The 72089-nt window shown below is 38.7% G+C and overlaps 2 protein-coding genes across 3 annotated transcripts; one reads left to right on the top strand and one right to left on the bottom strand.

The window, feature by feature from the left end:
- Window positions 1–14159: 14159 nt before the first annotated feature.
- On the bottom strand, window positions 14160–32232 carry DCLRE1A (DNA cross-link repair 1A). 2 transcript variants are annotated; one of them, XM_004680424.2, is made up of 9 exons: window positions 31130–32232; window positions 27353–28984; window positions 24658–24791; window positions 23551–23669; window positions 20467–20607; window positions 19190–19335; window positions 18270–18424; window positions 16240–16381; window positions 14160–14690 (listed from the first exon to the last, which is right to left on the bottom strand). In XM_004680424.2, the coding sequence occupies exons 1-9, from the start codon at window positions 31587–31589 to the stop codon at window positions 14530–14532; spliced, it is 3090 nt and encodes a 1029-aa protein (XP_004680481.1). In that variant the 5' UTR covers window positions 31590–32232; the 3' UTR covers window positions 14160–14529. The 2 variants fall into 2 exon arrangements, 1 of the variants encoding a protein (XP_004680481.1); XR_001145344.1 differs by having other exon boundaries at window positions 14608–14690; window positions 16240–16322.
- Window positions 32233–33102: 870 nt separating this feature from the next.
- On the top strand, window positions 33103–61871 carry NHLRC2 (NHL repeat containing 2). Its single transcript, XM_004680423.2, has 11 exons — window positions 33103–33456; window positions 34669–34821; window positions 40653–41108; window positions 43400–43521; window positions 46081–46210; window positions 53566–53665; window positions 54392–54623; window positions 55185–55307; window positions 56201–56410; window positions 57335–57554; window positions 60555–61871. Exons 1-11 carry the CDS (start codon window positions 33279–33281, stop codon window positions 60809–60811), a joined length of 2181 nt encoding a protein of 726 aa, XP_004680480.1. The 5' UTR covers window positions 33103–33278; the 3' UTR covers window positions 60812–61871.
- Window positions 61872–72089: the final 10218 nt, after the last annotated feature.

The following is a 72089-nucleotide window of genomic DNA, read 5'->3' as shown; positions in this document are numbered from 1 at the left end:
ATGATCTGAAATTGTGATACTTGATTGGTTAGGCCAGTAGTTCCCAAGCTACATATTAGAATTCTCTAGTGAATTCTTTACAATGTACCAGCCCCTTCCTGACCAAATTGAATCAGTCTCCCTAGGGCTAGTGCTTAGGCCCATGAAAACCTCCCTATGATTCCAATATGTAAACAGATTAAGAATCAGGGCTTTACGTCACAAAAAGTGTGGTCTAGAAACATGAATAATCACGTGGTCTCTGTCCTAGATGACATCATGGCAGGTCTACTGCCTGCAGGTAGCAGTAGAGAGAAATAAAATCAGCCCAAGTGCCATCTTTGCTTAACAATCTCAGCCAATGCATATTGGACACCAAGAGGAATCTTTAAAGACTGAACAATTTCTTAACTTATTCTCTAGGTTGTTCTGACTCCAAAATGTGTATTTGGGTCTGATATTGTATCTACAGGACTTAACTTTGCCGCTAAAAAAAAAATTACAAAGTTAGTAGAAGAAACATCTACATCTATCTATATTTATGCTGTTTATCTATGTTTCAAGCCACAGAGTTTAGAATCAAAGACTGAGGACTCCTATGATCTTGGGCAAGTTAATCTCTTTGAATCTCAGTTCCTCATTTATAGCAGGGGTTTAGGAGGGAACAGTAAAATACAAAGCCACTCACAATTTTCAAGTGCACAAGAGTTCACTCCTTTAATGTTGGCTTTTGGATGTACTGGGATTTCAACTCCTCAGCAATCCTTTCTGCAGGGCCTCCGAAGTATTAAGCACTGTTTTCTTTTTTAAAGATTTATTTATTTATGTATACAGAACTGGGGTCCAGGGGTGGTGAGAGGATTCACCAGAGATAGAGCTGGGAGCAGAACAGGCAGATGGACGAAGTTCACTGCTGAGAGGAGAAGCTTGCGAGGCAGGAGAGGTCTGCTGTGCCATGTGGGTCACCTCTGGGGCAGGGGATCGAGCTCGTACTGAAGTGGCTGCAGTGAACTTGCAGTGCTGCGCTTTAACCCGCTGTGCCACCAGGGAGGACTAAGGACTGTTTTCTAATTGAAGACTCTGACTCACTACCAGCTCTGGTTAAGAATGAGCATACAAAATGTAACCATGTACTTATACATGCCTGGTATTTATTCTTGGAGTATCAAGAGCTGGCTAAAAAGGAGTTAATTAGTTCATTAAAGTTACTCAAATGTGACTAAAATAGGACATTCTCTTCTTACCAACTGCCACATTCTGGATAGTGGCCGAGTTTTAAAATGTTTACATCCCCACATTTTCCTGCCCTGAAAGGCTTAGTAAAGATTCTGGTTAGAATTAAATTCACAATACGGTGACTGGACATTTCATTTTTACTGAGATGCAATTCCCTAAGAGTATTGTATTTCATCTATGTAAATATCTACAGTTTGCAGATGTCTGTCCCTATTCCAACAAATTGCAAAAGACTGTCGATATTTGGACTCTCACGAGCTGTTTACAAGTTATATTCAGTATTATTTTCAAGCTTTGCAATCAAAATTATAAACCTTAGCAATCAGCTGCTTGGGCATTTCATAACACATAGTCTTAGACTGATACACTTGGCTCTTGTCTGTATGCACAAATCCCCACTGTGCTATCTCTACTGAAGAGCAGATACCAGCCCCCTATCTCATGTTCCCCATCAATGTCGCCTGTAAGTCTCATCAGCACAGAGCAGCTATTCAAAGATGCTCCATAATCCATGAGGTGCTGGTGTTTGGAAGGAGTTGGGGAAGCCATCTGTTCTAACACTGTCATCTACAAACTGAGGTTGGAAGACCCCAGAAAGTCAACAGACTTGTCCAAGGCAACTCAATAGCAAAACAAGACTTTGCATCTAGGACTCCTAATACACAGATTCTCATGGGATGGATTAGTAAGACCCATTGAAAAGCTCATAAAAGACTAAATGATTTGAAAGGTTGCTCTTGAGAAGGAAAATAGGGTGTGGAGTCATTTTTACCCCCAGCTCCAGTAGGTCTCCTAGTATGGAAGGCAAGACACTAGGTTACAAGTGTGAGTAGAATATATGAAAGCAGAAGTAATGGCATTTGGGATCTTAGAAGAAAATGGAAATGAAGTGGGAGAGTTCTCCTACCTCAGCCTGCCTCCAGCAACTTCCCTAGCTGCTCCAGATCTAGTGTTGAAAGAGAACAGACTGATTCACCAAAATCTGTGTAAGTGCTTTTGGGACATCTGCACGTATTGGTTTGGATTTGGATAAGTGAGGGGGTAGAATAGGAGTTTGTAAATAATCAGGCACCAGACTAAACATAAGGGAGATTGGTGTCCATCACTTATTTTGATTCAAGAGAGACTTGGATTTCATTTCTACAATTAGAATTTGAAGTCAGACCAAAATCGAATACCATAAAACACTACTGAATTCAATCTTGGCTGTTAAATGCGGACTGGCCACTCTTATCCCTTCCATCAGGAAAAAATCAACTTGCTATAAATGGAGTTTCCTTGCCATTTCCTCATCCTGAGTACATAGGAAGTACATATCTCTTATTAGGTCAAATCCCATTATGTTAAACGCCAAGAAAACAAGAACAGAAGCCTGCTTTGAGTGTAATCTCGTGTGAGATAGTGATTTCAGGCATCATGCACCTTGAAGCTCACAAAGTTAAATATCAGTTTCTATGTTATTTGCTTAATTAATGTTTTTAAAAAAAACCTCGACGTGTAAAAAAGACACTAGGACAACTACAGTTGTAATTCCTGTGTCCTAGCGAAGACCCAACAGATGTTTATCTATAGACATGATTCCTGAATCGTGAATTAGCAGGGCTGTGTTCTTGGAGGTCAGGGAAAGCTTAATGTGTCCAACCTGGCAAAGGTGCTTATCCCCAATTATTGGTCTCAGGAGCCAAAAGCTGAGGGTACAAAAATCAAATCTCAAATGAAGATAGAAAGACCATCTAAAACAAACATAGATGTTAACTCAGACCCACGCATCTAGTCCCAAAATTAAATCGAGAACTGCCAATATTAATGACCTCCCTCACATTGGTGTTAGAATTAGTCCTAAATTGTTGCAACTGATTCAGAATCAAAATCCCCAAGTTTTCACATCATGCTAAAATTTTCCAAAGAACCATTGTTTATTCATTCCATTGCTCCATAAAGTGTTCATTCAATCCATTCTAAGTGCGTAAGTGACCAACCAAATCTTAAATTCTGGACATCAAAAACAAACATTGTTTTCCACTTCGATTTTTCATTTTTTTCAACCCAGTGTTTATTTCAAATGATTCTGTCTTTGATCTAGTTAGCTCAGTTTGAGTTTAAATAGATATGAGGATTTCCTCATTCTACTCGTATTCATGACAAATGCAGATTAAGGGATGGGTCATTATGGATGTAAACTGGGTGAACATGGATGTTTGGGCATAGGGACTGCTCTTTGTTTGTGCCGGGGTTATTCTCAGCCACCAGGTTCCTGGGTGCACCCCATGATTTATCTCTCACCAGCCTGTTTAGCTGGATGGTCTGTCCTCATGCTCCACCTTTCCCTCTGAGGGTCATTTGTGATCCCCTTCTGGAAGCTTCTGTATCCCCAGCTCAGGCAGAGAAAACCTAGTGAGTTTTGCATTGTAGAGACAAGTCAGCCACCCAGCTAGGCAACAGATCCCAGCTGTTTTCTGCTTCAGATTCTAGTAATATTAAAACTCAGCTGCTTTTCCTGACTGCACAAGATGCAAACAGTGAGTGAGGAGCTGTGAGCCCCAACCAGACAGGAAGAGCTTACGCTAGAAATTCACTGCAATGCAGTCGGTTAAGGGATCCCTGACAAAGCGACTTGCTTATTCAAACTTCACTTTCAGGGGTTCCCGTCTTCCTTACACAGGTTTATTTGTCAGCTACTAGCAGAGGAGGGTCCTAATTCTTACTCTCCAGTGGCCTGTTATGCTGGTCTCTTGTATGTTACCTGACCACATGTTACATGCAGTAACTGCTTCTTCATGTAGCATTTGCACATACATATTTCTCTAATGTTCCAGGAAGCTAGCATGTAGCGACACACACATTTCTTGTCTGATGAGTCAAGCAACTAAATAACTGTTAAATTTTATCTTATTCTAATTAAACAAACAGAAGCCGAGTCCTGTGAATTAAAGCAGTGCTCTATGCATTTCTGTAGGCATCAAGGAACATCTGGGAATTTACTCCTTAAATACAAAAGCAAGTCCCTCTGCAGGTGGCAGGTGCCCAGGCTCACACCTGGAGGTTGGGCTCGAGGGTCGGAATGTGTTTTGTTTTTGACTGGGGTCTCAGATGAGTCTGAGATAGGCCCAACAGTCCTGCTCAGAGAACTCCAGAACACAGAGCTGGCATAGCTATTCCACCTCACTCACTAAACTGCCATCTGGAGTAACTTCTGTCTACTCTCAGGAAGAAACCCACAAGGAGTTAAAAAGTCCTATTGCAAGCAAAGTGAATATTCTGTAGGAGGAAGTTTCTGGATGCCTCTGGAAGCGATAAATGCTTTGTTTCAAAAAATGGCCTCATTTCATCCTCTGGTCGTATCCTCGTCCTTCTCATCCCTTTCCCCTCTTCCACCTCTCCCTCCTGTTCTCCCTTCTCTTCTCCCCCCTCCCCAAATCTTTTTCATTTTTAGATTCACATACATGCTACTTTCTTTTCTCCTCTCATTATCCAACCTCTTTTTCCAGAGGCTCATGTGAAGTCTGCCAGGTAACTAATTTTAGAAGATGGAGTAGATAATTATAAACTGCTAGCAGAACTTAGAGGTGAGATTTAGAACCTTAGAAAAGCCAAGAGGCCACTGTCTCTGGAGTTTTGGCATTGGTTGGGAGTCTTGGTGCTGACCTTTCTTATTTTTAAGATGACTAAGAAAGGCATGATATAAAATGGTGGACAAATTCAGTAGTGCGCCAACGCTCAGATTCTAGCAAGGGAATTCCATCCACACAGCCCCCAAGCCCCATGGCTGGAAACAGGCAAATACAACAGTCAGCAGAGTGCCTGCAGGCTACCAAGCCCGAAGTCATTGCACACAGGCTAAGACCCTGGAATGGAAACCTGCAGGAGCTCATTATCAAGATGAGTCGCCAGGGTAACTCAGCCTAGGAATGGAGCAGCACTTGGAAGCAGCAGTCGGGGAATGTGAGGATAGAAGACTAATTTAAGAGGTTGCTAACACAAAGCTATTTACAAGCAGGGTCTCTCTCATTCTTTTATCAGTGAAGCAAACCAGCTGCCTTGTAGGTCCTGACGCTGTAACCTAACCAGTAATGTGACAGTGGATCAAGGACAGTGTCTCTCACCAAACCAGGAAATGCTGGAAAACGGCTCCATGGACCTCTTTAGGGATAAACAGAGGGAAACGATTCTCTTCTGAACAGTTTGCTGTTGAGATGACTAAGAAAGTAGTTACAAAATGGCTGAGCAGTTAGCAGTGGGGTTTGAATCCTGGGGGTGTACTGTCTTCCTGCTGCCACCAGAGAATAATCCCAAGAGAGAATAGAGTTTGGAACATTCAAAGGCCACGCATTTTGTCTCAAGCCTGACCGTTCTTTCCCCTAGTGCTTATACTAAGGGCCAAACCTGTATGTTACTTTGCCTAACAGGGAATTAACCCATTTTCCATCTGAGAACCTGGCTATTTTAACTCAATGGAAGGAAAAGTTTTCTAAGTAGGAAATGATAGTTCTTTCTTAAGGTGATTCAACTTCTATACACTTCATTGTTTAATTCCCCCCAAAGACACCTCAGATCTTTAACTGTATCCTTGTCATTGGTGTCCCTTGGACCATCAGCCGATGGAGCAGTAGGAGAGCAGATACTGCAGAGTATGATCAACCCATGGGGTCACCAAAGAGGCTCCAAAGACCTGCCAAAGCCTTTGAATTCACTGCATCACTAACCCACAGCTCTGAGCTATATGTCATTATTTGGCAATTGATGCATTACATAGATCCTACCAATTATTTGCATCCATACATTGCTTATCAAAATAAAAATCTGCATTTATGTATTTGTTTTGTGCTGTTTGTTCACTATGCCCTGGGAGTGTTCAGGAAGGAACATGCTCTGTTCATCAACTCTTATTCATTTCCTGATGGGCTGTTCTGTTGCTATTGGCATGTGGCCCCATTTTAGTCAATTCCACTTTAAGAAACTGATTCATCCATCACTCTGCCTCCAAGGCCCCAAGCCCAAGCTGGAGGAATTTCTACTGTTTATATACAAGAAAATTTTAAAAGTAAATATGAAGTAATAAATAAACCAAATACATCGGCTGAAAACATTTTCTCATCTGACATATTTTATTATAGAACACATCCGTTGTGACAATCAGCTTGACCAAGCCCTTGAAAAGCAAGGAAAACTCTAGAACAAAAATGGCAACCGGGTAAACCAATTCACAGAATTATAAAAGATCACCTAGAGTTCAATTAGCTGTCTCATTCCAGTGGAGGGAGCTATGTCCAACAATCCAGGGAAATTAATTTGCACAAGGTTGTTAGTGATAGAGCCAGGCCTGGATTATAGTCTTTGGACATTAAATCAGTGTTGTAATTATCCTACTTGTTGTATAAGCAACATCTCTTCACAAAGAGCCCTAAATCAATTGCTACCAATGACTTTTTCTGCAGCACTTAATATCCGAAAACAGTGTTCGAGTTCCCAGTCACTTGGCAATTTTCTCCATCTTTAATTGGAGCTCAGAAAGTCTCCTCTTTGGCTAGTGACCATTCCACTCATGTTCATATGTAAAGTTACTCTAGACCTGCTATTATCACTTCACCTATCCCATCTAGGCTGCTACAGTGGAGACCACCATCTCCCTGTAGAACGCTATCCAGCCTTCATCTCCAGGGTTTCTCTACTCTGAGGTCTAATCTCATCTCATCCTCTCCTCCAACCCTCCCATCAGTATCACTAACTGCCTATGGTTTCCCCCTCATTCACAGACTTATTGAATAGCTTCTAGGTATCTGATGTTGGAATCTACAGCATGTACATGGTACCCAGAAGATGTTCAGTAAAGTATCTTTTGGATGAATGTTTTAATTCATTCACACAACAGGAGGTATGCAATTAGGAACACATTGCTGCATACTCTATCACAAAGTAATCATGTCCTTATAGCCCTATTTAATTTACCAAATCATTTATGGCTTTCAATAACTATTGCAAAGGAAAAAATCACAAAATACAAGATGGGAAACCCGGCAGAGAGATATTTCATGTGGTTCAAATCAAAGCAGGCAAAAAAGACTCGTTCGTTGTAAAATAAAAGTAGTAATGTTATGAAGTTGTTATTAAAAAATAAAAGAATGAATGACTTATGGAACAAATGCAGGGGAAGAGATGCATGCAGGAAATAACCATGTACTGAGCCAAGAAAATGGGGAAAAACACATAATCCAAATGTCAATCAATAATCAAGAACATGACAGTGATGTCATTTGTAATATCACACAATCTATTATCCTTTTCTGAGTTTTTACCGTGTGTGCATGTGGATCTTTGTTGCAGGGAAGATGAAAGGTTTGCACAGGAACTGTGGATGTGGTCATAAAGCAGGGCAAGCCAAGTATTTGGAGTTCTGTGGGAGCCACATTCTGAACTAGCACAAACAAGTCCTGGGCAGCTTCCTGATAGAGCACTGATTTAAAAGTGACCAAGTGGAAAACCTTTTTGCTGCCAAACCAGTCACTGGAACTATGATAAGGAGGCGACAACTTTGCAGAATGGACAAGTTCAGACAGGCATTCAAAGTAAAAGCAGAAAAAAAACTAAAAAGGAAGAAAAGGTGGGAGATTACGCCATCAATCTCCTGGACACAATAAAATGGTTCCCAGTCATCGCAGTCCCTGTACATTCTAAAATCCACAAGTTATTGCCACTCACAACTTTTTTGTTCTAAGTATAACAGGCATTTTCCGGGCAGATCTTATTTCTCTCTGGCAGCATTGTTCAAGCTGACTGTTCCTTTTTTCTTGAACCGGGATGTTCTGTGCTACCTCTCTAGTTACTAGCTATTCCCCTCTCCAGAACTCCTGCCTTGGCCTGGGAGCTGCTCAGAAGGTTCTATCTTCTCCTTTCACCATACATTTTCTTCTGGGGACTCTTACTCCCTTACTAATTCATCTTTGTATTGGTGACTCTCGATATAAAGGAGCCAGAATCTTAGCCATGGAGATGCAGCTGTTCCTTGACTGCCTTATCCCCAAACACCCAAACCAACTTGCTGCTCTCCCTCTGCCACTCTTCCCCTCTGGTTACTGCTCAGTGGATCATCTGTTTCCCTGCACAGCCTTCTGAACTTCATCCTTGATTTTTCCCCTCTGTCCTAATCACAACTTATTTCTGATGATTCAAATGATCAGAAAATGGGCTAGGTAGGCATTGGAATGGAAAAGAAGTCAAACCATCCCTGCCCTCCTGGAGCTTAGAATCATAGGCATGCCCCCCACCCCCACGGCAGCCTTGCTAACAGTGTCCTGTGGTTCCTAAAGCTGTCCCTGGCTCTAATCCTGCTGCTATTTTAAATGCCATCATTTCTTGCATTGATTGCCTCATCAGCTTCCTAACATCCCCTGATTCAATACAAAATACAGGGTGAGAAAGTCACCTAAAGCCAATCTTATCACACCACCTCTACTTAACATAAAAATGATTCCTCAGTGCTTTTAAGGCAAAGGTGTAACTCCTCATTAAAGGCTATGAGGAAAAGACTGTAGTCTCCCTTTAGCCCTATAATTTTCAATATTCATTCAACACTGTTAGTCAGGAAAATGACTCTATTAATAAAGATCTTTATCTACAGTTAAGAATTTGCCATATGCATGGACTAAAACAGCATCTTTTTCATGCACACATACGTATGTTCCATATACACATAACAGAGGATCCCAACTCTATCTATTGACACCTGATTAGCCTCCTCTTCCATTTCAAATCATGGATGTCTGTTCATATTATTAAACATCCTTCTACCATAATAGCTGCATGACTGCACAATGGTTTATCAATTTGTTTATTTAAAAAAAAAAATCTTTTTTTCCTCCTAAGTGCATTCCTTAGTAGCAATAAATCACTGAGTTTGATTAAATCATCCCGAGTGTACAAATTGGTTTACTGCAGAACCAAGTGATATGCTAAGGTTACATTTCCTGTCTCGCACTTTTAGTTTGCATTGAATGAACATCCTTTATTTTTCACTGGCAGAATTATACATTTAAACAAACACACCCAGCTTCGGTTCACTTGTTTCTCCATCATCATCTATCAAATCATCTATTCCATAGACTTTTTGTTTCCTCCCAGAAATATCTAGTTGAAATCTCTCATCTACAGATGAGATTCTTAGAAATTTCTGCTTTTTAATATCTTTACTCCCATGTTAAAGAATCTTAGAGTAGAGAGGCAACAGTAAGCATCACCTATCCATTAATTTAACTGCAATTCCATTCACATTTTAACTTTAAAATTCTTTCCATTTATGTAACTTTTAACCTGGCAATAGACACTGAAAATGAGATACACACAAAACCCCCTTTTGGCATTTTTGTGAGAAGGTAGAGATTAAGATGGTTTCCAATGTGTCTTTGTCAAGTTGTTTTCTTTGGAATGTGACTGAATGGCCAGGAGGGATGAGCTGGAGAAACTTCAATGGGCTGTTCTCATCTTTCAGCTCCCAGGTCAGACACTGCCTCTGCCCACACCATTGCATGCACCCTATGATGTATTGTGATTTCTCAGATGCTTTGTATCTTCCACCTGCAGTAGCATCTCTGCATCTCTAGCATCTCTGATTGTTTTGAGTCGCTCTGCTTCCTGCCTGAACTACTTTTGTGGACGTTAAATATTTGCTGGGTGTATGGATGCCTCATACCATTCCCTTGAAAGGAAGCTTTTATTTACAACCATCTTTGTTTCTAATATAATGGCCACCTGAAGCTTTCATCTTCGTTCTGAGCATCCAACGATACTTCTAAAAATCCCACTTCAAATGTTCCCTGGTCCTGGAAGTCTTTTCTAAGAAATCAAGCCTTTTCCTCTCCCAGCACAGTGTCTTACACATAATTAGCATCCCATAAATGGGTTCTGAATGAATAAATTAAGTCACTCAGTGGGGATTCAAATAAATTTTTCATGCTATGTATTTTAAAAAGTCTAGCTTCCATCATTAAGTATTGAGCAGCTGGAAAGGCTAGCTAGCACTGTTAGCCTTGAGTATCACCCCTAGCCGAGAAGCATATATGTAGCAAGTGGATATTTAACATTTCTCAACTGTTAATTTGTCCCAGCAAGGGTGAGGTAATGAGTCCATCTATTTCCTCTTGTCCAGGGACATCAAATGGTGACGAGCTTGAAGCTGAAAGTTTAATGAGTCCCAACTTATCTCACCTGTTCTTTGTCAGAAACTTGTTAAATTTTTTAATAATATGAATAAAGTACCAGGACACAACCTGGGATAAATATAGAGCCTTATATAAAAGCCAACAACTTTGAAATAAAAACATAAGTTCCTTGACTGATTTTCTATTCATGACATGTGAAAAGCTGAGTTGTTTAAAACACACACACACACACAAAAAAAAAACTTGATGTAATCCAGGAATTACAGAATTATAGGATTTAGGACTGAACAGGACGCAAATAAGTTATTTATTTCGTTATTCAGCTCTCATAGATCTCAAATAGCATGCTGTAATTTCAAAAGTTAAAAACTGGATAAAGATTTACATTTATATTTTCACATCAACGATATGGGCCATTTTTATAAATGGTCTTTCTTAATCAAGGTCAGCTGGTGTTATCTAGCCTGCTATTTGAAACTCTCCTATCTCAAGCCTTCCTTTCCAACTTATAATTTTAAAGATCATTTTGCTTCCCTTCCGCAAGCTGGGCAGTCTCTTACCTACACTGCACACCACTATTTCATGATACCTGGAATGCAGATACACACTGACAATTTATCCTGCTAGTAATTCAAATAATTCTCATTGGACCAAAATCATAGGCAAGTCTTTATGAACCATCACCATCTTTGGGCAATTCAAAGTTGGGTGGGGGGAGGGTGAGAAAGGGGAGGAAAAGACTGTAACTCTAACAGTTATGGAGTTTCTTTTTTGAGTGATAATAGGAAATTAATTATGGTGATGGCTATACTACTGTAAATGTAGTTTAAAAAAGGAATTGCATCCTTGGCAAGGATGAATGAGAGGGTATGTGAATTATGTAGCCCTCAAAAAGATTTGCAAACCCAAAATATAACAAAATAAGAATTAGCACTCTTTTCATGGATAAAGGACTCTTATTTTAAAAATCGGCTGATTTAGCAAAACAAGGCATTTATTCCTCTTCCAGACACTGTTGCTTTAGTTCATTTACAGTTTTATCTGTTTATCCCATGTGACATGTAATCTGAGCTCAGAGCCTCGGCAGGAAGTCCAAAACAGTTCTTTCAAACAAACTTAAAAAAAGTTTAATAACATTATCTAATGGTATATTAAAGCACTGCTTTGATGCCATTTCATGATCTTAAGCCCCTGCTTTCCACTTTGAAAAGACAGGCTTATTCAGATCACATATCTGACTTTACTCAACTTTTTTCACTGGAAAAAGTCATCCTCTTTAAGACAAAACAAGTAGTATTTGAGATATTTTTTGAACCCCAAAGTAAGCTATAGCTCTGTAGGGATTTAAACCACAAAATCCCGGGCCCTCCCTGGTGGCGTAACTGGTTAACCCGCATGGCGTGGCAGTCCTCTCCTGACCTGCCAGGTGCACCCCTCAGCAGTGTTTTTCAGTACATCTGCCTGTTCTGCTCCTCATTCTGTTTCTGGAGAATCCTGTCACCTACCACATCTCTGACCTGTACCCCAGTTCTGTATGCATAAAGAAATAAATCTTTAAAAAAATAATAAGCCACAAAATCCCATCTAACACACAAGGACAGCACTTACATAAGCCGACTTGGATAGTTCACGAATTGTTTACATGCTATTTTGTTTCTAAATTAGTCTCATGTGGATTCTATTCACCAACTCCCTCATATACCTCCAATCTACCCCAACCCCTTCACAAGATATGAAACCACACATTTGTCTCCTAAGCATTTTACATGTGTTAGATTTTACCCAACCCACTGAGGAAATGCTAAATTCCTAAGGCCAGAACTGTCAAGGTAGAATATACAGAATGCATGCATTGTACATATTGCTCAGATCTCTGCCTCACCTTTTCTTCGTTCCCAACATGTAGCTATTATATGTGACTGCCACCAAATCTTCAAAAACTACTGTCTCCAGCAAAGTCTCCAAATTCTTCAGTATGCCTACCAACTGCTTGCTTTCCTCTCCCACCGATCCTTTCTAACTCGAGTTTCAGCTGTCACCATAAATGTGAGGAATGACTCGGAGTTCCTCCTCACCCACACTGCACACTTCCAGGCGCTAGCTGTCCCATGGATGGCTCTCCCGTCTTTTGGGACTGTGTGGAGGCTTTTGTTCTACGGCCCCTTCCTTATCAGAATGTCTCCTTTTAAGTGGGCCCATGGCACACTGGTATTAAGCCATTTTTCATGACTTGACCTTACAGCACCTAGAAACCTGTCTTTCCTCGTTTAAGCTCTCTGATGTTTGAAATTTCATTTATGTAAGAATCCCCTAACAAAGCACGTGTGTGTGCCTTTCTCCCTAAACAGAGAAGTTACTCGATAAATGCTTGGAGATTGAATTATTCTTACTTTCCCTACACCAAGAATATGTGAGGCACATAGCAATTATCAGCAAGCAGGAGGAGAATTCAAATAATCAGTGTCTGACTTAAGGTCACACTAAAGATATCTTGACACACAAAATAAATTATTTTCTAAACTGTTTCTACACTGAGCTGGACTTAACACACATTTTAATTTATCAAAACAGTCACCTTAGTGGTTATATTTTTGTTTTTAGTGGTTCTTCTGGAGTAAGACTACTTTCAGCTGGGCAGTGTAAAATCATTTTTGAATCAAATTCCCTTAGATTCATTCAAGGATGTATTATTTTATTTGAACTGCCTCTGGACCAGACAGTGAAAAATGTATTAGATTATAAAATGAAGATATAAACCCTGTTCTGAAAGAGTTTATAGTATACAGTATGGTGTGGGAGATTAGGGAAAATCTCAAAGAATCTGGGTTTGGTACTTCAGAAAAATTGGTACCAATTTGATCTATATTGATGAATCTGGAAGTACTTTAATATGTACTCTCTAAAATGGGGAGTGTAAAATATAAAAATTATACTATTTATGTTTCAATGTGAACTACACTCAAATAATAAATAAAATTGGTCCTAAAAGACTTGACTCTATCCCCTATGTTAAAAATACCTATATTTAAAGACTATATTTTATTTAGATTTAATTACATACTTAGGAAAATACTTCTAATTATAACTCTTAATAATATACAAAGTTTAGGACACCAAGCCCAAACAAGTTATAATAATGTAAATGTGTAAAGTCAAATCAGATTAAGCAAGAAACTTACTGTGCCCTTAAAAGTATTTCCTCCTGGAACTGTGATCTCTGTAACTCTTACCTCCATAACAAACTAAAATCTAAATCCATGACAATAAAGTTCATGGAGAACACTATCCTTCTGGTGACTAAAATTGTTACTGAAAATAACTTTCATGAGAACATTTATTAAGAAATCCTCCAATTAATTTCATTGTTAGAATGCAAGAATATGCTACACACATGTATGCTTTCATTATGCTAAAAGTTCTCTTTTTTAAACCACATAAATTTTTAACATGCATTGGCCCAAGATTCTACTTGTGACTCAGCTTCTTAATCTGTGTTGGAGAGATGAAGAATTCACAAGTAAATGATATAATCTCACTAAAAAAAAAAAAAAAAAATTACATTCTAAACTTGTGGTTACCTGACATCTTGAATAAACATGCCAGCTTTCCTCCATTGTTTATTGGGTGATTATCTAGGCTCTTTGGGTCATCTTTTTCAGAGTCAAATGTTGAAGTGTTTTTGTTAAAATGTGTGAAATCACACGAGCATCGCAGTTACAAACTCTAAAAACCAAAGGAAATGACAGCGATTGTTAAGATTATGTTTTATTTAAGTATACATATCATAAAAATTTGAGCTCATAAAAATATGCCCCATATTAAATAACCTTAGTGATACATAATTACTGATGTTTATCACCTCCAGTCCATGAACATACAAATCCTTTTGGTCCCTGGACCTCTTTGTTTCTACTTCTGACACTGGATGCAGAACACAGGTGTCCTGTGGGGTGGGGCAGGGACTCACGGGTCTCCATGATCACGGTGGTGCTGAGAGGCTTTCAGCACTATAGCCACGCTGTTCAAAAACGGTGAGGGAATCAGCACTGTGGGTGGCCTCTGTGAGGTTTCTACATGAAGTGTATTCCATACCACTGAAGAATTAACTCCTAGCCAGCTGCACCTAAGTTGCTTAACTAATTCTGAGTCCTTTCAGGCCACATCAATATCCAGCTTCCAGTTTCCACTCTTTAAAATATTTCTCCATTGTTCTCCTAGATGCTGAGGTGCCGACATTCACGGTGGGGATGATTTTCTGGGGCTTCAGCCACTGAACAAAGCGTTTCATTTCTTTGTAGCTGCTGTGTTCACTATAAGGAATTCCTGCAACACAAGAGAAAAAATACTGTCGATAAAAAATCTAGTTAATTAAAAAAAAAAATGTCAAGCTTAAAATAAAATAAAGGGGCCCTCCCTGGTGGCGCAATGGTTAAAGCACAGCACTAAGAAGCTAAAGCCACTTCAGGATCCCCTCCCAGGAGGTGACCACATGGCGCGGCAGACCTGCCCACTGCTCCTCTCAGCAGTGTATTTCTTCTCTCTGCCTGTTCTGCTCCCCACTCTGTCTCTGGTGAATCCTCTCACTACCCCTGCACCCCTGGCCTGTACCCCAGTTCTGTATACATAAATAAAATCTTAAAAAATAATAATAAATAAAATAAAGGAGAGAAGAAAAGCACTGGAGTATTTTTGTTCAAAACCCCTTGGTACTTCATTTATGATAAGGAAATTTGTTAATATCTTTTAGAGTAATAGAAAAACTTACAACATTGAAAAATTCAATTACTTTTCTTTGTAGGTATACAAAGAAGTGGGCATTTGTAGAGATTCTTAATTATAATTAGGCTTTCATTCTTTTTATGGATCAAGAAAATACGGTATACACACACTATGGAAAACTACTCAGCAATCAAAAAAGAGAAACTTGTGCCATTTGTGGCAACATGGACGGAGCTGGGAGGGATCATGCTAAGCGAAGTCGGTCAGAAGGGAAAAGCAAAACATCAGCTGGTTTCATTTATAGGAGCAATATAGGGGGCGGCTGAACAATGGATCAGGAAAAAGGCAACATTGGCAGGCAAACCATAGACCCGAGGCATGTGGCAGGGAGGGGGAGGGAGGTCCAAACAAGGGAGGGAAGAGTACACGAGACTGTGGTGACAGCGGCCGCTGTGGTGGTGGGACAATTACGGGCTCTGCACCTGAGGGGAGAAAGTCATTCTTTTTTAAACACTTGGCTCAGCTATGGGTTTCAAGAAAATCCTGGATGAAACAGGAGTAAAATTTGAGGAATATAAAGTAGGAAACTCTTGATTTGCAAAGCAAGTAAGTAGATCTCAGCCCCCAAGCTTCGCACACATAAAAGTAAGCAAAAAGAAAACAAATTGAAGTCCTGAAAGTCACTTTATCTTCTTCACTAAGGACCAGGTCCTCTTCTTCAGAGGCTGACAGCCACTGGTCAAGACATCAAAACTATTCCCATTGGTCATTATAATCAATTTCTGAGAAGAATGACAAACCTCCTCCAAGCAAGAAAGACAAGCCTGAAATGCCTGCTGTTGTCTTCTTTTGGTTTCATGGTGTCACCTAACCTTCCAGTAAACACATGCCCCTCCCCCCCCCCAAGGTCAACCTCTTCTACAATTTCCTCTGGTATCACTGATCCCACAAATTAAACGACCCAGACTAGTCACAGACCTTCCGGTCAGGTCACAATGCGCTACAGATACAGGTTGAGCGTGTGCAGAGCAATTTGAAACTCCTGAATTGTTAAAGATTCTGTTCTACCAGTTCTCTCGGATCTTAATTTTATAGTTCTTTTTTCTTTTTAAGTGCAAATCAATTACAAACATTAAAAACTTAATAACCATACCATATATTGAAATGTTTCCTTTGGTCTGGGGAATGATGTCCGATACACTAGTAAACTTATTAGAATGTGTCCAACCTGTGGGTCTAAAAGCCAAAATTTGATCATATTTCCTACCACACTTCTCCAAATGGCTCTGTAAACCCTGTTTAATAAAAATAAGATATTGAATGGTTAGTGAAAATGCGTTATGTGGAATAAAACAGAATGACTGGAGATGCATAAGTCACAGGGAGTTTTTACTTGGTCAACATTAGCTTGCAATCATTCAGTGCTGTGTCTCCAAAAACAAAACAAAACAAAAAACAAAAACCATTTCCCCCTTTACTATCTAAAATTAGACAAATACTGTCTTAAAAACAGTATAATGAGACAAATTTAAACATCAGTACATTAAACAATTACAACACAGAGCTACAAAGACAAAACAAAATAAAATTGCAACTCACACACCTCTCCAGACCCTACTGGGACATTAGCTAACCTATTAGGATATTAGAGACGCAGATGTGAACACAGGTCTAAGCAACCCCCCCCCCCCAATATATAATCCCATGCAGATGTGCCGACAGAGTGTCAACAGATGCATATCAAGACAGTAATGGCTTAATAAAATGCATCACACTCAAAAGGGACATATTCTGAAGATGTTTACTCCTTTTCGCCCTTTAAACATGAACGCTAATCACTTAAAAGCTTTTCATGCTGTTACAACTGAAAGTAATGTTTCCCTAATAAGTTTTGTGTAGAATTTTCCAAACTAAAGCCATCATAAGTGATGACATCTGAAACAATTCTTAGGAGATCAATGAGCAAAGTATTATCTTTGAAAGATAAGAGAAATCCAAGTAAGATAAAAACGTCATGAAGGATACCAAAAATACTTTCTTTGTATCTAATATTTTTGGTGTTTAGACTAAACTCAGAATTTCGAAGGATTAGTGTAAATTTATAATAAAATCTTAGTTTGTGTTTAAAATTAAAAAAAAAAAACTACAGATAGTGTCATCTTGGATGTCCAAGTCTCTTTTCTTTTCTTTAATTAGATGTTCTTGGAACTATTAAAATGTTCTAAAAGATGTTGGTATTAAGTTATGAAGAAAACAAAGACAAATTCATTCTTTCATCTACTTATTTGGTCACCCAGTAAGTATATTTCAGTATTATGTCATGCCCTGCTGTCTATGTGGTGGAAGAGAGACAGCTTTCAGTTCCTGGAAAAGTTTATAGTCTTGGGGGAGATGTCAGCAAACCCTACCTCCTGGGTATTTTTAAAATGAAAACCATCTGTCCTCCTTAACTTTTCATAACTCTCATCATCTATAAGCTATTTTGAAAAGCTCTATACAAGTTATTTCATGAACTGACAGCAAATAATTAAAATACCTTTTCATACACATTATAACTGAGTGGTTTTAGTATACAAGTTTGATGTATTCCATTGCTAGGTGTCCAAATGCTAGAGAAAGGACTAAATCTTAGCATGAATAAATGTAACAAATACACCCCTAAATCACAGGGAGCTCTTGTCATATGCATCTCAGTTCATGCCCCAGGACTCTCTCTTGGACTTGCTTTCACGATTTCATTCAATCCTCACAATGAGCACATTTCCAACACACATCAACAATATGGGGGTTTAATATTAATACAGAATACCACCATCACCTCCCCCCCAAGTAAGAATTCAGATTCCCCACTCCTCGCCCACTCTCCCAGGAAGATCTGGAAACAATCTCAGAAGCAGAAGGTATGAGCAACCAGAGTGTTGCATGCTGTTCTGTGTTTCTTCCTCTATAACAGCTCTCTCTTTCCTGAACTTCTGCTGGCATCTGAGTCATTTTATTCATCTGAACACACAAACAAACTAAAAGCATATTCAGTTCTCCTTAAAAGATTTTCCAGAGTCAAGTTTACTACTGGTGACTTTACCACCACTGCACTCCAAGTGCAGGTGAGTGAGGCTCCAGTTCCCGGTGGTCAGACTACCTTTTCCCGGCTCAGCTGGAGGCGCAGGCCTCTGGAACGCTTACCTTAAAGGTAATTTGCATCATCGGGAGAAGATGGACCAGTGAACTGCACATGTCCGTAGTGATGAGAGATTTAATTTCGGGTATATTGAGGCACTGTAATGTTTTATATTTTTCTTGGGACATTCCCACTTTTGACCCTAAAACATCAGCAATGGCTATAGGCAAAGGAAAAGGTAAAAACAGTAACATTACAGATTACAGATTATGAAACATAATATAATTACAACATAAGCAACTTTTACAATAGGAATTTACCAAATAAAAAATAAATTCAAAAGCATTCACACTGACATAATATCAAAAGGCTGAATAATTCTTTTGGTTAACTGTCTAGGAAAATGTAAAACAAAAAAATCTACTTTTGAAGGCCTGCTATTTAAAAATTGCAAAATATTTCCAGAAAGGGGTAGGAGGAAAAGAACTGAATATATAGGTTTTATTAATTCCTGCCTTAAGATTTGACATCATATGATCATAGTTAAGAAGCAGTTAAGTTCTTTGCAAAACAGTACATGACTACCTAGACCGGCTATAGTCACTTGTCCAGAAATTATCAAACAACAGAAATTAAACCTGTGCTCCACAATGACCTCATGGTTATCCAGAAGAATGAAGCGGCAGAACTATGCACTCGTCACCTTTCAAAGTTTATCAAAAAACAAACTGTAGCATGGGCATTTGCTCCATAAACATCTGACAGATACAAAGGCCACCATAAACACATTTATCACATTTCCGTTAAGTTAAGCCTTTCAAATTTTAAATGAATCCAACTCCATTAAACCTTTCCTTCTATTTCAAAGGTCATATTTGATCCACTTCAGGAAATAATTATCAAGTGCAATAATAGAGCCTGAAAGGACTTTATGCAAAAAGAATCTGCTCTTTATAATATATTAATGTAAATTAGATACAGTCACCTAGGAAGACTTTCTCTTTTCCAATAGAATAAGTACCACAGACCACAAGAGCACGTGGGTTTAGGGTTACAGCCTCAAAGGCAGTGTTGATGGCAAACTGGATAACCTCTTGCTGAGACGGAAAGGAGTATTCTGGGCTGCAATACCTGTAATGTGGAAATATGGTACTTATTAAAAAAAGAACAAGAAAGCAATAGCATTCAGTTGGATGCACTTTTATAAAACAGGCTCTGGCAAAATTATATTCAATGGCAGTAGGATATATTAACTCCACTGCATATCTCACTGTCTGTGATTAAAATATTTGTTGCCAGCTGGTCATCTTTTCTGATGATCAATCTACCTTTTCATTCTATTTCTTTTTAATATACTATTTTCAATATATTTCTTTTATCACCCTCAAATTACGAAGCTGCCTTTTTTTCTTTAAAAATATTTCTGGCCAGGCAGCTATTTTAATTATGAACTATAAACCTCAATATCTTTTTTAAAACCCCATTCACAATCAAGAAACTACCACTGACAGAGATTATCTTTGGACTAAAGAATTTTGATTTAGTACTAAAAGAATAATTAAAATAATGAAGCTAAACAAACTTAAGGAAGTAATTTTAAAATGTTAATATTCTCATTGTCCTTTCCTTGGGAAATACAGAACTATATATAGTATTACAAGAAGCCAACAGATTTGGGCTTTCCTCAATACACCACCACCGAGAAAAGATAAACCCTAAGACTCCTACACATATTTGAAAGTATTAATGTGTAATAAAAAGATGACTTATACTGTTATGCTTATACTAATGAGGAGTTCAAAGCTGTCTCTTATAATTAATTATCTTTTGGAAAAAGGAGCAAAATGACTGGACTAGTCAGAGGCAGAATTGCATTCTGGTCACTGTTTTTCTCCCCATAGTCATACTTTATTGTTACATAGACACTCTGAACCTAAAAGGATGTGTTCTTGAAGTTGGCCCCCCAATTTTTCTTCCTTGTCACATTAACAAGAGTCTCACGTAAGATACTCTTTCAAAAGGAAATCAAAAAATGTGAGCTGTCCTAAGTTAAGACTATGTCATCCCAAATTTGTGCTTAAGCAGTGCATACTATTTTTTCAAAGAGCATCCCTCTGATAAAATAGCCTTAAAATAATGATCAACAATAATAACGTTGATGATCTCATCATTTTGATGACCGAAGCAAATACTCTAATTAATTCAGAGTATATAGGGGGAACGCTATCCGCGGGAAAAGTTAGCACAGGAAGCCTCTCTCACGTGGTATCCAGGTAAAGCGTGTGGACTTTTTGGCCTGCCAGGAAAGAACGCTCCATGCTGGGGTCCGCCCTGAAGTCGCCGGTGTGTAAGATGACGTTCCCATTCGGAAGATAAAAAAGGATCATCACTGCGCCTGGACAGCTGAACAACACATACAAAGGAATGCTCTTTACATGGGCAGAACCCCGAGGGGAGGGGACTAACTTCAAGATGGGCATGTGAAAACACTTTACCAGCTGACTACAGTGGCAGCAATGCACTGTGAGGAAACAGCACTCACTGATATTTATGGTTAAAAGAGATGGTAGAGAGGAACGGATTAATCCAGCAGGCCTGGAGTACTCACACTAGTCCATTCCCCCAGAGAGGCCTGACTTTGGGGCTGGCCCTTGGCTGGCCCTAGCGGATGAGTTCGGAGTCTCTGGACCACCCTGCTGATCAGAGCATCCCCTGTGGCTGACACAGAGGGCCCATGACTGGTTTGATCAGCTTATGCGAACAGTGTGATCTCTGGTGAAAACCTGTTTTTGTTCTAGGGGACTGAAGTCGCTGAGGTCAGTCACCTGGCACTGCCCCATGCACACGACTGACACATAGCGACGGCCCTGGACACCACGGCTCTGGGAGCCGGCGGAGCTGGCCACACTTCTCATGCTCCCCTGCACTGTTGCCGGGAGAGCAGGTGCATCTGCACTGCTGCACGAGGCCAGGGCTCCCGGAGCCTGTGCGGGGTTCTCCTGGCGCTAGGCCCCACGGGCCTTTTCTTCTCCTTTGCTGATTTTGATCTGCACCCTTCAGCTATGAGCTGCTAGGGCCATGACGAGTATGTCAGCTTTTCATGCCCTGTCAGTCCTTCTAGTGAGTCAATGAACTAATGGACGTTTCTGGGGATCTCTGATGCAATTGGGGTGTGGAAATTACTGCTCAGAGATATGGAACTTTCATTCTGAATTCGAGAAAAGCACAGGGAAAATTATTTAACTTGTAGTTAAAACCACCCCCTTACCTCCCCACCCCAAAATTCAGATGCCAGTGACTTTACTGAGGAATTCTATCCAGTATTTGCAAATATTTCAGAACATAGAGAGAACATAATACTTGATGAGGCCAGCATTACCCTGACCTCAAAACCAGCAATTATGACCAACATGTATCATGAAAACAGACACAAAATTCTTTAACAAAATATTAGCATATTAAATCCAGCAACATATTTATGAAAGAGCATACATGAAGAGCAAGGGCGGTTTACCCTAGACGCAAGGCCGGGTTACTTTCAAAAGCTCATCACTGGCATTTACCAGGCTACAGTGTAAAGGAGAAAAGCTAGATGTTCATTTCAGCTAGTAGGGAAGCCTGTAACAAAATTCAACACCCTTTCGCGATTACGAACTCTTCGGGAACAAGGAACAGGGTCACTCTGTCCACCTGATAAAAGGCAGCTCTGAAACCTGCTGCTACTGTCTTGCTGGATGCAGAGTGGCGGAGCGCTCCCGGGAAGACCAGGGGCGAGGCCGTGTCGGCTCTCACCAGTGCTACTCAGCACTGCCCCGAAGGGCGGAACCATGCAACAAAAGAAGACGACGCTCTCGAACGGAAATTAAGAAGTAAAACTGTCTTGATTCAGTAGATCTGGAATGTACCTGCAGAACATTTGCAAGGACCTACCAAAACCAAACGCAACTAATGAGCCAGTTTAGCACGGTGCTAAGACACAAGACCCACAAGCAAAAATCAGCCGCCCATGGGGGGTGGGCGGGGCGAGCCAGCGGCCCACGGAGCTCGTGCCCAACGGGGAGGGTGAACGGCTGCTCGCGGGCGGTGTGGGCAGATCTCAGACACGGGGTGACGGGAGCCGGGCACGAAGAGACGCTGTGTGACTGCATCCAGATGAATGCCCTGGAAAGGCAAGTCTAATCCACAGTGACAGAGAACAGGCCAGTGATTTCTCGGCCCCTCAAGTGGGTTGGGGACTTGGGGCTAGGGGAAAATGTTCTGTATTTTTATTGGAACATCCACACGTGGATTCAACAAATACTTAGGATGGTCTATTTTATTTATGTAAATTAAACCTCAATAAAGTCAACTTGAAACTAATTAGACTTCAAGTTGTCATATTCAGTGATTGAAAAAAGAAAACGGTAGCACAGTTAACAAACAAAACTGAAAAACAACCTAAAAAATAGCACTGGCTTTATTTCAGGGGACCTAGATTTCAGTTTTAATTTTAATTCTCTAAGCATCTATGACCTCTAAGATTAGGGAGGTTAACGCTCAATGGAAAATAGAAAGAAGCAAAGTTGATAAATCATTTTAGGAACATGAATACTGACAGTATTTTATCATTAAAAAGAATTAGGGGGAGACCACATCCAAGAAAGAAATCTTTAAGTCTTTAGTATCAAAAGCCTGATGGAGGCCCTCCCTGGTGGCCCAACGGGTTAGGACGCAGCACTGCAAGCTCGCCGCAGCCACCTCAGTGCGAGTTCGATCTCCAGCCCCGGAGGTGACCCACACGGCGCGGCAGACCTCTCCTGACCCGCCCGCTGCTCCCCTCAGCAGTGTACTTCGTGGATCTGCCTATTCCACTCCCCCACTCTGTCTCTGGGGAAGCCCCTCACTGGCCCCTGCACTTCTGGCCTGTACCCCAGTTCTGTATGCACAAATAAATAAACCTTTTTTTTTTTTTTTAAAGCCTGAAGCAATGCTTAAGGGGGAAAAAATCACTCTACTTGAATAGAATACAAGCTGTTAATTTATGTAAGTGACACTAAGGAAAACAGAACAGCAGAACATTTTAACATGTTAAAAATACTTAAAAAAAAAAGATGGAGTCTCATATGTCAAGCATAGTAATTTTAACTGGATTAAAAAAATGGTTAAATAACATTTTGAGGATCACTCTACATTTAATTTCTCATATTCAGTAATTGAGGTTTTTTCCAAAATGAAAAACATGTTTTACTTGTTTAAAGAAATCTGACACATACAAGTTTTTAATAAAATGTTCTTAAATAATAACACCAAGGTGTTCTTTTGAATATTAAAAAAATAGGCTACTATAAAGATTACTGTCATACTTACTGGTTGGCGTCCAGCAAAACAACATTGATACCATTCACTGTACATGCAGTGTCCATTGGCAACGGATGGATATATTGCTCTTGCACATGAAGTTTGCTCTTCAACAAATTGCCAGTTATCTGCGAAACAGGATGTGCTTATTACTGATACAGTAAAACACCAACGTCTTAGACGGCATCTAGTTTAGAACCCAAGCATGTTAACAACCTCCCTGTTCTGCCACCTGCATTCCTAAAATGAGTTACAAATATGTCACTACTCTCCCTCTCGGGAAAAGTCCATCCTCCCCGGCATCTATAAAAAATCACTTTAAGATCAAGCCCCCCACCCATTTCTGCAGATTTGTCTGCTTTTATTACCTATTGTGGGGTGAGTGGCTCTGAGTTACCTGAAGAGCCTGGAATGGGTTTCTCGGGCACTGTGCCATTACACAAACGACCCTCTTCCTGGCTCAAAGGACCCAATTCTGGAGCAGGCTGATCCGTGTTCAGATTCTGGCTCTGCCATCATCAGCTCTGTGTCATGCGGTATACACTAGGCCCCTCCTAGCCTCAGTTGTTCGAATAACAGAAAGGAGCTAACGAAAGAGTGTGGTGAGGATTATAGAAATTTCTTACCGAAGCCTATGAACACAAAAGTGTTCATCTTTTAATGATTAGTTGGAGGCCTTGGTTGGGACAGTTCTCCCTCCTCTCTACCTCAGGTGTTCCATTCACATTTCCACTAAACACACTCACTTTCCCACCACAATGCTTATCCCTGGTGTTATTATTGGAGAATGTTTCCCGAGGGCTGTAAGCACTTCCCGGTGAGGTGTTTTGCCTCAAATATCCTTTTAGGTTACCCAATGCATGCTCACTGAGTGAAAGTTAGGTATTTTTCAATCTATCATGAAGTAGTTTATCTGTTACGTCCATAGAACAATGCACATTTTAAAAATATAACTAACGACAGCTCGTTAAACTTTAGAATCTCCATATGGAATCTTTTTATCTTTTCTAGTAAAATAATAGATCTTAATAATTTTCAATAGTACACTTTTTTAACCAAATGGCATAGGAGTTCACTGCATTCCACAAACTCAGAGTTCAGAAAACTAGAACTTACCTCACTACAATAAATTGGCAAGGTGAAGTGTTTAGACAGTCCAGCGTAGTGGTCAGAGTGAAAGTGGGTGAGAAAATAAGCAGTGCAGCCTTCCACCAGCCCGTACTGGAAGGCGTCTACGGTAAAGCCAGTCCCTGCAATGAAACCAACGTGCCAGCTGCAGTGACGGCTTGCGAAGTGAACAGACCTCCATGACTGTAAGTTGTGACCCTCTCACATCACTACAGCTCATTTCCAATTTAACTCCATAATTAAATTGTAAAACTTACAGGAAAACAGTGACACTAACGGTGAAAACGGATATGTTGCTTCCTCCTGAATACCTTAGTATAAACTATATCTTATGAGTAACTATACAAAACAAAATTAAAATACTACGCTACAAACCAGTTACTTGTCCTGAACATATTCACAGTATTTACTGGGAACCTAAAGTCCTTTACTTCTGCAAAACAACTAAAGGAGAATGCTAACTTCTGAAGTAGAAATTCCTGATGGGAGTGACAGTGATTTGTTTCTATGAGGGCAAAGATGGTTGAAGATTCAAGTTACCTGACACATTACAATAGTTTGTGGTCTTCTGAAGGGCCACAATACCAGAGACATAGTAAAGACGTAGTTCTCTGGATATCATGGTGGGGCAGGGAGGCTGGGAGGGAAGCTATGCACACACACACACAGAAACACACACACACACACAGTATATGTGTCTACAAAAGTCTCCCTAGAGGAGTAATTAAAAAAAAAAAAAAGTATGGGGCTGTTCTGAAATGTGTTCATGAAAGAAATTACCCAGTGTGCAAAGCGGGGTGTACAAGGAAGGTAGAACTCCACGAGTCTGTTGAGGTTCATCAGCACATGGCATAGTAGCATTAAGCCCACTTAAAATACAGAAAAGTAATCAAAATAATCACTCAATACACAATTGGTATGATGATACGCATGAACGCCTTTCTCTGTATGAAGATTCTGAACAAACCACAGACCTATCATATCAATAATGGACTAGAAATGGCCTGTGAAAGACACAGGCACTTGAAACAATGCTCCATATCATTTCTTGTAAGAGAACTGCAAATTGAAACCACCATGAGATATTAACTCACTCCTGTATGACTAAGAGGTCAATGGCCAACATCAAAAAGATTGGAAAACAAAAGGAGAAAGTGGAACTCTTCCACTGCTGATGGGAGTGTAACTTGGTGTCATCTCTGTGGAAAATGGTATGGGGATGCCTCCAAAAAACAAAAAAGGAAATGCCATATGTTCCAGCAGTACCATTTCTAGATATTTATCCAAAGCTTATGAAAACACTAATACGACAAGATCTCTGGGCTATGCTCACAGCAGTGCTACCCACAATTGCCAAGTCATGGAGCCAACCTAAGAGCCTACCAACAGATGACTGGAAAAAGAAACTGGGGGACGTGGACTCTACAGCACACTACTCAGCTACTTAAAAAGATGAAATAGTGCCTTTAAGGATGAAATGGATGGACCGTGAGGTGATTATTCGAAATCAAATAAGTCAGAAAGTGAAAAACAGTTACCAGCTGGCCTTGCTCATTTGTGAAATATACACAGCCAAAGAAAACAAACTGGAAAATCATACCAAAAAATACTTCTTACACTCTGTGAAAAATATAATGGTTCTCAGGGAGGAACGAGGGGATGAGGGGGCAAGCAACGGGCCACTGGCACCCAGGCCTGGAGGAGGGTGAGAAGCAGGCACACATGTGGTAATGTGAAGTTAGTGTGTAATCCCAAACACTGTTGTATAAATGACTGGCAAGCCGGTAAAATTGGGGAGAAAAATCTTCCTGAAACCAAGCATGTCTTGGTAGTTTTTTTTATACAGTTTTTCAGAAAAGTTAACGGTTTCTTCAGTAAATCCACTTCCCCCACATATTGTTTTGAATGTGACCAGATATGGGCAGTAACACAACAGCTATCTATGTGACCAGATATGGGCGATAACACAATGACCGGAACTGGGCCTTGCATCCATGGACACGTCAGCTTTCTAGAATCTGAACCTAAAGCCTATATAAGAGACACTTTCCCCTATACCACTCGCAGTAGCTGTGGACCCCACCCTAGGGAGCTCCTTCTCAGCCTGCTGCCTGGGAGCAATAAATACTTGTTCAGCCTTTCTGCCTCCAGTCCTTCTTCCTTGCGGCCGGCCACAAAAATTGGGACAAAACAGTTTTACTAATTCATCTATAAAGGCATGAGAAGTTACAACACTATACAAAGGCTGAGAAGCTAAATTCTAGTGATTTAAGTTTTTTGGCACGTCTTATGACATGTACGGCCTGTGGTATTTTCTTTGTTTAAAACTATTTAGCACTTTGTATTTCTCTTCCGTGCTACAGACATCCTTTTATTACTGCACAGAACCTTTCCACCTTCTGGATTAAGCTGATGTTTACTAATCTTTGTCAAATGTTTAATCTACCTAATTAGTACAGGATCTTGCATATAAATGCTTATTAAAGTTTGCTTAATGGAATGGAACAGAAAAGATTAAGCATCTATGCTACAGACTAGTGAAGTATTATTAAAAAGCAAAAGCATATGAGACATATGCGAAGAGTTGTTCCTATCTACCCCCACCCCGTTCACTCTCTCTGGCAAAGACCATAAAATTTAAATCAATTGATCCTTTATATTTAGCACTAATATTTCAACTTACCAGGTATTTTCTTATAGAATGGACATGTCCTTTTTCTTATTTCGCTCATGTTATATGGCTCTGGAATTTTCATGTTCCCTCTCGGCAGCCTGCGACAAGCTGGTATGTCTCTACTTAAAGTGACTGCTTCAGATTCTGTATTGGTAAGGCGACCTGACCTCTTCTGATATGCTCCTTCCTGCAGTGAATCTGATTTTTTATGTCTCTTTCTTTGATGTTGTGACCTTGGACTAGATAATCCCACAGACAGCTGACTTTCATTTAAATTCTGTGCATCAAATTCTAAATCACTTAAAGACTTTTCTGCTTTCCTCTTACACTGCCGGGTCTTTGTTTGATTTGGATTTGAATTCATCGCTTCTAATGCACTTTCCCCCAGCATTTTCTCTTCCTTTTTCTTAGGTGGTAGTCCAAAATACACACCAATATCCATTTGTTTCATGGCCTTGGCAGATGGGTGTGCTGCATTAGAGGTAGGACAGGATGGTGGTGTTTTCAAAGGCTTAGCAGCAGCAGGAACACTAGAAAATTTCTGTGTCTTTGACACTGTACTGTCCAGCATGCCATCTAATGCCTTTCTGTAGAGACATTTTGTATTAGCATTATTCTTAGTACTGATGTTCTTACTTGGTAATTTTCCAATTTTACTTGGGGTTGGATGGAAAGAAAGACATCCTTCTCCCTGGCTTTCAAAAGGTTTTGACATTTCACTCTTAAATAAGGGAAGGGAAATCTGATCATAAACAGCTGATTCTTCAACTACCTGTTTCTGTTTACTTGAGAGCAGTTCCGGCTGGTCCACTTCTGTGTTAGCAGCTGGATAATTAGAGATAGGTCTCTCTACTAACGCAGGTGGAAACAACAAAAACTCACCATTAGGAGATGCTGGATCATCACTGAAACTACTACTCTCATTCCGGAACCTAACTGGAGATGAATCATTTAGAGGGCTGCATCTGTACATTTTTTCACTGTATTCATCTTGAGTTAAGCTATTTACTTGGGGGCCATTCTCTTTCTGGTCTGAGAGACCGTGGCGTTTAACCAATGTGAAGCTGTTGTCATCTCCTAGGCTGCCATCTTTAGAGCTTTCTGTAAAAAATAGATCCTGTTGGGCCTCAGTCAGCTCTTCTCCATCAAAAAGTTCTTCATCACTTTGTAGTGGAGAATAGGAAATTTCACCGTTGCTTAAGTCATTTTCTGGCAATGACAAATTCATGTGTTCTGAGCTGTTTTGGCTGCCTAATTCTTCAGCAAGGGGCAAACCCACTACTAGTTTGCCATTATTAACAAATTCTGTAAACTGAGGAACTTGTGGGGAGGTTTGGCTATTTGTAGAAGAGGAAATCTTTTTATTGGTTTCAGCTGGAGACTGAGATTTTCTTAGACGCTGCGTCACCAACCAGGCATCAGTTGAAACACTTACGTTTTTGGTTTGTTTCTGATACAGAGACCATCCTCCCTCTGGGTCACAAGGAAAGACGGAATCAGTTTCAGCAAAACTGCCAGCTGGCCTGTGGGCTGGACTGCTGAAAGGACTATGACTAGCCCTGCTTTGAGCCAGGAGGAGGTGAGTGTATTTCTTGTAATGAGAAGGAATAGTTGAAGTACATAGAAGACCATCAGGACACTCTGAAAATTTTAATAAGGAAAACTGTGTCACATTCAAAGGCCAGAATAAGCTTTGACAGCATTATTCCACTAAATAAGCACTTAAGGAAGAAGTCATGTCTCACATTAAGGCTAGGGGACAAGTTATCTTTACGTAATGAAAAGTCAGCAAAATGTCACTTATCCAGTATTCTTTGCAGAGTGCTGTTTATTATCAATACTCAATACTCAAAATTCAAATACTTGTAAATTTCTTTTCAAGAAGCTTTCCTCAAAAATAACTTTTAAAACAAACACCTCCTTCCCCTCTACTCCCAGAATTATTCACAAATGAGCGTGTTGAAAATATATCTCATGGGGCCTTTCTGATGGCACAAGGGGTTAAGTGTCAGCACCAGGACGCTATCTGCAGCCTCTGCAGCACCCATTCCATCCCTGGGCAGGGAGCAGCAGGGTGCAGCCCACCTTGCCTATGTCCCCTGCTACTCCCTTCAGCAGTATATTTCAGTGGCTCTTCTTGTTCTGCTCCCCACTCTGTCTCTGGTGAATCCTCTCACCCCCCTGGCCTACAGCCCAGCTCTTCTATGCATAAATAAATAAATATTTAAAAAACAAACAAAAAAAATGCATAGCATGTATGCACTAAATATTTCTTAAACAGGCCCTAAAACTTGATATCATCAGTTTGGCTAGTAAGCTATATTGCTCAGGCAAGAAAGTATAAAAAAACTGGATCTACTCACACAAAACTAACGTTCTACTTCAACTTGCAACTGGAGTACCAAATTAGGTTCTATTATTTAATATTCATACTATACAATAATAACAATACTCTTAAATAGTTGTAGGTGTTCAAACCCTGAACATTTTAGATGTACTGATAGGCAATTTGACAACTGGTCGACAAGATTTTAATTCCCTGGAAACTATTCCTTGTCATACTGTTATGATAGAGAAATGTCAGGTTGGTATATGCCCTTACATGTGAATTTCCAGATTTATCAAAACATGTCCCCCTTACCCCAGGATGTTAATTAGAAAATGTCATTACTTAAAGGAACTTTAAACCACATCAAAAAAGTATTTGATATATAGAGTAGAATTTAATTCAAGGACAGTTCACCTGAAATTCTGTTCAAAGAAGTTAGTGTCAACTCAAAAGAAGTCTCTGAGAGGTGGTTACAGATATGAGATTTCATCCTAAGGTGGTCACCAAGAGACTCCAACTTCCAGTTCTGTTTTTTAGCCACTTAAAATGAAATTACAACCCCTTGATGGGGCTTTCATTTATTGCACTTTTACAAGAAAGGCAATGCAAAAAATTTTTTAAATTCTTTTGCATATTCATGCAATATTTCAAAACAGAGCTTGAGGTTAATAACAAAATGTCTTCTGAATCATAGTTAACACAAAAGCCATACGGAGTATTATTTTTATTTTGCTGAATTTTAATTCTTTGATATTTAAAATGTATTTATTATATATATGATAACTTTGAAATATACAAATCATCATAACAACTATTTCCATATGTTCCAGGTAGGATTTTTTATATGCTAAACATGACATTTATCATATATTTTAAAGAATAATAAAAACATAGCATTACTTCAGTTATCATTTGGGAATTTTTATGATTAGAATCCTAATAACCTAAGATTACTTCCCTGTTCTTCCTGTACATTACCATGATGAATCCAACAGAACCATATTGAGAAGATGACACTATACTCAGAATATTCTAAGTCAGCGTTTTAAGATAACAGAATGGTCAAGCTGTTTACCTTCTAAAAACTGCATCTATAAAATGTCAATCCACTTATGAGGTTGTTGTGTCAAGAAGCTAAAAGGAAAGCATCTTGAATAGTGTTCAACTGGCATTTATGACAATCAGTTGTGCTATGGAGAGACTCTTATGAAATAAACCAATGCAGTAAATTGTTTTTAACTTTGCAACTTTCTTTACAATTGTGTTATCTTTTCAAACCCATCTGAGGAAGAATAAAATGCATGACCAGATTCCTTCAAAGGTAAGACACTTATATTTGTAGTGTCTCATCTCCCGTTTGGTTTATTACTTCCTCTATGCATTTCCCTGAGCTAGACATCTGGCCTAATGCAGGTCTTTCGGACTATTTATTGGCTATTATAATTTTTTAATCTTACCTGTTTCAGAAACCGGGGGAGAATCCAAGCATTCAAAGACATGCCATCGAGGTGTCTGACCCAGCAATGAAGAAAAAGGCATTTGGCAGTTTGGACAGTGTCCATCATAAACTGGACGTATCTTTGGAGATGCTTGGTTTCTTTGAGTCTTACGCCGCTTTCCAGGGGTGGTCTCCTTGTCTTGGGACTGCTGGGTACCATCACCACAACTAGAACCCTGACTAGAAACTACAGAAATCTCATTATCTGTTTCTCCCAGGCAAATTTCAGGGTCCTTTGCCTTCTCTTTAGCTACTACAGTTCTTTTTTTATTTTTGTTTCGTTTTGATGGGTATTTTCCATCTGTTGCTTTTTCAACAGATTTTGGAATATTCTCAGAACTACTTGGACGTACCGACTTTGGCTTTCTTTTGGATTTATATTCCCAGATGTCTTCTTCCAAAAAAGTGTCTTCCAACATGGCAAAATGATTGTAACATTAAAGAAGCACTAATCTTAACGAAATTAGAGTCTACTTTGTGTCACCAAACTTTCAAATGGAATTAGTGAATTAGTTTGCTTAGAAAAATAGACAAAAGGAACAACCACAAAAAAAAAAAGCCACTAAAATTTGATGGTGGGATCCTAAACTCTGGTAATGACTGTATTGGCAGAATACAAACTTTATAGCCGCTGTTCCCATTTATACTACAATAAAATTAAGAGACCATACCACAGGATTAGCATTGGGACTGCCATTTCCTTAGTGTTTTGGTCTTTACCAGAACTTCATAAAAATAAGAATCAGGATTAATTTGGAAATTAAGCACTAATGGAAAGTATCGGTTCAACAGCTTCATCTTCGTATAAGCCTTGAAAAGCTGTTACAAAGCTGTCAGCTTTTTCAACTGGACCATTGTCCAAATAAGTCAAAATTCAATTCCTGGAACACTGGCTCATCAGGTGTTGTAACCACTACAATGCTACCTCCTTTGCCAGCGACGCTCCTCACACCTCATCAAAGAGGTGTGTGATTTGCAAGATCCGTGATTGCCCTGATCTGAGACTCATAGACGTGATATTCATTTTCCTGGGTCATTCCAACATCTTCCTTCTGCAGCAATGAACCAACACAGCAGAGTCAACAAACAAAATTTAAACATGTGGAGCAGTACTTGGCTGAGGCCACACTTCTCACACTGACCCCACAGGGGACCTGTCTGGGGTGCTCGTCCTCTCCCCACCAGCCTGTAAACCAAGGCTCACTTGTCTGATGCCCCCTTTAGACTTAGGGGGGGCTGCACAGCCACGGAACAGGACCCAGGCCCCTTCTACGACAAGGAGCAGACGAGCTGCTAGCACAGCCCTCTTCCAAGAAAGCCACCAGAGCCCTCCCCTTCTGAAGATTCAGAAGCCCCGGGCTCGGGGATGCCCGCGGAAGCCCACCTGCACCCACGCCCGCCGCAGCAGCTCCAGCTGCTTCCGCCCCCTCGGCTCCCCCTCCCCCAGCTCGGCTGACAATACATTCGCGCCCGCACTTTCAGCACTGCCAGCACGCCAGGGCGACAGTGCCCTGCCCGGGGGTAAGCCAAAGTCCCTGGCCAGGCACTCCCGACCCAGAAAGCCCTCTCCTTTGAGGACACCCCTACACCCTACCTTAGTGTCTTGGCGGGAAGAGTGTCCCGCTACCAGTGCTGTGGCGAATCGTCTGATCGTGATTTAAAAGCACAACTTAAAAAAATAAATAAAAATTGTGTGCCCCTGCTACGAATTATGGTGCTTTCCTCTGGTCCTAAAATGCGCTAATTCCCCAAACGAAGGGTGGGAGGATGGTGCTTTCAGGACGTTCAGAGCGCGGGCCGGGGGGGCGGGGGGGGGGCTCTTCCGTGTGGAATCTGCCGCCGCGAACGTGCAGGCTCCGCGCGGCCGGCCCGGCGAGGGGCGGGGTGCTTGGGGACCGGCGTTTCATGACGCGCCCGAGCGCGGCGACGCTTGCAACTTTGGCATGTGAGTGCATGCTTACAAACGGCCGGAAGTGTCGCTAGCGGAGAGTGGGCTGGTGCTGGGCGAGGGGGGTGCCGACTCGAGCCCACAGGCCCGTAAGCGCCACTCCGGCCCCTCGAGATCCTCCCACGGCCCGGTGGCCGCCTCTGGTGCGCCCCGCGAGAACATGGCGGCCCCCGGCGCCCGCAGCGGCAGCCTCTCGGGCCTGCTCCCCGCGCAGACCTCGCTGGAGTACGCCCTGCTGGACGCTGTCACGCCCGAGGAGAAGGACAGCCTGGTCTACCAGTATCTGCAGAAGGTGGACGGCTGGCAGCAGGACCTGTCAGTGCCCGAGTTTCCGGAAGGTGAGGGGCTGGCTTTGGGGTGGGGACCCTCGGGGAACCTCCCCTTCCTCGGGGCTGGCGCCCTCCCCTGGAGCGGTGGGCGCGGCGGGGTGGGGCCGCGGGCGCTGGGCTGAGCCGGAATAGGGCTCAGTCGCTCCCCTCTCGCAGGTGCCGGGAGCAACCCGGACGAGGTGGGGGGGACGCGGAGGGTCCTGGGGGTCCCCTGGAGGGCGGAGACCTGCATATTGGTGTTTGAGTCCTCCGGGGCCCGATATTAACTAAGTGGACGAGAGTGGACCCCGTGCGCAACGATTGGACTGTCAGCTCGCCCAGCGGCAGCATCTTCCTGCATCACCGAGCCAACATTTACTGATCACTTCTTAGGAGCCACACACAGTTCTAAACGCCCCAGGGATCTTAATGTCTTATTTAATTTTCCCTGCAACTCATCGAGGTGCTCTTATTAATCTTACCTGACAGTGGAGGAAACTGAGGCTGGGGAAGTTAAGTAACCTGCCCAGGGCCTCAGAACTTAATAGGATCCAATTAAAACGGAGTACAGATTGGCCTGTTTTTTAACTGTGCCACACTTCTCTATTCGAAGTCATGAAACTTGAAGTGTTCTAAAAGCTGGGCCAATGCCGGCTCTGAGGGTTTGGAACATGAGGGAACTGATATTCCCAGCAGTGCTATTTGTGAAACATATCTTGCTGTGATAAATGAAACCCTGCTTTACCTTCTTTGGTTGGGGCTAGCTTTGTTTTGCCTGGTGGTGCTGGCAGGTTTCCTGGCAGGACACTGAAACCACATGTATAGTTAATTGGTTGGATGTGGCAGATCTCGTGGGAGGTATATCTGACATCAGAGTCTCGTCTATCTTTCTAAGTCTTGTCCCTGCCTTAAAAAGTACTCTTTTCCTGTTATTTATCCTACACTGACTGAGTTTGAAATATTGGGGAACGTCTTACAAAAGAACTAGGTGCATTGGTGTTTATCCCGTTAAAGAATCTTTAAATAGTTGATACTTCTTTCTATATTCACCAAATGTGTTCATCATTTTCCCTTTCACATGCAGACTATTACACAGCTATGAAAAAATGTAACTTTTTCTTACTGTAGTTATAGACTACCATGCCCCTTCCTTTGAAATCACAATGGTTGAAATTTTAATGGACAGTTTAGATAAATTATCTCTTTTTTTTATTATGATAATTGATTGTTTTTTAATTTCAGGATTAGACTGGCTGAACACAGAGGAACCTATTTCTGTCTACAAGGATCTATGTGGAAAAGTAGTCATCCTTGATTTCTTTACCTACTGCTGCATAAACTGCATTCACCTGTTGCCTGATCTGCACGCATTGGAACACACATACTCTGATAAAGGTATCTGCTCTTTAAGTTGTCGCTAACAGTTTGTTCTGCCGTAAGCACTTAAGAGTAACAGATTATTTGCTCATAGGAGAATGACTGTTTGGCAAGACTGATTCCAAAAAATATTTCTGATCTGCAGATTGTGGACTTCATGTACATTTTCATGAAAAGTTAGTGTCAGTGATGATTCAGTAGTTGATTCTTTACATGATCAACTACTTCGAAAGTCATTTTGTATACCTAGACTTAACCAAAATTTGTTTAATGAAATGTGTGACTTTATGTTTCTCTCACTATGATATAAATGTTTAAAATTCTTATTAGGAAATGCGATGAAGCTTCCTTAAATTGTGAATGATATAAAGTACAATAGAAAGCAAAATATAACAGATGCTTTGGCCTTTATTGAAAATGACTTATGAAAGTTAATGTTTTTCACAATGTATTAGGAATCCTCTTTGTTATTACAAATGCTAAGATGTAAAAGTATTTGCTTTTCTTATTCTTTCTAAAAAGAGCATAGCAGGTAACTAAAACTAGTTCAAGGTTCTATGTAATTAGGACTAAATTAATTGAAACTTTACTCTTAGAGTGGATAATAAAGATAGTTCACCTATTGTGTGAGAATCAAGATGAGAATAGGGTATTGATGTACAGAAATGGAAGAGATCTGAAACTTAGTTTTAAAAGGGGGGGATGACATAAAATCTGCAGTGTCACTAAAATTTCAGATGCTTTTAAATTATTATAGATTGTATCTTGAAATTGTCAATCAAGAGGACAGGTTTGGTTTTACTGGGTAAGAGCTTTCCAACCAGAGAGAACACTGTGTCAAGCCTGCAAGCAAGGGAAATAATGATATTCTTGAGGAACTGAAGGAAGACCAGGTTGCCACCACACCCTGAGGGAGGGAGACAAGAGTGTGGAGAAGATGCTGGAGAGATGTGATTTAGCTTTTATGGGAAGAACAGTGGAAAACCAGTCAGCGATTTTCTGCAGAAGGGTGACATGATCACAGACTTATGCTTTTCAAATGTGAGCCCATCTCCTGGGTGAGGAACTAGCTGGTGGACAAGAATGGTTGCAAGAGACAAAGATGTGGGGTGCTATTGTTCTTCCCCTGAGACCTGGTAATAGCTCAAAACTGGTTATAGGTGATTAGATCAACATGAGTTGGTCCTTGATTAACTATGGGTGATGAGAGGGCTGGCCCGTTACTACAGATATATCCTATGGAGGTTTCTGGTTTGTGTCATTGGACAGATGACGGTGCCTTTCCATGACAGGAAAACCTGTAAAAACGACAAGTTTGGAGGGGAAGGTTGTGAGTTTAGTGTGAAGTCTCTGGGATTTGCACTTCATTCTCCACATGACTTCCATTGTTCCTAAGAATAAAGCTCTAAATCCTTAATAGAACTCACCAGGCTCACCCTATCTGTAAATTCTCATTTTGTCCCATGCTCCTCTTTGTTCTCTATTCTTAATCACTTCCCATCTTTAATCTTTCCTTTTATTTACATTTGTGTGTGTGTGTTGTTTTTTTCTCTTTTTCTCCTTCATTGTTCTCTTCACAGTTCATCTCTCTCCTTAATCACTTCTTCAAGGAATATATTATGCAGAAGAACTAGAGTATCCATATTATGACCTCTTGTATATATACATGTGATATATATGGATTTCACTTATGGATCCTTATTTAATTCATTGGGCTGTAACTCATCACTATCATTATTTCTAATGTTCAAATTTTTCCTATGATTAATGGGATCCCCTCCAACTTTTGTTTGTCCATACCATTCATTTAGCACTTCCTTACTTGTTACAATAAACTATTTCTAGATTCATCTTCTACTTTCCCAGGCCCATTCCTGAATAGGACACATCTTCAAGGAGCTCTGATTTCTTTGAATACACATTAAGTATTGGAAATAGGTTTGAGAAACCAAGCTCTGGGCATAGATGTACTTATTGCTATGAATATATCTTCTGGTTCCTCTTCATTCAAAAATTACTTAATAGTGGGCGATCCTACCCAGAGAGATTACTTTTCGTTAATTCTGTTTTTGAATATGTCAAATTTTAACGTGGACCTGAAAGTCGAAACTATACAAAAAGGTATATTCACTTCACCTACTCATCCACTTGTTCTTACTCCCATTCTTTTTATTTTTTTTTTTTATTTCTCTCTCTCTTCCTTTTTTTTTTACACTAAAGGTACCATTCTATAGAATTTTTTTCATGTAACAACTTATCCCAGAAGATATTCGGTATCAGTTCATGGGGAACTTCCTGATTATTTTTAATAGCTGTGCAGGATTTCAGTGTGTGTACATCTCTATACCATAATTTTTATTCAGTTACTCTCCAAGCCTATGACTGGCCTTTAAGTTGTTGCTAAGATTTGGTAATCACAAACAATGAATAATCATGTGGATATGTTTTTGTTACTATTGGTGGCATATCTTAAGAGTAAATTTCTAAAAGTGGGTTTCCTGAGTCAAAGTTCAATGCATATATTGTTTTGTTAGATGCTGTTAACTTCTGTGTGGGTTTGCATTCCAGCTGCCATGTGTGAGCGTGCTGCTTACCCCTCTGTGTGAAAAATGTGTTGACACACTTTGCAGTTTTTGCTGACACCACAAGTGAGAAATGGTATCTTCATCTAGTTTTAAATCTCATTTCAGAGGGAGACTTAATACCTTTCATTTGTTGATAGCTGTTTATTGGAAATGGAAATTGTGTACCACTGTCTCCTAACTATGTGCTGTGTAGATAAAGTCTACTCATTTTCCTGTAAATTATTCTTTGCTGTTTCCCAAATACATTACTGTACTATATTACCTGCAAACAAATATTCTCATTCTTTTGTAATTTTGATGGCTTATAATCAAAATTTTGTAATTTTGATTCCCATTAATCCTTAAATAAAAGGCATCTCCGCCATTTGGGTGAAGCACAGAGTAACCCAGTTACCTGCTGAAAAATTTCAGCACTCAGAATGCTGAACACAGGCTTATCCTGGCAGCAGCTCTTTAAAGTGTGGCTTCCCTTGGAGAAAGTCTACTGAAGGGAAAGAACAAAGGGTGGAGGGGCCCCCCTGGTGGTGCAGGGGGTTAAGTCTCAGCATTCTGAAGCTATCTGCAGCCACTGCAGCCCAAATTTGATTCACTGCCCAAAAGTTGACCCATATGGCCCAGAAGACCTCTCCTGTCTAGCCAGCTGCGCCCCTCAGCAGTGTATTTCAGTAGATCTGCCAGTTCTGCTCCTCACTCTGTCTCTGGTGAATCCTCTCACCAATCTAAACCTCTGGCCTACACCCCAGCTCTTGTATGCATAAATAAATAAAATAAATCTTTAAAAAAAAGGGGGGGGGGTGGAATGGTAAGCTAAGGCTCCTGTGGAAACAAAAGCTAAAATACACACCACTCCCAAACAACATTGCCATCCAAAATGAAATATTAAGTGAGCCATCAGAAAAGAGTGTTCTCAAAGTTAGGAATCACATAACGTATAGGAATATTAAAAAGTATATCATACCAATTTAAAACTAAAAAGCTGGAAATGTGATTCAAAGTTGAAAATTCTCAGCCACAAAATTGATGAATGCTGTAACAGTGTTCCATATTGAATTACATAACCTCAAACATTACTTAGGAATAATGAAGAAAAAAAAAAAAAAGCTTGAGTCGAAATTCTGAAACTAAGAGCAGAAATGGAGCAGACAAAATACAAGGGAAGAAATGAATATTGATTGAACTCAGAAAAGAATCTGAAGGAAAAGGTCAGAATTTTATTAGAAGTGAAAACTAGGTGCCTGAGGAGGAATGTTAAATTTCCAGCAGTTTGTGAGGTATCTGAGTTTTCTTTTTACTTTCTGTATATATCTTATCTGATGTGCTGACATTCTGAATTGCTGTAAATTTTTATTTTCAAGCAAATTTTGGAAGGCTGAGCTTTATTCAAATTTTCTTCTGCCCCATGTCCTCCCTTTTTAGGACTCCGTATATTATTGGTCTTTGGAATATTGCCTAAGCCCCTGGGCTTCATTCATTTCCTCTCCATCCCCATCTTCTTTCTTTGTATTCTTTAGTTTCTGTTGAATTATCTTCAGGTTTGTGGACTCTTTTCCTTTGTCATCTCCCTTTTACCATTGAGTTCATTCCATAAATTTATTTCAAATATGCTATTTTTTAATTCTAAAATTTCATTTAGTCGTTAGAGCTCCTGTTTCTGCTTATGTCTACTATCTTTTCACTTATTTCAATTGTTCTTCTTCACCTCCTAGAGCAGAGTTAGTCATAGTTGCCTTAAAGTCATTACTAACTATCTGCTTCATCTTGGTGTCCTTATCTGTCCATTGTTCTTTCCATTAACCTTAGGTCACATTATCAAGTTCTTTGGGGATTAGGTAATTTGGGATTGCATCTTGAACCTTAGAATATTATGATAAGCAGATCTGAGTTCTGTGCCAGTTCTCAATAGTATATCATTAGCTTTTTTTTTTAATTAATAAGTTTATTTTTACATCATTTTGCACATTTTTTTTTTCATCTCAACTGTAATCCCCACGGGTTTCCCATCACCAAATCACCCCTGTGTGCTTTGTTTTTAATAGGAATCCAACCCTGTTCAGACTCCATCAACTCTCTCTTACCAGCCCAGTAATGCTCTGTTCTCTAAATATTTTATGTATTTCAGGGGTCTGTGTCATAATATGTAGTTTAGGAGTTAAGGAGAGACTTTTTATTCAGAAACAGGGAATAACCTTCTCTGTGTCTTCCCCCTAGAGTTTTCCTCACCCTCTTCAATTTCCCTGGTTTTTGGACCAGAAAAGCAGGGGCATTTCTTTTGGAGTGGGCCACCTGCATTGCTCTAAAACCAGGGCCCCATCACTACTGTACCATGCAAGGGGAAAGAAAACAAATTAGGGGGTCACTGAAGCCCCCTGGGGTTTGCTTCTCTGGCTGTGCCTCATTGCGAGCTCCTGCTTCTGTCTTATTTTCTGTTCTCAGGTGAGTGTATGTGCTTATGTATGTTGGTTTGGAGTTAGTAGCTGTAATGGAAAGATATTTTGTCAGGGGACTACACCTCCCAATTCATGTGGTTTGATTTCTTCTTTTTGGTTTGTGTCATTTTCTTGTGATTATATCAAAAGATTCTAATTTAAATGATCAGTATTATTTTCCTGTGTTGGAGGCAATATTGAGTTTTTCGTCTGAATCCAGACTGCATGCCTTACTTTTTTTCCCCCTAAACTAACATCTTGACATAGCTGTATTGATTAGGTAAAAGAAATGTGTAGTCTTTAGTTTTTCATTTCAGCAATTCTGTTATCTACAATAAGGGTATTCTAAAAATGGTGGAAATTTTAAATGAATCAATAACCTTATATTCTGGGAACATTTGGGTTATATTCTTTCTGTTAACCTGTAGTATAGTTAGGTCAGAAAATGTTAAGAGACTAGTATAACATTAACTACAACAGAAAAGCCACCATTGTCATTAAATTTCAAAAAGGCTTATGCCTGGTTGAAAAAAGTTAAAATGTCAACATCGTCATAAGATGTTTTTAAAAGCCTATTCTATACTAAGGCTATAAAGTGGTTTAATCCTGAAATGCTACATTTTTTGATCATGTATGTTTTATGTAGTTACCAAGATGTTCATGACGGCTAGTTTTTTTTTAAACATGTGTTTACATGCTACTAAAGACAATAATTTCTCTTTTTTTCACTGTTTATCTCTATTAGTGTTTATATGTATTAATGACCCAGGCCTTATGTTGGGATTGTGATATTTAAACTTTAGCACTTTATGTTTGACTTACCATTTTCCCCATTTAGATGGTCTTCTGATCGTTGGTGTTCACTCGGCTAAGTTTCCAAATGAAAAAGTCCTGGAAAACATTAGGAGTGCTGTCCTTCGGTACAACATCACCCACCCTGTGGCCAACGATGCTAATGCCAGCCTTTGGCAAGAACTTGAAGTTTCCTGCTGGCCAACTCTGGTCATACTTGGACCCCGTGGAAATATGTTGTTTTCTTTAATTGGAGAGGGACATAAAGATAAATTATTTTTATATACTTCAATAGCTTTAAAGTACTACAAAGACAGGGGACAGATCAGAGATAATAAAATTGGAATAAAACTCTATAAAGATTCTCTGCCACCTTCACCATTGCTGTTTCCTGGCAAAGTAACAGTAGACGATGTTTCAAATCGGTTGGTAATAGCAGACACTGGACATCATAGAATTTTGGTCGTCGGGAAGAATGGACAAATTCAGTACAGCATTGGAGGTAACATTTGTTTCTAATCATGATTTGTAATAAGTCTTACAGTAAAAAAATAGTTCAATGAAATATATTAAAATTGAAATTACAAATAAGAACTAATTATGAAAGGGCAGTATACATCGACTTTTAACTTTATCACAACATTGTTTTTTTAATTAACATTTTGTATCTGGATTTATCTCTCTCAATAAAAACAAACAAAAACCCCAAAAGCTCCATCCAGGTCAAAAGGAAATCTTTAGGTTATAATGCTTAAATATATATATGTGTATACATACACACACACACACACGCACACACATATTCCATCTTGTTGCTTTAAAAAAAACCCTGCTAAATACTATATATTGTGAAAGTATATATATGTATATATAATGGATTTCAGACATTTTAAGTGGATGTATTCTGTTTCATTTTTCATCAAAATATAGCCATATAGTATTAACGACTAGGACAATACCCTAGGAATTGAGGTTTAGAGTATATAAATCATTAATCTGGGCTTTGTACTTTATTTTACTTTTCTTCCACTGAAACTTCAATATGCTTCCTGAATCTAGCAAAAGTATCATATGAACATAGGTCATTTTACACATATTTCCCTGGTCTTAGATCTAAACAGCACTCTTAATCACATCTACATAATTAATAAAATGTATTCAGTACATTCCCATTAATCCTGCTTATCTAGGCTGAACTGACAGCCTGATTGCAAATGTTAGTGAACATTAGAGAAAAAAATAATTCACCTCTTTGCAATCCTCCTTAGGTTATGCTTACAGCATTAATACATAAAGTAGGGATAGCTACATTCTTAATGCAAATAAGCTAATCATATTCCCAAGCCCTTGATGCTAGTCTTAGTATGCCAACATATTATCTTTCATGTTTTGTTTCATTTGTTTCTGTTAGAACATGTGTGTTTAATGTTGTTTATTTTGCTTTGACTATTTGGTATTCTGGCTTATGACAAGCAGTTATGAGAATTGTTACAAAAAAAAAACACATCTGTTCTAGCATTCTAATTTTAAATGGTTAAAGAAATAAATGAATATTCTAGTTGTTAAACAGAAACCAGCAGCAAGCTGCCTTTCCCAAACATTTTTAGGAATAGTACTACCTTGCAATAAATTAATAATTCTTTTGCAATTTTTAGAAAAGAGATTAATATATGTCGTTGCACTCAGGAAATACTGGTTTGATATGGTTTAACAAAATCATGTGCATGATTATCACTGTCCATCAGAGCTGTGATATACTGATCTGATGACTGTGCTTGAGGGGACTTTAGTGCTCAATGATTTCAAGTCTGAATTGACCACGTTGAACATTTCCCAATATTTAGCAGTATTACCACTGTGACTACTACTCATAGCCATCCTAGCTATGGCTGGCATTATTCTAAGCACTTTACCCATCTTAATTATTTTAATTTTCACAATGAAAATGACTTTTAACTTTATCACAAATTTGTTAGACATATTAGATTCACTTTACAGAAGAGAAATTGAGAAACAAAGAACTTTCCTGAAGAGTTGGGATTTAAACCAAATTGTTGGCGTCTTGAGTTCATGTTTTGAAGATCATTACAAAAATTACTTCTTATTAACATCTAGGACAGGGGAGTTCTGTAAAATACAGTTGAGGAATGCTGACTAAGGATTTGAATGGCTTGTTCTCTGGTCACAGAAATAACAGACTGAGTTATGCTGTCTACTCCATGTGTATTAGCGAAGCCAAGAGACAGGCCATTAGATCAGAATCAATCTCTCTCTCTTTTTTTTTTTTTAAAGATTTTATTTATTTGTGCATACAGAACTGGGGTACAGGCCAGAGGCTCAGGGGCAGCGAGAGGCTTTACCAGATACAGAGTGGGGAGCAAAACAGGCAGATCGACGAAGTACACTGCTGAGGGGAGCAGCGGGCGGGTCAGGGGAGGTCTGCCGTGCCATGTGGTTACCTCCAGGACAGGCGGGAATCGAACTCATTCGAAAGTGGCTTTAGTTTCTCAGTGCTGTGCTTTAATCTGCTGCACCACCAGGGAGGGCCAATCTATTTCTCTTTTAAGGTAGTATATTATAAAACTTTGTGGCAATGTGAGATAGTAAATATGACGGACTCTTAATCATGAACTGCTAAGAAATGCTTGAATGGTCATTATAGCTTTTAAGTAAAAGTATCCTGTTATATTAATAACTTAGCTTTAAATAAAATTCTGTTTTACTGTACTTTGGGTTTTACTTGGAACTAACTTTGTAAGTGGAAACTTGTCTTACAGTTACCTTGTCTTTTAGGACCCAACCCTGGAAGAAAAGATGGACTATTTTCAGAGTCAACTTTTAATTCACCACAAGGTATAGCCATAATAAATGATGTCATATATGTGGCAGACACTGAAAACCACCTTATAAGAAAGGTAATTTTTTATTTTAAAAATGTTTTGATAGTTCTAATCAGAAAAACTGATATTTACAACATTAAATATTTATAGCAAGGGCCTCCCTGGTAGCACAAGGGGTTAAGTCTCAGCACTGTGAAGCTATCCACCACTACAGCACAAGTTCAATCCCTGGCCAGGGTGGTGACACACATGGCGCCACAGACCTTCTGTCTGCCCACTGCTCCCCTCACAGTGGGTTTCAGTCACTCCACCTACTCTGCTCCCCACTGTGTCTCTGGTGAGCCCTCTACTCCCCTCCCCCACCTGTGGCCTACACCCCAGCTCTTGTATGCATAAATAAATAAATCTTTTATGTATATGTTTGTAGCTAGAGAATATAAATACCTCAAAATTTGCTTCTTCAGATTTTTTTAAAGGTACGTACTCTAGATTTACTTTTAGGTATCGTGTTTTGGGAGTTTTCAACCAATAGTTGTCACAGAAGAAACTCATTGAGTCTTTCAACCCTTTGTTTCAAAGCACTTCGCTTTGACCTGTTTTCCTAGGTCAAAGGAAAACACTTGCCCTACAAAGTGATGCTTTGTCCTTAAACCTAGAAAAAAAATCATGATCTCCCTACCTCCCTTTGGCTCTTAAGCCTTGTTTGGAAATACTTACTGTTAATCATCTTAAAATTAGGTTTGTTTCATTATTAAAATAGTATGTGATCTTTTTTAAAAGAAATGAATTAATACATCAGGGTCAAAAAGTGTCCTATTTATCTGTTTCAGCATTCCCAAGGTAACCAACCATCCTTGTTAAAACTTTGCTTTTTCAGAAATTTTCTATTCATGTACATATAAATTTATGAAAAGATGTGTCTATAGAATGTTCTTTTAAGCAAATAACATCATACTTTGCATACATAATCTTTTGTGGTATTTTTTAAACGTTTTTCATATTCATCACATGAAAGATATAACTGCAGAGTATTGCATTGTAGAAGTGCCTAGGTGTTTTAAATGTCCTGTATTGATGAATATTTTAACTGTAATCCACTGGGCCTTAAGTTGTATCTATTTGTAATTTCAACTGACCCATCCTACCTAAACATTGTGTTTCAAAAACCTACATAATTTTCTCACTGTTTCTTTCTAGATTGATATTTACACCTATTTATTTGGCTATATTACTAATATACATACAACAGAAAAAATATATACAGAACATATAATGATATCTGCTGTGATACAGATCTCCTTAAGAGTGTAAAATGCATTCTATTTATAGTTAACAACTTAGGCCCTGAAAACCAGGCCTGGCATTCCATGTTCACTATATATTTGTTGAGTTAATTTGTGAGCAAATAATTTCTGTTAAATGAAGCATTTCTAAAGCGTATATTCCTCTTAATACAAAAAAAAGAAAACATGTAAAAAAATAATTTTATGGAATTATAAACTAAAGCAGATTTATTTTTTGAAAGTCTTGAAGACTTTTTTCTTGGTGATTTTCGTACACTTAACATATTGTGACTACATTAGTAGAGGAATATGTATGCAGTATTAATAGACTTAATTTAATCAAGGAGCTCTTTTTAGGGAGAACTTTTCTTAAGACTAATTTCATGGTTTATCATTTTGGAAAAAGTGGTTTATTGTTACCAAAACCTTAAAGTTAGTTACTAAGTTTATTTTCGTTTTCAGGGTCTACCTTTATATTATATAATTCACCATAATCTCAGACATCTAACAGAATATCGAAGTAGTAAGATACTTAGCCTACAATGTGGTAGGAAGTACTTGTGCTTTCTTAATTGTTCATTCTCTCCTCTTACTCTTGAACTTAATGGGTTTCAGAGTACTGATTGCATTTCAAGTAGCTTCATCACAACAAATTCAGGTTACCAGAAGTTACTTTGTATTGTATGACTGACTTTACTATCTGTATAAAATAGAAAGTGAGGTGGAATTTTTCTTTTGGTCTTGAAAACATATATTTTGCTTTCATCTAAGACCTTATTTGAAGTGGGCTAATCATACTTTTGCATTCACAGTTCACAAATGTTATCTTACCATGCAGACCAATCTTTAGAATAACTCATAATAAATTTATAAATTCTTCTTCATCCCCATTCCCATTCCCCCTGCCATTCCCCCTCCTGAAGTGCACCTGCAGACATCCTTGTTAATGTTTAATTCATATTGTATATAACCTTGTAAAACACAGTTGTGTTTTTAACATTATCGTAATATACCTTACATTTCAGAAAAATGCATCCATATCAAATATATAATTCAGGAAATTTTAGCAAATTTAAAAACTTATGCAAACATAATCATTGTTTTTAGAACAATTTCCTCCACTCTCATAATCACCCTCAAGGGTGGTGGGTAAGCAGAAAGTGGGGAGGAGGTGGGGAAATGAAAAGTACTGCGCACTGGGCATTTTAATAACATGCACCCATACCTAATTAGCTTAAAAATCATCCTTTTACTTAAAAATAAATATTTGCACTTCAAATACTTTCTAGTCTACTGGAAATCTTTATATATCAAAAGAAAAAACAGTAACATAAAACATTAATTTCTACAGATTGACCTAAAAACAGAAACAGTGAGCACCGTAGCTGGTATTGGAATTCAAGGAACGGATAAAGAAGGTGGAGCTAAAGGAGAAGAACAGCCCATTAGTTCTCCTTGGGATGTAGTTTGTGGATCATCAGGTGTGTAAACTTTTTTTACGATGCAGTATGATAGTGCTCAGACTGTACATGACGCCTGTAACTGTTTATTTTACAGTGAGTCTGTGCTGCTTATCATCATACCTCACCCGCCTCTTCTTCTAGGAATCAGCAATCTGTTCTCGGGGACCATGAGCTCAGGCTTATTAGTGTGTGTGAGGTTTCTGTTTTGTCTTTATACCCACATATAAAATGATATGGCCTTTGTCATACAAGACAAATATAAGACATTGTAAAGTTATATGGCATTTGTCTTGACTTATTTCACTCAGCATAAAGTCCTCAAAGCCCACTCATATTGTTGCAGCTATCACCAATGATAAAATTTTCTTCTTTTTTAATGGCTGAATAATTTTCACACATGTGTGTACTTGTCTTTACAAGGCACATGTTCTTCATTTTTCTGTCCATGGACACTTAGGTTTCTTCCCTGTGTTGGCCATTGTTAACACTGCACTGATCACAGGGGTGCACGTATCTTTTCAAGTTAATATTTCATCCTCCTTATATAAATACTTAGAAGTGGAATTTCTGGATCACGTAGCAGTTTGTTTTTAATTTTTTGAGGAATTTCCTTACTCTTCCTGAGTGGCTGCACCAAGTGGCATTGCCAGCAGTGATGCACAAGGGTTCCCTTCTGCACATCCTCACCTGTGCTTGGTATTGCTTGTCTTTTTAAGGATCCACCAGCAGGTGTGATGTGATAACTCATGTGGTTTGATTTGCACTGCCTTGGTGATTAGTGGTATTGAGCACCTTGTTGTGTACTTATCAGTCATCTCTGTTTCTTTTTTATAAACACGCATATTCTTTTGGCAAAAGAGTGAGCCAACTTTCACACATTTCAAGTCTTTGTTCAGGCCATATCTGTTTACTGTTATTAAAGCACAACTAAACTCAAAGTCATGGAGCAGAAATATGGAGTCTGATACTACAAGAGGATTGAGGCTAGTGAGCACTTCTGCCTGTTGCTCACATCAGAATTTACACTGCAAAGCAGTAAGCATTTTTCTGAATGCTCTACCAGTTGGGATTAATTCAGTGACCCCAAGGTATTTAAGTAGTTTTATAAGCCTAAACCCTGTCAGCCATGCTTTATGGCGTGGAATTTCTGGTGCTTCCTCTCATAGTGAGAATGTACCCAAATTGTTTTCCAAAGAACATCTATCTTGTCTCTATTGACAAATCCTCATCAACGTCCAACTGGAATGATGTGCTAGCTTATTTGTGTTATTTGTATTTTTAATTGAGTTCAGTCTTCAGGAAAGGGAGTGCATCCTGCCTTAGCTCAACAGATCATTAAAAGCCATGGCTCTGTGTTAAACTTACAGTTTAAAATAGCTTCACTCAGTATTTGGCAAAAAGAATAACATTGAGTGCATTTAGGCTCAACACCTTTCAAAATACTGGTTTAAAACAATGATGTTAACCCTGTGTAAGGGACTGTAACCTCTGGCCACTCTTAAGGCAAGAGCATTCGTTTCCCCTGGAGTTTTGTACTCGAGACATTCTTGGTCAAGCTTCATGAGGTACTTAGCCTTTCCAGAAATTCTATCTAAATTTAGGAAAATTGGTCCTATTCTCTCAGAATTTCACAATGCTATATTACTCTGCAGTCTAATCCTGAATATATGTTGTCAAAATATGGGGAAATTGGCTCTTAAAATCTTGGCCTCCTTAGAGGTATTTTAACAACTGAGATGAAAAAGTATACATTGTACAAAAATGAAAAATGATATTAAAAATATATAAAATAAATTATTTTTACAAAACTATATTTTTAGCATCATGTCATTCAAAAATATCTCAACACAAACACATTTTACATTTACTTATAATCATGTGCATATATGTAGTTCATATTATTTATTCCATCAGAACAATACTATGGGACACTTATTACTGCTTTCAGTGTTTATCTTATATATACTTCTCTGATTGCCTACTGAAGAAATTTTTTCTGCTCTTGTATTATAGATAATCATACTTTTCCCTCTTTAATGGGTTCATTTTGAAGCTCCTGGATAAATTAAATATCATCACTGTTTTTCTTCACATTCTTATATCGATTACTAAGAAACTTGGAGACAAATGTATCATTAGCAAGTTGTAATAGATGATAGGACATTTAAAAATATTACTATAATTGTATCTTTCTATTCTATTTACTTATTTTTATATACTTATTTTTATGTTAAGTTAGGTTTTATTGCTTTGAAACCTATTAATTCATTTATGATATGAATTAACATAGTAGAACCCTTTACTGAAGTGATTGGGTATGATAATTAATATAAATTATAAATATATAAATTATATCAATTGATAATTGATATAAATGTATAAATTACAGCATGACTAGTGTGTTTTTGCTTTGTTAAAATAAAAAACTATTTTTATATCTAAAATTTGAGAGATTTCTTATACTATCTTACATTAAGATTCTTTTTTTAAGTCATGTTAATAAGGTTTAACTTCCACAAAATAACATTCATCCATATTAGGTATAAGTTCTGTGAATTTTTATCAGTATCTATAATCTTATAACCATTACTCCTCTGAAGATACAGAACATTGATTCACCCGGTCAAATGACTTTCTCACAACCCTTTTCGGTCCCCCTTCATCACCTTCAGCATCCACCCAGACACTGGCAATAGGATCTGTTCTTTGTTCCTTGTACTGTTTGGCCTTTGGTATCTGATTTCTTTCATTTAGTATCATACTTTTGAGATTCGTCTATCTTATTGCATGGATCAGCAGTTCCTTTTTGTTGTTGTGTAGTATTCCACTTTATGATTTTACCTTAATTTGTTTATTCACTTACCAGTTGATAGACATTTTAGTTGCCTCTAATTTATTGCAGTAATGATTTAAGCCTCTATAAGGATTTGTATACAGACTTTTACATATATGTACACATATTTATCTTGCACAGATATCTAAGACTTGCTGTGTCCAATGTCAAGTGTATGCTATGAGACACCATGAAACTGTCTGGAATCACTGGAATATTGCCTCTTTTTTTTTTAAATAATATAATAGTTTATTTTTACATCATTTTGTACTTTTTTTTTTCCTCTCAATTGTAACCCCGTGGGTTTCCCATCACCAAGTCATCCATGTGCCGTCACTATAGTCCAGCACATGAAGAACTTCTTTAACAATTTTTTTATAGCCCTGACAAAGATTTCTGGATTGACTTTTTCTTTTGATATTTAGAGATGTCTCTGCGTTGCCCGTGAATGTGCTTCACTTCTTTCCTTGGTCCTTTCTGTGTAATGTGTGTTTTTTCTCTGGCTGCCTTCATGATTTTCTGTTTGGTTTTTCACACTGTGATATGTATAGGAAGCCTTTTGGTTTCAGTGTTTGCTTCCTTTAATGTGTTTTTTCCCTTTTTATTTTCTACCGGTCATCTTGTGTTAGAATTGTAGAGGTTAAAATAAATAGTATTTATGCCATTATCATGGGAGGTTTAGTCAGTTTGTTAGAAGCTGGGCAGTGTATGTATTCTGTGTTATTGCTGTTGCTTTTCTTTCTTGCTGTGGTTCCCACAGCTCTCACCGTGGGCTACTGTTGCCTTATGGTGTTGCTGTAGTGTGGGGGCTTAGCTGCTGGAGGGTTTTTCTCCATGTCAGTACTCCACCCACAACAGTTGTCATCCATGCAGAGCTGAGCCAGAGTGGGTCACTCTCTACACTCCTGCTTCCACCCCGCAACGCTCCCCTCCCCAAGTATAGACTGCTCCTGTTTGCTACTCTTCATTAGACTTAGGAGAACTATTTTCTTTGTTGTCCCTCAGCTTGTCTTAGGGAGGTGGTGTGCCTGGACCTCCATGAAAGGAAAGGGGTTCTTCCTTGCACCTATCCTTTCTCTGGCAGCTAAACTACTGTGCCAGTTTGAGAGGTGATCTGCTTTTCCCCGCCCTCCGGGGCAGTCTCTCTACAGCGTGTACATTCACAAACTGGTCCCTACCCTCCCTCAGGACTGTGTAGAGAAATATTCTCTTTTCCCCTGCTTCAGCAATCATTGCCCTTTTCGTGTGCCCTGAGGTGACAGACCTTTTTTCCCTTAACTTCACAAGGCCTTGTTCGTAGGAGGTTTAGAGGAATGTATAGAAAAAACTGTTCACTCGAAGGAAAAGCTCACAGATGCTCAGAAGAGGGATCTAATCAGTGGGATTTACTTTGATCATAGTGGCTTAAAATAACACAAAATATTTTTAAAGGGGGAATGTAGATAATTTTCCTTTTTTATATTTCACTTACTGATTTTTTTCTTGTTTTCTGAAACTATTTCACTAATATTTATTGATAATAAATTAGCAATCCTCTTAAACCCTTTTTAGCTTTTAAAAAGCTATTTTTTAATAGATCTTTTTTTAATTTTAATTTGTGACTGTTGAAAGTCAGTGATACTATGTGCAGTCTTAATTTGGAGTTGAAATGTTTTGATTGCATATTCTTGTTAAAACAAAGCTAATACCCTTACTCAGTGATACACTGTGTGCTTTAGAGTTCAAAATCCAGGGTAAACAGTATAAATTATTAAAGGATGCTATTGTTAGTTTGAGAGACGTGATACATGCCAGATGATCTTTAAAAAAAAAAACAAAAAAAAACTCTTATTTGCAAGAACAAATTCTCCAGCCCTCAGTGAGATGACCAGGCAGCCAAACAGTTCTTGCAAGGGGCAAAGCTCGCAGCTAGGAGCGTCAGCTCTGGAGCCAGACCCCTTGGATCCCAGCTTCACGTGATAGTAACTGGGCGACTGTGCAGTTCCCTAGCTTCTTGCTGCCTCAGTTCCCTCATCTAAATTGAAGACACCAAGAGCAACTACCTTAAAGACTTAACTAAAGAATAATGAGAAACAGCATAGGTAAAGCACTTAGAGTGCTGGCATGGGCTTGCTGTTGCTAGAGACTCACCCCAAAGTCTCAAAAAGGTGTTGATAAGCTGAACCAAACCAAAAATGGAAGGGCAAGGTCTGGAAAAAATACTGATAAGACATTACTCAGCCACAGCCAGAGGCCACAGGGAGAGAAGGCCAGAGAGAGCCTAGTGACACAACTGGAGAAGGCGGGTGCCATTGAGCAGATCACATGAAATGCCCTTAAGTGCTAGGTTGATGGGGCAGACAGACAGGAGGAGAAGACAATAGACCAGCAGCGCATAGGCTCACTTCTGTAGGTCCTTCTTGTCAGAACACTGATTATCTGAAGATTCCATTGAGGGATTCATGTTCCAGTGTCGCTGTGTGAGTTTTCAGCAAACTATTTAACCTCTGAACTTCAGTTTCTTTCTTAAAATTTATAGATGATACTAAGTCTTCCTGAACTTTTTAAATTATAAGAAATAATCTTTGCAGAGTGCTTGTTACTCAGTGCCTTAGTCATAGAAAACACCCTGGACGGCTGTTTGCATCACCACTACCCTGAACCCCATTGTCAGCGCTTGGTATATAGAAACCCAGCCTTTTGAGTTGTGACCTCATTGTCCTCTTCTTCCATACTCTTTCACATTCCTCAGACTTCTTAGGGAAACAGAGAGATCAAGACCAAATTGAAGTTCACACTTAATACTTAAAAAACTTTAGCCTTTACCTAGTAGATTCAGCTGGCCTACTTTGAGAACTAGAAAGTGGAGACCTGATAGGATCTCTCTCACACATACCCACAAAGCTCTCCTTGGCGAAGTGGAGGCTTTAAAATGTTGTTTTCTAATAATTACAGTTTTGTTTCTAATCTTTATGCTTCTTGCTCCTCCTTCTTACTTGTTGCATAAATTAGGATCTTCATACGATCCTAAATAAAAGTGTTGCTAGCCTATGTCCTTGTCTCATTTCTGTTCTCAGGGAGAATGTCTTAGTCAGCTCCGGCTGCCATAACAAAATACCACAGATGGGTGGCTTAAACAACAGAAAGTTATTTTCTCACAGTTCTGGAGGCTAGAAGTCCAAGGTCAAGGTGCCAGCGTGGTTGGTTTCTGGTGAGAGTTCCCTTCTGGCTTACAGACAGTCACCTTCACAAAGTGTCCTCATGTGATGGAGCAAAGTAAAATAATTATGAAAAGCTGTCCATCTAGTTTTAAGGCTAAACAGAGACTGAGGCCCCCAAACATAAGGATGTCATCGTCACTTTCAATATAATTAATGTTTATAGAAATAGTTGAGACACTAGTGATTTAGATTTCATAGGACAACTATCAAGAATACAGAGAAAGAGTCAACATGTTGAACTAGATATTTCTGTGTGACTGCCTGGGTTCAGACTCCAGTTCCTTCATTTACTAGCTCTGTGATGGTGGCAATTTACCTAACCTCTCCAAGCCTCAGTTCCTCCTCTGTAAGATGTTTCTCATCAAGAGTTTCTGGGGACTCTTGAGAAAATTTAAGTGATAATCTCTATAAAGTGCTTGACATATAACTACAATTTATTGAGGACCACTATCACTTCTGTTGTTAGACTGAAAATCACATGAAAGTAATACAAGTTAGGGAAGAAAAGATATTCCTAGACACAAACTACTTGAAGTTAAAGAAAATACAAAGATTTTATTTTATATATCTGACCAAAATATTTTAGATAAAATGTCTCGATTATATGTGAAGGTAGTCTCAGAATATAGTTTAAATAAAAATAATTAAATATTTTTATAGTAGATTTAATGTGAAAAGTAGACCTTTGTCACATTACAGAAAGTTGCAACCTCAATGTAAACAATAGATGCTTTAACATAAATTCGAGTAAATAGAGTTACATTATAATGTGTTGTACTCTTAGCTTCTTTTGCATGTCAGTGTATCTTTAGAAAAAGTACAACAACCAATTAAATAGTGGATTTTTAAATAACTATTTGATGTGTGTCTAAGTCTAAAAGGCAGTACGATAGCAGAAACACGCCCTTCTTAAACTATCAGAGGTACAGTTCTCCCTGAGAAATTGTTCAGAGAACCTGTTACAGACGCATCTCACTTAGGAGGTTAGTGTGAGTGCTTGAATGGCAGGTTCCTTCGGAGACGATATTTACCCCATTTCTAGTATCACATAAACTGAAAAACTGTGTTTAAAGATACTGTACTCAGAGAGGCATGACTATTAAGAATATTTTTTATGTTTCAAAACCATTGCAGGTAAATTTTTAAGTTGAAAGAATAAAAATTTCATAAGAAAAATGGAAAATTTTCAAAAACAATTTTAAACATTGTGTCTTTTTATTTTCTTCTACCAAATAATTTATAAATATGCGACCGCCTTCCTTAATTTAAATTTCTGAACCAGCATTGGTAGTGTTCTCTAACCCTGTGAAAATAATAATTGCTATTTATTTTGCATTAAGGTTCAGAGGGTCAAAGAGAGGACATTTTGTGGATAGCCATGGCGGGGACCCATCAGATATGGGCCCTCCTGCTGGACAGTGGCAGACTCCCAAAGAAAAAGTAAGTGCTGCATGCATCTCAGCACGCTGCACTCTTTCAGTAAGTGCAGCTTCCTGGCAACGTGCACTTTCTGCTCAGCTGCGCTGGACTGTGCTGCCATCAGAAACTACCCAGGTTCTCAGTGGCTTAAAACAAGGTCTGTTTCTTGCTCGCTTGCATAGGTGTGCTGGCGAGAACTGCTCTGTCCCCAGCTGATGAAGCAGCCACCTTCTGGAGCTTTGCCAGTCATCCTGGCAGAGAAACAGAGGTGGTGAGTCGCCCACTGGCTCTTAAAGCCTCTGCTCAGAAGTGACACACATCCCTCCAGCTTACATTTCATCAGCCAGTGTCTCGGGTCGGGGCCACGCCTTTCTTTCAGGAGCCCAGAGGAGTACCAAAAGAGAACTGGAAATGTCTGGTGGGCACTTGTCTTTTAACACATCTTTCAGATATCCCCGACATTCAAATCTTTAACTACTGCATGCATAGCAGCGTAACTAGAAGTTCAGGCTTGCCGTCAGACCAGAGGTGGAGTTCCGACTCTGCCACCTGTTACCTGTGTGAGCTTCGAGAGCCACTTTCACTTTCTGAGCATTAGCTTCTTTCTATGGCTCATCTGCTTGTTTTAAAAATGAATGTTATATATCAAGAGTACAGCCTGTATTTACATAGTCAGTGTGTGCTCTGTGGTCACTGGTGGGGGTATGAGAATGTACCCGTTTCTTATCTATGGACTTGTCTTTTTAGTGAGTTAAAGAAAGGAACCTGCCTTCGGTTTGCTGGAAGTGGAAATGAAGAGAATCGAAATAATGCATATCCCCACAAGGCAGGTTTTGCCCAACCTTCAGGCCTTTCTCTGGCCTCAGAGGATCCCTGGAACTGCCTGTTTGTAGCAGATAGTGAGAGCAGCACGGTGAGAACCATCTCGCTGAAGGATGGAGCAGTGAAGCACCTCGTGGGAGGAGAAAGAGACCCCATGGTAATGAAAATTTCTTTGTCCCATGTGGCCAGACATTTTTCCAGCATGCAGTTTTCTGAATTAGGAAGTATTAATACAATGTAGGACTGTTCTTAGTTCATCCATAAGTTAAAATGCATCAAACCACAGGAAATATGAATGTAAAGAAGCACAAGTAACAGGACTGTCCAAGGAAAGTTAAACTGAAAATAATAAATGTTAAGGCGGGGGTGGGGAGGGAGAGGAGGAGAGAGGATGAAATTTTCCTGAGAGAAGAGAAAATGTGCATTAGATAGTTAATGGCAGTGTGGTGGAAAGAAGCCACTTAGTGTGGCCTGTTCCCTGCCTGTGCGTGATTAGTGCGAATAAAGTTACTTAGCACTTGAACCAAAAAAAAAGATGCAAAATTCTGTCATCTTTTCCTATTCTGAATAAGGTACTCAGCCCTGTTTATATGAAATCATATCTTTTACCCCTGCACTTACTAGCCTCTACAGCCATCTAATTTTCACTTCCTTCCCTAACAAAGTGCTGTTAAAAATGTTAACATGCTGTTTCTTTTTCTTTTAACAAAAATAAAAGAATTTATTTGCTTTTGGTGATGTTGATGGAGAAGGAATCAGTGCCAAGCTCCAGCACCCACTGGGAGTAACTTGGGACAAGAAAAGGAATTTGCTCTATGTGGCAGACTCTTACAATCACAAGGTGAGTCTTGACAGAATCACGTAACACCCTGCTTTTCATCTGTGGCATTTCAGTGCTGACAGATCTGTGTGCCTCCCACAACTGCCGCTCTAAAATGCAGAGGGAGTACCGACCTCTGACAACTAGGCACAAGCCTGTTCTGTTCTGGTCTTAGTCCTTTCTCTGCAAGGAGCTGATGGTGCCCTGAGCTAGGCTGAGGACTGAACATATTCCTACAACTATAGCCACAGGTTGTGTTTTGTAGCTCGGTGGTGCTGCTGGGCTATCCATCCAGTAAATAAGGGAAGGCGGGCAACAGGGAGATTAATATGTCAACTAACAAAATGAGCATTTTTGAGCTGTGGCAATTCCTGTAAGCAAGTAATTCCATTTTCAGCAGCATTTCCATTCTTGTTCTGTTGCATTGACTATTCAGCTGTTTCCAGTTTGTTGCATTTTTTTCTTTTATAATAATCAATGGAAAATGTTAATACTTTGTAATAAGAAACCATAAATTCAATATAATTGAGACTCAAGTCAGAATCATTTAGTTAAACAACATTAAGTAGCAAGTTCTCAGCTGATACTGGGTGCTCATGAAAAGAAAGGCCATTCTCACACACCATGGAGGTGGCCTCGTTGTGGAAAAAAATAAAAGAAAATGTTAACTCCAAAAATAATTTCATCAAAGATTGAGTCTTAAAAATAAGATGCAACTAGGAATTTTACAGGTTTAGCACTTAAACTTCTCTCCTTGGGCTGTAAATTGAGTATTTGTTTTTGTTTTTTAAGAAAATAATGGCTGTTTTTTTCCTGAGATTTGTTGAGAACATGAAATTCTCTGCTTATGTGATACTATACTTTTCTGCATGCAAAATTGATCCTCTGATATATCCATTTTTATTCTTATTTAGGTTAAAGTCGTCGATCCAAAAACAAAAAACTGTACAACATTAGCAGGAACTGGAGATGCAAGTAATGTTATCAGTTCCAGTTTTACTGAGTCAACTTTTAATGAGCCAGGAGGCTTGTGCATTGGCGAGAATGGTCAATTGTTATATGTAGCTGACACCAATAATCATCAAATTAAAGTGATGGATCTAGAAACAAAAACAGTGTCTGTGGTAAGTGTAAGTCAGCGGCTATAATTTAGAGAAGGGTCCTGAGCCCCAATGCATGACAGGCATTTTGGGTTCGGCCATCTGCACAACAAGAAAGAAGCAAGTAGGGTAGAAAGTAAATGCCCACTTCAGAGATATCTTGCTTTCTAAAAAAAAAAAGCTTCATTTGTGTCAAGAGTTTAAGACATTGGAAACTGGAGAGAATGACATGAACTTCCGGGAGAAAAGAGGCCTCGGAACTGTTGGGCGTCCCACTAGGCATGTGGCGCAGGCCCCCCCCCGAGGCAGGGAGTGCTGTGTGGCTTAGGGGGTCTTTTGTTTTTTTCAATGATCCTTAAATTAATGTCATCTTTGTTTCCTGTGATTCATCCATTACCAAATAATCTTCCAAAGGAAGCTCCAGTGCTACATTTCTCTGTACCCTGACTAGTTCTGGTTAAGTATTAAACCTATGGCCATGATGTCTTGATACATTGTATTTGCCTAAAAGAGTATGGGACTTATTTTCCTCTAAAATTCTAGAAATTTCCAAGGTAAATAAAAGCACGTAGTGTTATTACTCCTCTTGTTACCAACTGCTAGTATAAGATGGTTTTATAGTTAGCAATGAAAATTATAAGAGAATGTAGACTATAACCCACTCTACTTAATTTGGTAGGTTTGCTTAAATTCCAGCCATCTATAAACATTATAAGATGATTTTCATCTTTATGTGTTGGTAATCTTTTGCCTAGATAAAACATTTTCCTAAACCCACAAGATAATTTTGAGAACATTTAAGTAGACACATTCAACTTGAGACTAGAGTTATAATTAAGCTTCATTGACAAAGAACCTCGTTTTTTCTACTGAGTTCTAAAAATAAGCTTTCTCACAAGTACTATGAAGTATTTGTGCTTCAGTAAACAAATTATTTCTACGTCCTAGTTCCCAGTCTTCAGATCTGGAAGTACTGTGGTAGACGGCCCGTTACCAGCAGAAACACGGAAGGCTCCATTCAAGCTGCCTAAGTCAGCCCCCATCGTCTCTCTGGCCCCAGTGGCTGTACCTCCGGGCCAGACGCTTCCATTCAAGTTGAGTTTGGGCCTCCCCTCAGGAGCAAAGCTAACCGAAGGGGTATCCAGTTGCTGGTTTCTAAGTGCTGAAGGTATGAGATGAATCTTGCATGTGCAGATATTTCATAAATTCTCAATGTGTTCATCTACTACTTTATCCTTACGTGTTATGTAGTATTTTTATTCTATAGTTAGACAGCATGTAAGGGAAGTTATGTGAAAAACATAGATCCAGATCTAGCTCCTTTACTTTTCTTCCTTTTTCTAAGGAATAATGTAAATGCAAGAGTTAATCATAATTGTCTCCATTTACCATGAGGCAAGTGCAGTTAGTGTGACAGTCTCTGAAAGTTAGGTCCTTCACTAGATCTGCAAGGCACCAAAAGATGTTAACTATTCTGCACCCCTTATTTGTAAGTGAGGAGACTATTGAGCTCAAAGAGCGAAAGTGATTTACTCAAGGGCATATATATTTACACCCACTTCTGCTAGTTTTTAGTGTAGTGTCTTTTGCATTATGTTACTCCATTTCACATCATCTCTATATTACCCCCAAAATTTTTTTTAAAGACAGAGTTCAAAACTACTAGTTATACATTTGGGTATTATAAAGCTTCTATACCTTACTTTTAGTTTCTGTACACCGGTCAGCCCCTATTCACATACCACACTTTGAGTGGCACTGTTCTAGATCACTCCTGCATAAGGAATCAAGGAGAGAAGGAGGAACCAGCAAGGAAGGCTGAAAAGTAAGCAGATAGAAAGGACAGTGAGCAGCTCTATCAGGTGTCTTACAGGTCAGGTAAGAGAAGGAATAAGAATTTTTTGTCATTGATTTAATGGCAAGTAATTAGTTGATGTCTTCTACCAGAGCTGGTTCAGAGCAGTGAAGGAAATCCCTGTTTTGAGTATGTTAAAAAGAATAGGAGAAGAATTGAAGAAATCATATGTAGGCTACTATTTCAGGACTTTAGCTAAAAAGATAAAACCGAACCGTTGCTAAAAGGGAAAAAGGCATTTGCAAGACCAGCACATTTGTTATATTGATGGCAAAGTTCCAACAGAGAAAATTCTATGTGGTGGGGCTGGGTACCCTTCAGTACCTAAATCTGGTGCCTCTGCCAAGAGTGTGGACCTGTTTCCACAGTGAAGAGGAGACCCGTTGTGCGAGCCATTCTCTGAAGCCTCCGCTTCCTTGGTCCATTGGGAAGCAATGGGCATGAGCTGAGCAGGCACAAGAGAGCGGAGTGAAGGTTTTGGAGGCCTCCAGAGAACAGGATCATCCGGACATAGAGCAGGACATAGAGTGATTGATGCAGCCTACAGCTCCACGTGAGGCCACAGCTGTGGATTTGACTTCGAGCTAGCCCACATGGTGGCTGCTTTTCTCTAGCCATGTCAGGAAGATGCTAACTCTGAGTGCTAATTAAACTTAGGTTTTCAGAGTCCTGATTCAGTGTTTATTACCACTGTGCTTTCTTCAAGCACAATGATAGAAATTTCACAGGTTCTATTCTAAAGAATTTAACTAATTTTCCCCTGGAGTCTGATATTTTAAAAAATACATAGGGTTTCTTTAAAGTAACTTGATATCAGCTCCTTCCAGTTCAGTTCTTTAGTTGTTTTATTTATTATTATCTCTCATAAAACTATCTTAGAGAGATAGTCTCTATCACATGCTAAAGGCCTTTCAATGAAAATGCTGCTCACTTTATTTCAGTAGTATCATTAAGACTTGATTTACCAGTTATTAAGCCTGAAGCTGCATTTTCCTCTTTAAAGATGCCAGAGGTGAAAGTGAATGCCAAAGTCGTATCTTCAAGAATGCCTTCAGGTAGAAGAATAAAGCATTGTTGGGAGGATATGTAATTGAATACAAATGAATTACTATGATCAGACCCCAAGCAGAACCTTTGTCCTCACTCACTAATTTGTGATCTTTTAATCTAAAAACACTTCCTTGTCTGAGTTTATTCTCAAAGTATTCAGTTACTGTAAATTATGTAAAGACTTGAAAGTGTGTTTGAGCCACTGTGAACTAGTACTTTGTATCCTGAGTTTATAGTAAGGAATTTGTACACTGCTTGTTTTACGGCAGTACTTTCCAGTATCTGTAGCCGAGTGGACAACATTTTAAAAGTGTACTACTGGTGATCCAAAACTAAATTCTGCTTTCTTGTTTCTAATGTTCTTCCTCTGTTCTCCCACATGAAAGGCTCCTCAGTGCTCTCACACATTCTCACTCAAGCTCCCATTTCCTCCCAACTCCTCTTCCCTCCTGCCCTCTGGCACACTTTTCTTTTGTCCATTAGCCAGACCAGGCATAAGCCTCTTACCTGGGTATGTTCTAACAGCGTGGGCTGCTGTCTGCAACTACTCTTGGTATCCAAAACCGAGACAACAGAGAGATCTCGAAGGAGGCTGGCAACGAGGTGACTGAGCATTTAGGGAAACCACCCCCATTCACTCCTCTCAAGGGAAAGCACTGAGCCAAGCAGGATTAGGAGGACTTTTGCAGGGATCGGGTGGCCAGAGGAGTGCTGGACCCTGACCACTCCCTAGTCCTGATAGATTCAGAGCAAGCCTGGACTACAGGGTCACTATTCTAATTGTGCCCTGTCATCAGTATCTTAATTTGAAAGTCACTACAGAGCTATAATACATTTGTGCTCCCCAGATACAGTTTACTCTATAGCTTTCATATTATATTTCTCAATACATTATCTAATAAAAATGATCTATATTCTGAAGAATCCTACATTTATTTCCAGATAATAGGTTTCATTTTTAATTTTAGGGAAGAATCTATAGTCCTGTTTGCAATAATTGACTTAATGTCAATAGAAATTTATTTTACAGTATTCAAGCAAAGGAAGAATTCTAGTAATTTGATTAATTTAATATCAAGACCTATAACGTCTCATGAGTGGTCATTATATCATATTTTTATGTTTCTGTCCCTCATATAGCAAAATGCCTGGCACTTAGAAGTTTTCAGCAAATACTACTGATTAAGTGAAGCTAGTCTTCAAGAGGTTTAGCTGATTTCCTGCTTGATTATGCAATCATAATACTTTACTTTTATTTTATAGGCAACGAATGGCTTCTTCAAGGACAAATACCTTTTGGGGAAATAGAGGACATTTCCAGTCAACCAACGATCTCACTGCAGATTCCTAGAGATTGCTTGTCACTGGAAGTCACTGTGTCTGTCAGTGTGCTTCTCTATTACTGCAGCGCAGACAGCAGTGCTTGTATGATGAAGGGAATTTTATTCAGTCAGCCGTTACAGATAACTGATAAACAGCAAGCTTGTGTAACTCCAATAGAGCTGGGGTATGTATTTTAACCAGTGCAGTGGGCTCGCCAGTCAAGTCACCTGTTTCCTCCCTTACCATCTCTGTAGTTTATGAAAAGAACCTTTTTTGCCACTTTGGGAGACTGAGAAACTGGTTACTAAGTTCCTGCAACTGATACCAAAATAAAACTATGTTCCTTATTTATTATAAACAGCTCCTTCATTCTGGCTGTGTACCAGCTAAGTCACTGATGATCATTTGAACCATGCTATTATAATATATGCTGCTATATGACATGAGACTAAAGTCAACGCTATGTTACAGCATATTATCATGAGATAATTTGTAGTGAATACAATATACCAAAAATTTTAACTCTTTCTACCTTTAATAGCAAGCAGCACATTTGAATGTGTAAGTTTCTCAATAACTTTAAACAGAACCTGAGATCGTAATGTTTTATAAGGACATCTGCCACTCAAGCATAAGAAAGTCTTCTCATCACAGAAGCTTAACAGATAGCTGAGTGGTAAATATATTTAGAAGATAATTTTTAATATATTTGTCATTTTTAACATACCATTGTTGATGCCTTACAATTCTACACCGAAAAAAATTAAAGCTCGAGTTTAGGACATACAGACTCACTCTTTCTAAGTGAAGTCTTGACAGAAAATGAATGCGTCCCCAGAAATACTATGGCTTCAAGGAGAAGGGGCTCAGAAACATATTACTATCTGTGATACTATTTAATGGTAGATGATTAATTATGGCAGCTGACTATGATGCAAATGGGTATATATGTTTTCTTGGAACTTTACATTTCACTGGTAAACATTAAATAGAGATTTGTTGGGTTTTGGGTTTTTTGTTCCCACTTTCAAAATTTAAATGTTCATTTATTTTGATGTATTTAGAAATCACTTTTAAGTCTTCAAAGTATAAATCATGATGTGTGTTGTACTATTAATAGGTAAAGTATGCCCTAATATATTATCAATCTTAAAACAATAAGGCTGAAACATACCATGACTGATGAAAATATTTAGGAGCTTTTTTTTTTAACCATAAAAGAAATAGTTTTTGTTGCCTTTTCTTATTTTTACTAAAACTAATTGAACATGTTTGTCATTTAATAAGCTCACAAGATTTTAAGAACATGAGATGAACCATATTTATCTGATATTTATAGAAAATATTACATAATACTTCAAATACAGTGTTAAATTTGAAGTGCAATCTTTTATGCACTATCCTCTATCTATTTATCTATTTTAAGTTTTAAACACACTAATTCATATGTGTCCAGATCAGCTGAATTGCTGAAGGAAATGTGCAGTTCGTGACTTTGTTTTGACTTGTATCTTGCTAAAGTTATCTTCAAAGTATGAATGTAAAATTGAAAGGATCATTACCTCATAACCTTTCTCTCAACAAGAAATATGTCATTTTGTAATAAAGGATATATAACATTAATATTCTCTTCTGTGGAAAATAGGCCATACTCATTTTTAAATCCCTTTGATTTATTATACTTCTAATGTCCAATTGGACAGGAGAATACTTAGGCTTGATCTTTTCCTGCCTAAGGACATAAACAGTTTTAGTAAATTGACAGCTTTAACTTGCTGTTAATTTTTAAGAGTATCTAAATATTCTGTAATATAGCACATATATGTATTATCTATTTTCACATACATCAAAAATCTTATATTTTTCTTATTAATGTACCTTAGGTAGAGATTTAGGTTAGTATAAAGTTTGTACTTTTCTTGACTTTCAAAGTAATTTTATCACCCATCCTTATTTTTACCCAGCCACTAGTCTGTATTGCTTTTTGCATATAAAATATTATTTGTATGGATTACAGTATGATTTCTTATCAGTCATACTAAAGCAATGTAAATAGATGTGTAGAATTTACAACTAATTTAAACCTTTCACATAAAAAGAAGCACAAAATGTGTCTTTTTAAAACTTCTTGATCCTTGTCAGCCTTCTCTTTTCTATCAGGACATTTGTATGTCCTGATAGAAACTTTTAACTCACTTCTCATGCATAAATTATTCTCTTTAGCTTTTTGCCTTTCACTTTTCATGCATAAATTATTCTCTCTACTGTTTAAAAAGAACAAAATTTAGTGTCACTTTCATCAAAATGCCAGAATTGTGATATTACATACACTTTGACATATGCTTGGAATCTTTGCCCTAATTTATTGTTAGTTTTTTAGTGTATTTTTCTACCATTCTTTGTGATATCATTTCACAAATGGTAGAATATTTTTCCTCTGAAATTATACTCAATATTGATATGATCCCTGAACAGAATCTTTTCTTGAATATTCTGTCTCAAGCAAATATTTAATTTACTTCATAAGGGGAAAACTTGATAATTTAATCACCCATAAGTGTACCTTTGGCAAAGTTCTCTGACTAAAAACTAATTTCTCCTTCACCATTCTAATTAAATTATATTTACCTAAAGTGCCAGGCCTGTGGAAAGCTATAAATCTTAACACATCCTCTCCACAATTCGTGTGGACAAATGTATATGTATGTGCAGATATACATACACAGATGCAAAATTTAATTCAAATTTCTCTGAAATCCCCAAAATACATTTGAGTTAATATTCTTCACTGTTGTTCCACAGTTGAAAATACATATCTCTAATATAATTTCTGCCTGCATAAAATTTTATTATTGGTTTATATCTGCCAACTAAAGACTTCAGAAAAGCCATTATATTTCACATCATGTTTAAAAACAATCATCAAAAACTAAATTCCATAGTTACAATTGCATGACAGTACTTACAGAGGGACTATATATTTACAGAGGGACAGTGCTTCTCCAGAGTGATGAAATTATGGAGACTTTTAATCTATGTTCATTTTTTTTTCCTTTGAACAATATGTTATTTTCAAATACACCCTCCCCCCCAAAAAAAATGCTGAAAACCCTTTTTAAAGATTTCAAATGAATTAATAAGACCTTCCTATATAATAGCTCTTCTAACATCATTTTTATTGCCAAAAATCAGAACATTATCTGGAGCTTTTTGATGTGCTAGATGTCTTATGTATGTGGTCTGGTGAAGAAAGAACTAATATGGCTTTATCTCTGGGTGTCTTTATTGTGTGAGTAGTAAGGATGGACTTCATAGTCCACTTGAACTCTAGCCCTGTGAAACGGGGCTGCTATACTTATCTCAGGGGGTGCTCTGAGGATTTAGTAAAATGTGTTTGTAAAGCATTTACAAGCAACTAACTAATGAAACTGCTAGCTACTGGCTTAAAACACTGGTAATAATTGATGACCATAAACATGTGGCTTGACATTTTATTTGCAACCATAGTTTCTACAGAAAAAATACTGTTCTCCCTGCTACTTGAGAGAAAATTATTTTATAGCATATTATTATTTTATAAATTATTGTTAATGTAAAGACCTTCTGGAACTGTCATTAGTAACTTCCTTTGAGAGGCTCCAGGCAAACTCACCCTGACGCACATTCCTATAATGTTCTCTGCTGGTGCTTTACAAATTCCCCAAAGGGCCTTTCGTGCATTTTGCTCCAGTAGAACTTCATGGTAACCTGTAACTCACACTAGTGGACTTGTGTCCATCTTCCAGATGAGGAAACAGCTGTCGAATGTTGGTAACATATCTCAAGATAGAAAGTTCCCAGAAGAATGCCTGGAGCCAGAGCAGTGTCTGGAAGGAGCAGCTAGTCAGTCTGTGGATTAAAGGGAAATACTGGATGACAGCTCTTTTACTGAACACAGGTCTCCTAACTCCTAGCTCTGCTCCTAGGCTAGGGTGGGATTAAAAGTATGTATTTACTTTTAGGACTGACTACTTTGTTAATCCTTGGCAGTATTTAAATAAAACAGCTAAATTCATTAATGGCTCCGTGCTTACACTTTTCTAAGTGTTTTATATAGGTGAACTCAGTTAATCCTCACAACAACTTTGAGGGAAAAGTAATGTATTTCCTTATTTCCCTGATGAGGACGCGGAGACACAAAGTCACAAGCAGATACACTAGTGTAATGGGGACCCCGCGTGCAGGAGGTGCCAAGCCTGGGGGTCCGCCCCGCTTCCTTTGCTGTTTCACCTCTCAGCGTAGTTTTTCAAATTTTTCATAGTGACAGGTAGTAATTAGTCCAGCCAACCAACCCCAAAAGCCCTAGTGATGATTGTTTTTGAAATTTAGAATAAATCCCTTACATAATATGAGCTTTTGGGGCTTTTCATGATGCACTCTTACCCATCAGCACTTGCAACAGTCTGCAAGTTGTAATTGTTGTTCCCCAAAAGAGTTTATGTGCCCTTCTTTCTTAAAGTCAGGCATTACCCAGAGGCCTTTTTGTTTTTCTGACAGATGGCTACATTAAAGAATTAAATAGCTTTTTCACTGTTAGTTCCAACGACTCGAATTGGTCTTCAAAAAGTGATTCTAAGACCTTGTCATAAATTGTAACTGAATTCTTAGCACAGGAATGTCACAAACCTTAAGAAGCTTATTCATATTTAACAATGTTTTGTTTTAATAACTGCATTGAGCTCCAGCTTGTTCATACGTTTAAAGTCCTCACTTTACTTGCTTCATAAATAACAAGTATGTCATTTGTATGTGTACATATATGTGTGTACCGGTCCCACATGTATATGCATTTCTGTTAAAGTCTTCGGCAGCTTTAACTGTTATTAAAAATAATGAAGGATTATCCAGGTGCAAGAATGCAAACATGTTTTCATTGTTAAATAGTTTGCTGGTGTAAGTGGTAGTAGAATTTGTTAATTCTGTTATAAAATCCAGTTCTAAAATCCATAAAGAAATATACTTCAGCAGCAAACGGTAATGGTGGTGCTGTGCTTTAGAAGCAGAAATCACTGTTAATCACCAAGATTTCCTCCTCCTGTGGCACATAATGCTTTTTAAGAAAAATTCACTCCAGCCCTAAGTGACTATTTGGTCCTAAATAATTGAAAGTTGGCAAGCATGAAGAATGACGTTAAAGTCAACGCCGACTAACTGTCCCCATGCATTCACTCAGGGCAGAAAGCCTCCCCCTGTCAGCCTGCAGTTTACTCGGCTGCTCCCGGCGCCCCCAGCCCGCCAGCCCACCAGCCCTCCTGAGCAGAGGGCCGAGCGCCTCAGCAAGTGACAGCCCTTTCTGCTGCTTGGTGTGTTGATCTGTTTGAATCACTTCAAAGGTTAGAGTTTGGAAGTGAAAACCCTAGACACCTGCTGTGGAATGTTTGCCTAGCTATAGTTAGGGTTTGGTGCGCCCCTCTTTGCGGGCATGTCAGCTCTCAAGTGAACCAAGGGACATTTTGTCCTCTCTAAAGCTCCATGACCAAAAGGAAAGAATCGCAAGTATTTCTAAACTACATTCCTGCCGATACCGGCTACTGCCTACCGCCACAGCACCAGCCCACAGAGTGTCCAAGACATTTGGACCCCCACAGCCGGGGCTGAAAGAGCCCTTCCTGGCTACACAGGGACCCCAGGACCTGGTGATCTTCAGTAAGGCCGAGCTCAGCAAAAGTGCCAGCTTCTTTAAAGTTGAAAACATGAAACTGAGTTGCGTAGATAAGCAGCATTTACCTTTTGCTTTTAGTATACTTGTCTACCTTTATAACAGAGTAGAATTAAACTTCATAATGCTGATGATTAGAAGGAGGGGAAAAGATCAACCTTCAGATTTTTTTTTTTAATCTGATATGCTTATAAGAAGTATAGAGTAAGGCATACAGGGCAAAACATTAGCTGACAAACTATGATAATGAAATGTAAAAATAGAAACCAGCCTACCTAGAAATTGAATAGGCCTTTGCCAGGTAACTGTCTTCTGTTTTTAGCATTTATAGTCATTACTCTTCATCCACCAGAAGTACATTCATTCTGTCAGCATGTACAGGACCTGTTTTGCTTATCACATTCAAAGCACAAGTTTTTGGTTTGTTTTTTTATAGAGTTGAAATGTATTGTTCATGCATGCCTGTGATACTCATCAACCAAATTTACTTGTAAAAATGACAAGCAACACTTCCTCTCCATACTTTCGGCTTCCCTCTCTTTAAAAACAATAGTTTCTGTAGAAGTTTCAGTGAGGAACTATGGTAACAAAAATTACAACTACAGCAGGATAATTTTGTCGTGATTTTATTTCTAAAACTCCTAACATTTCTGTTTCAAAGAAAGAGAATAGTACCTTATGTCTCCATTTTGACATTTACCTTCCTAATTATATTTACATAGATTACAATTTTTTTTAAGTTTGAAATTCTTAGTGTTAGGGTACACTGAGAATCAGTGTAGAAATTTCTTTAATAACTGTTATGTGAATTATGGACAAATCTAATTTTGCTGTGATATGTGTGTGTGTGTGTGTGTGTGAATATATATATATGCTGTGTGATACATATATTCATAAGTTGTCAAATTTTAGAAACTCATACTTTTCCCCCATCTTTTGTGTGGATAAAATTGTAGTTTTATCTCTGAGAATAGTCTGTCTGCTGTGCTGAATTTACTGTCATTCCAAAGTTTTGATCATATTTATTTTTTCCCTCAAAGATAAACACTATGATCTGACTTACAAGTTCATATATTGATATTTCTAGACATGTCTAGATCTAAAAGGATTACTTGGTCTACATTTTTTTAAGTGTTTCGTGTAGACAGATTAATATATTTTTATACAACACTATTTCTACATTTATTTCAAGACTATTTTCAATGATTTTCTCAAGTATGTATGTTAACTGAAGGTTGGGGAGCGTGGGGGGGGGGGCTCTTTTTTGACGCAGAAGTGTGATCCATGGTTATGGAAAGCCAGAGCCTGTTTATACTATACACTGAAATCTAATGCCTCTTTTCTGAAGCTTTGTACATTTTTTCATGAAACAGATTAAATATTTTCTCTCTAAAGCCCTGTTTCTGTTTTAAATATGCTTTTTATTTTAAGTATATCATGAGATAATTTTACTGTTTAGAAACCTGTAAGTCATGATTTTCCTTTGAATTTGGGAGAAATGAGAAATACGATTCTGAATTTTAAAAAGAACTCCACAAATCATACCATCAGAATTGTAGATAAGTACATTTGGGGAAAAGTTATACATTCAGTAGATGATAGTGGGAACATTTGGGGGGTGGGGGGTGGAGGGTGGGAGTGGGAAATAGGGCCAAACTTGATACTATACACATTTGAAAGGAACTGCTGAGGCGTTTAAAACAAAAAATACAGAAATGCTGGAAGTGAAGAGTAATCTATAATGTTGGGATGGGACTAGCATTCCTAAGAATGAACTAACATGTAAAAACAATAATGAGAATGTTGCATAATAATTTTAGGCATCTAGATAATAAACAGGAATGAAATGAAAAGTTAGAAAACAAACTAAACGGAAATGTTTGCAAAACATAAAATGGACATAGACTGTGTGTGTCATATGCAGGGAGCTCCCATAAACTAATAAAAGAAAGTTATCCCCGTTGGAAGCTCGGCAAAGAATGTGAGCACACAGCTCTTACACTCGGCTCGGAGACCACTGAGGAGCAAATCAAACAAAGCCCCAGCCCTCGGGCTTCCGTTGCAGTTGGGGGAGAGAAAGCATAAGTCAGTGAACAGAAAGGGTCACTGCTATCACAAGGTAAACAGAGTCACAGCCTCGCTATTGAGTGACTGAACCCCCAGTGAGGCCAGCATGCACCCGGGAAGGCAGAGGCCACTTCCGCGAGCGTGGACATGCCACACTGTACCTGCAAGCCCCTGAGCCACATTCTCTCCAACACAGGTGTTCACACGTGACGTTTCATGATGTGAGTGCCCAATGGGACCTCACTGAGGTGCTGACTTCCCTCACCATGACCAGCAGTGAGGGGGCCTTTGCTTGACTGGCTGCGGTGTCTCCTTTTCTTTCTGTTCATGTCCCCTGTCCGTTTCTGCTTGCTGGCTTGTCACCACCATTCTTTATCTCTTCCTGATAGTGTGTGATTGCAAACACCTTCTCCAAGCAGGTAACTTAACCTTCTCGTTTTCTTTGTGTTTTTTATTGGAAAAAGCATAAATTCAGTAGAATAGTCTTTTTTTTTTCTTTTCTAGAACAGTATTTTTTCCCACATAATCAAGGATAGCCTTTTCTACTTAGAATCATTAAGTTCTGGGGCTTATATTAATTCTGTAGCTTGTAGTATTTTTTGCTTAATCTGAATATAAGGAGCTGATTGAAATTCTTTTTAGTAGCTGCATCATATTCCATTCTGTGCCTGAATGATTATTAACAATGATCTCCCATTGCGGCTGCTTCGTTGTCCTACTTCTCATAGTATACTTTTTACAAAACAGTCAGTGATCCCCGGAGAATATAAACTAGATCACTGTTTTACTCAAAATTCCTCAGTGGCTTCTAGTTGAACTGTGATCAAGTAGAACTCATGTGATTCTGGGTTTGGCCGCCGTCTACTGGGACACTGTCCCGTCATCCTGGCCCGCATTCAGAGCAGCAAGTGTGTGGCAACCTCATTGCCTTTTGTATTTTAATGGAATGCGGGTGCACAAAATTTAATTACCCATAATCCTCGGTTCTTATTCTCAATTAAAACTGAGCCCACTGTCCAGCACACAAGCTGGGATCTTGAGGGTGACTCATACTCCTTCATTTCGCCTTCCTGCCTTCCCCTATGCCAGGGTACCATTTTTCCTAATCTGGTGGTTTCCTTGCTTTTCTTTTTTGACATAATTTTATCATACCTATATAAGCATATCTATATCTATATATATATATGCCTTTTTGATTCTTCATATACATGTAAACATACATTGCCAGTTCTTGCTTTGCACAGTAGAGTAAGACCATAAAAATAACCATGCACGCTGACACTGTATCACAATTCCAGTGATCCTGAAACTGCAGAGCAATCTTAATCAACAGGGGCCCACATGTTCCATGAACTTTCAAAATGTTTGCTAGAATATTAAAAAATCCTCAATGTCAATTATAAATGTGCAGGGAAATGAAAAAACAGAGCTTATATTTGCCTAGCACACTAATTCAAACATCACCAATATTAAGAATTAGTTTCTATTTCTTTGTTAAGGAAACTTAGCAAGGGTAACTGAACAGCACTTGCTTTTCATCACAGAACTATGATACAGAACAAGCACCTTCCCTCTGCCCTGGCAAATTGTCAGACTCCTTTCTAAGTTTAGAACAGCTACCATTTTATCTCTGCTTTCAACATTATATCTATACTTCTAAAAGTTGCTTTTATGTGAGGTTTGTCCACCAGCATCAGCTTCTCTGGGACATCATCATCCTTTTCATCACAGCCCTGTCCTCATTTCTGTCCATAAGCTTCCCTCACCTAGTTTCTCAGACCCAGAGTTTATCTATCAAACTCTGACCACCAGCACCCCATGCCAGCTATTTCCTCTATCACCCCATTTACATTCAATTCGCATTTCACTTCCAGTGTTTTCCCTTTTCATTTTTTAAAAAGATTTATTTATTTATTTATGCATACAGAACTGGAGTACAGGCCAGAGGTGTAGGGGATGAGAGTGGGGAACAGAACAGGCAGATGGACGAAGTCCCCTACTGAAGGGAGCAGTGGGTAGGTCAGAAGCGGTCTCCTGTACGTTTGAAGATACATAGCATTTTAATACAATTCTAGAAATCATCTTCAACACTGGTGGCTAACCAAAGGCAACCTTGTTAACATAAGTCCTTTTGTGTCATTCCAATCTCGAGTTGTAACATAGAGAATTGAGTATATGTGTGTGTTATTTGATCAATGGAAGCTTCTAGTTTCCCCTCTTGCCCAAAAGTCAAATTCTCACCAATCTCAAAATAACTTAAATAATTAGTAACTTTAATAAAACTTTGCAGGTCATAATTTAAATAAATATACAGTGAGTTTTCCTTTCATGCTAAGAGAAGTTGATAGTGCCATTGTTCATATCTATTGTCGCTTCTTCCTCTCGTGGAAGAAATCACTGAATTGCCAATTAAAAAAGGGGGATTCCTAAGAAAGGCCAATTATTTCCCTGATTTTTTAAGAGTTTAATTTGAAGAGACATTGCATTAAATAATGTCTACTTCTTTAGTCAAAATTATTCCCTATATGACATTTGTTTGAAATGACCCCACAACCCAGCCCCATATTAGGGTAAGCAAGATAAGGAGAATAAATATTTGAAGTAGAGTTTATCTCCCCATCCTGGAAAGGGAAAAAACAATGGCTTATCCATGTTCAGGAAGCTGGTATGATCTAAGACTCAAGCATCACAAGGGCTCTGATGAGGCTGTTTACACTGGACCTGTCTTTGTGGAGTAATACATTGAGTCAGTCTTGCAGAAAGTTAAGTAGAAAGGACAGCTGCTTTTATTTGTTTAACTTTCTGGAGGAAGAACAAAATAATCATCCATGTGGCCCAGAAACTGGTTTGATTTACTTGTACTTCACTCTTACAAACTTCAAGGTATTTGTGGGTGTTTTTGCCCTGATTCAGCATTGGAGATGAAAGGCACAATACTGACGTCATTTTTAATAATTTGTGTGAATAAGTTGCCTCTGCCGAATTCTACCATAGACAGTGAGGTGATAAAGAAGCTACTTAGAGTGCTTTAGTCACTTGAGATCTAGCCTGTTTCAGAATGCTGCTTTACCACCTTTATGGGTAGTGCATCCCATCATTTAATCATCCGACAAAGAGATTTATCCATGTCTAATCTAGATGCCTCACTTGTCACTGTAAGCCTTCTACTTGATTGATATCAATAAATTTGTTTACCAGCAATTTGTAACCTTAGCCTTCTCTTTCCAAAACTAATCACATTTAAAAAATTTTCTTACTACTAGTTACCCACAAATACGACTCCTTGTTTCTCTTTCTCAGTCATCTGTTCTCTGTGAGCCCTTCCTTAACTACTTCCAGTCACCTGAAGTTATAAAGCCAAAAATTAAACAATGAATTTTGCAGGAAGGATAACATACACTGGAGCTCAGTTATGTTTCTGGAATGTCACTAGGAACTCTGAGGACCCTCTGTCCAGCAAATAGCCATAACTGGTAAAAACAATTTTAAAATATCTAAAATATCTTAATTGCCCCAAGGGCATACTGCAAATGAAGAAACATGTATTCAAGAAAAATCTACCAAACCTCAGTAAGAATCTCAAGAACCTGTGGCACTAGGTCTACTTCCTTGCTCCCCTCACCCCAGAGCAGTGGACAGGAATGCCCCAAGTGAGCCAAGAAGTTTGCACTCCTTCTCTTCATTCTTAATAAAGGCTACAGTAGTTTCTA

This window comes from Condylura cristata, unplaced genomic scaffold, assembly GCF_000260355.1.
Source record: "Condylura cristata isolate star-nosed mole 26May11 unplaced genomic scaffold, ConCri1.0 scaffold00011, whole genome shotgun sequence".
Classification (NCBI taxonomy): domain Eukaryota; kingdom Metazoa; phylum Chordata; class Mammalia; order Eulipotyphla; family Talpidae; genus Condylura; species Condylura cristata.
The sequence above is the reverse complement of the archived record's forward strand: the minus strand, read 5'-3'. Positions and strand labels throughout refer to the sequence as shown.

What these genes read in the sequence shown, in the direction of transcription:
- NHLRC2 (XM_004680423.2), top strand. Translation starts at nt 33,279, where the DNA reads ATGGCGGCCCCCGGCGCCCGCAGCGGCAGCCTCTCGGGCCTGCTCCCC. An exon ending in TGTAGTTTGTGGATCATCAG is followed by an intron (nt 46,211 to 53,565) that starts GTGTGTAAACTT and finishes TTTTGCATTAAG; the next exon opens with GTTCAGAGGGTCAAAGAGAG. An exon ending in CAGACTCTTACAATCACAAG is followed by an intron (nt 55,308 to 56,200) that starts GTGAGTCTTGAC and finishes ATTCTTATTTAG; the next exon opens with GTTAAAGTCGTCGATCCAAA.
- DCLRE1A (XM_004680424.2), bottom strand. Translation starts at nt 31,589, where the DNA reads ATGTTGGAAGACACTTTTTTGGAAGAAGACATCTGGGAATATAAATCC. An exon ending in TCCCCCGGTTTCTGAAACAG is followed by an intron (nt 28,985 to 31,129) that starts GTAAGATTAAAA and finishes TAAAATTTTCAG; the next exon opens with AGTGTCCTGATGGTCTTCTA. An exon ending in ATTCTATAAGAAAATACCTG is followed by an intron (nt 24,792 to 27,352) that starts GTAAGTTGAAAT and finishes GTTTCATTGCAG; the next exon opens with GGACTGGCTTTACCGTAGAC.